At 42.0% G+C, this 71,791-nt stretch overlaps 4 protein-coding genes and 1 long non-coding RNA gene across 7 annotated transcripts; 2 read left to right on the top strand and 3 right to left on the bottom strand.

Moving 5' to 3' along the window:
- Positions 1-223: 223 nt before the first annotated feature.
- Positions 224-3,424, bottom strand: LOC311012166. The gene is made up of 6 exons (XR_014596998.1): positions 3,368-3,424; positions 3,167-3,253; positions 1,284-1,407; positions 1,030-1,147; positions 874-950; positions 224-354 (listed from the first exon to the last, which is right to left on the bottom strand). It is a non-coding gene; the product is annotated as an uncharacterized lncRNA (long non-coding RNA).
- A 304-nt stretch (positions 3,425-3,728) lies between these two features.
- Positions 3,729-5,571, bottom strand: LOC311010510 (uncharacterized protein; the record flags this gene model as incomplete). Its single annotated transcript, XM_084005028.1, has 6 exons — positions 5,495-5,571; positions 5,176-5,352; positions 4,783-4,890; positions 4,623-4,679; positions 4,337-4,415; positions 3,729-3,763 (listed from the first exon to the last, which is right to left on the bottom strand). The coding sequence occupies exons 2-6, from the start codon at positions 5,317-5,319 to the stop codon at positions 3,729-3,731; spliced, it is 423 nt and encodes a 140-aa protein (XP_083861154.1). The 5' UTR covers positions 5,320-5,352; positions 5,495-5,571.
- Positions 5,572-15,605: 10,034 nt separating this feature from the next.
- lins1 (lines homolog 1) lies at positions 15,606-24,570 on the top strand. 3 transcript variants are annotated; one of them, XM_084007050.1, is made up of 6 exons: positions 15,606-15,962; positions 16,041-16,121; positions 16,948-17,083; positions 18,703-19,284; positions 19,455-19,641; positions 23,747-24,570. In XM_084007050.1, exons 1-6 carry the CDS (start codon positions 15,621-15,623, stop codon positions 24,423-24,425), a joined length of 2,007 nt encoding a protein of 668 aa, XP_083863176.1. In that variant the 5' UTR covers positions 15,606-15,620; the 3' UTR covers positions 24,426-24,570. The 3 variants fall into 3 exon arrangements, with proteins under 3 accessions (XP_083863176.1, XP_083863175.1, XP_083863174.1); XM_084007049.1 differs by having other exon boundaries at positions 16,032-16,121; positions 19,458-19,641; XM_084007048.1 differs by having other exon boundaries at positions 16,032-16,121.
- An 855-nt stretch (positions 24,571-25,425) lies between these two features.
- Positions 25,426-29,469, bottom strand: mthfs (5,10-methenyltetrahydrofolate synthetase (5-formyltetrahydrofolate cyclo-ligase)). Its single transcript, XM_084007395.1, has 3 exons — positions 29,111-29,469; positions 26,546-26,810; positions 25,426-25,912 (listed from the first exon to the last, which is right to left on the bottom strand). The coding sequence occupies exons 1-3, from the start codon at positions 29,219-29,221 to the stop codon at positions 25,686-25,688; spliced, it is 603 nt and encodes a 200-aa protein (XP_083863521.1). The 5' UTR covers positions 29,222-29,469; the 3' UTR covers positions 25,426-25,685.
- Positions 29,470-31,052: 1,583 nt separating this feature from the next.
- fah (fumarylacetoacetate hydrolase (fumarylacetoacetase)) lies at positions 31,053-62,682 on the top strand. The gene is made up of 14 exons (XM_084007273.1): positions 31,053-31,209; positions 32,468-32,578; positions 33,494-33,615; positions 33,832-33,881; positions 34,253-34,343; positions 35,180-35,277; positions 37,810-37,862; positions 38,007-38,106; positions 44,571-44,701; positions 51,179-51,254; positions 52,834-52,880; positions 56,941-57,042; positions 57,753-57,870; positions 62,016-62,682. Exons 1-14 carry the CDS (start codon positions 31,129-31,131, stop codon positions 62,090-62,092), a joined length of 1,257 nt encoding a protein of 418 aa, XP_083863399.1. The 5' UTR covers positions 31,053-31,128; the 3' UTR covers positions 62,093-62,682.
- The last annotated feature ends 9,109 nt before the right edge of the window (positions 62,683-71,791 follow it).

The following is a 71,791-nucleotide window of genomic DNA, read 5'->3' as shown; positions in this document are numbered from 1 at the left end:
AATCTTGTTGAAATTCCTTAAAACACGTTTAATTCACAGAATTTCTCAACAAGAATTTGACACAAAAGGTGCAGGGGGCTGTCAGAAGCATTATTATATAGTGAACAAATGAACAAACAAATAAATAAATACAATAGTTCCCTGCAGTGTTATAAAGTAAAAATAAGGCCACCACTCCATGTGCATACACAGAAAAAAATCATAGGGGGAAAAAATAGGTTGTACACACTGTTTATTGATTCATTACAGACACAGACAGCAATTCCACTCTGTAGTACTCATATTTGTAACTTGCGCTGGGTCCATCTGCAGGCACTGGACGTGAAACCAACGGGAACAGCTGTCACACTGAATCTGAAAAAGACCAAATTAGAAGTTTCACCACAAAAGCCAGTTTTATACAGTTTTTAGAGTGTTAATACACTTTTAAAACGTTCGATTGCTGTTTTCATAAAGTATCAACTCCTAATATAAACTGCATGTTCTGTAATAATTTAATTGTAAGAAAAGCTCATAATGTAATAATCAGCATACAATTTAAGAAAACAAAGAGAGCATAACATACAAACTGTTGTGCATTATTGAATAAGAATTTTGTCACAAGATGATTCATCAACTTGGGACTGATTGATGAAAATGTACTCAAGACCAAACTGTAACGGTTGTAATTTATATTAACCTGCCAAGGCACTAAGGGCATATGCCAAATGAGGAAGGTACTGAGTGGCATGCTGCTGATAATATCAAGGAGCTACTTTCTGTTGCACGTTATTTCCCATCTCTCTGCCCTCGTTTCATGTTTTCCTTATTGTCTCTCAAAAACAATTTACAAATGCACAAACAAACAATGACAAGAATAAAATTATAACTTACCCAGTTAGTGAAGGCAGGCCCTGGACCCGGTGGTTTTTTTGTTGAACACATGGCACAGTTGTTATCCATGTCAAACACTAACATAAAAATATATATTTTAGATCTTGATTACTACAGTACAATATCACAATATAACTATGAAAAGTTCTTACTCACCTGAGGCTACAAGTATTTGCAGCGCCAAGCGTTTACGCTGATGTGCCATCTCTTTTTTCGTTGTACCAAATGTCATGTTTGGTATTTTGGGAAAGGCCTCCATCATTGCATTTGCCATCTAAATAATGACATGTGATGTAGTATGGAAAACTATCAAAGTTCAAATTGAAAAAGCTGCAAAATATACTTAAACCCAAAATGCTGAATTGATGCAGATAATTTGAAAAGGTTATTTCAAGAAATAATAATCTTACCATGATTACGAGTACCCCACAGCTATTCCCATCTTGCTGCACTGGGTGTTGCATTACACCTCCTTTCCATTTTTGATCCCAATCAGTCTTGCTGTGGCAGATCCTCCTCATTTTGAAGTACTCACTATTTGAAAGAAATGTATGAAAATATCAATGCTCTACAAGCACATACATACACATATAGGGCCCTAGTTTCGTAGACCAGGCGCAGTCAGCTTTCAGCGCACCTGCGCCGCGCCGACGGGGTGTGTCCGCCTGGACTTTGCAAGTTTCGTGCACCGCGCAGGCTCGCGCAGGCTCGCGCACTCGCGCACGCGCACAGGCTCCTCGCGCAGCGCGCAGGCTCCTCGCGCAGCGCGCAGGCTCCTCGCGCAGCGCGCAGGCTCGCGCAGGCTCGCTCGCGCAGGCACACCTCCCGTCTCGCCCACCGGCGCAAGTGGGAAAGAGGGAGGAGAAGAAGGCGTGAGTGGGAGACGAGGAGGAGACGAGGAGGAGACGAGGCGTGGACTGCGATTAATACAGCCGATTCAGATCTTCACCAATCAAATGAGCTCCTCTCCTCTCCTTTAATGCGTTAGGGGAGGTTCAGTGCAAGATCCGTCACTTGACAACCCGATGACAGAAGCAGCGCCGCCGCTCCCACCACGCTCATCACGCGCTGTGCGCGCGTATCATAATAATAACAATGCCGATATTATAAAAAACAGGAGAGAGAGAGGGAGATGTTTTGGTCCGAGAGGCTGAGTTTCCGTTACGCGTGCCATCCGCCTTTGATCTGACGTCAGATGTGACGGGACAATCTATATAGATATAAATTCACGTGTTGATTCAATGAGTTGCATTAAATAGTGTTTGTTGTGATTATTTATTGCATTTAAATGTGCCTGGAACTGTGGAAACCTGCCTGTGAGGTCTCGGTGACGTGTGCGCACTGCGCGCTGTCAACCAAACTTCCACTCCGCCAGCTGTGATTCGCATTGAATCAATGGACTTTATTTACGCCTTGCGCCGAAAGTAGACCAGGTTGGAGCTGGCGAGCTTTCAGCGCAGTCTCGGCGAGGCTTTTTGCCACGAAACTTCCGCTACACCAAGCTGAATCGGTGACGCCTCCCCCTGCTGCGCCGCCACACCCATCTTGGCGCAGGCGATCTACCAAACTGCCAAACTGACGGTGCGCAAGGCTGCGCGGGTCGAAACTTGCACTGCGCCGGCTGCGCCGCCCTGCGCTGGTCTACGAAACTAGGGCCCATAATGGGTATATGAGAAAAAATAACATTAAGTGTCTTAATAAGTTGTTGACAGAAGACCCTATGATTCTGCAAGCCTCTAACTACTGGACAGTACAACACCATTCTGTCAAAGCATGTCCTGAAATATTGGTCCCAACCAGAAGTGCATGACAGATTTATCTAAAATAATATCCATGGTTTTGAGGGTAGAGTTCGGAATGTGAAGGCCACAGCCATGTCCTTATGTTTTCTCTTGACTTCAATAATTTTTTCCTATTCAGGTGTTGTAGTCTCTTTTTCAGATGAGTCTTCGTTTGGGTATTTCTGGATTGGAGATCACCGAGTTACTTAGTTAGAAATCCTTGCTAGGTCGACTGTATGTTTTTTGAGAATTAAACTCCTTAAATGCTTCTTTGGCGTCCTGAATCTCACTGCATTTTTAAAACTCAGGGACATGCTAAATTGGAACTTAAGGTCCTGTCCAGGGTGTACCCCAGGTGTACCCCGGTGACCTGCTGCCAATTACAGCAATCCTGTTTCTGACCTTTGCCTCCATAAGAGTTACTTTTACTACCTATAGTACATTTATATCAGAATGACATATATCGCTTGATATGAGGGGATGTATGTATCTAGGCTTAATAGCTGAAGTACCTTAATCTCTTTGCAGCATGGTCTGAGTCGGACAGCTCGGTGGAGCTGTGTGCTGGGTCAACCAAATACACAGTGCTTTGTGCTGCACTGATGTACTGGAAATACAGGAAATATCACTCAAAGAATATGCATTAAATCCAGAAAAAAATACAAGCCATTATAATAAATATAAAGAAGTGTATTAATGTAGTCACTACTAACCATGAACTTCCAGTGTGTATTTTGTATGTTTACAAAAGACACAATCGCTTCATAGTTGTCAAAGTTTATCTGCAACACATAAAAGAATGAACAACTTGATGAAAGCATTTTCATATTGATGTTTCTTAATACCTTATTGTTAACAAAATCTATTAAATTCTATCTGTTTTATCAAACTGTACACACAGTCAAACAAACATCAGCTTACATGTTATCAAACAATTATCAAACCTCTGTCTCCCCGACAAAAACACAAGTTACCTTAGACAAACTGTTCCTCCTGACCTCTTCTCTCTTCCCAAACAGGATCACACCAGCCACAAAATGATTGAGGATGTAAATGGTACTCCCAAGATTGAGCTTATTGGCAGTGTGGTGCAAGAGACACTCGATGACCTACAGAGAGTGACAGTCTTTTAAACATCATACATTAATTTACATTTTTGGCAATAACCACTGAATGGGTTACTGTGGCTGTTGACTGGGTCAACATGCTTGACATTTGGAATCACAAAATCAAAATGATTGAAGGCCGTAAAGAAAATTATGTTATTTTTGGGAGTATATAAATAAGTACTATTCGACAGCCGCCAAGAAAAACATCTGCGATTCCATCTTTCTTATGGAATTCTTCCTTACTACCTCAATGTCTGAATTTCTTCCTATTTTACTCTTGGTGTCCTTGTACTTATTTCTCTCCATTTCCTTTCAGTTAAAGTTCTATCAATATTTCATTAATCTTTTTCTTTACCATAATTCTTACTGTACTTTAGGTTCCATTTATAGCATCCTATCTTTTACAGTAATCTTCTTTTGTACTGACATTCTTTGCATTTTAATTATTTGTCATTCTGAGAAACAAATACTTGAACCCAATGAAGAATTAACCAGACAGATACATTTCTTGCATTGAATGTATTGATAACACTTGATGGAGTGATGGACCATCCAGTGTACTTTGAATAATACTTTCCTGTGTATCCTCCTCATGATGGTCTGTCATGTCAGATGTTGATTGGTTTTGTGCTGTGACCTTGTCTGTTGGGTTCTGGATATAGAAATTGTAATATTAATGTTATGCTTTTAAATTATGCTGTTATACCAAGGACATTTAAAATTGGTTTGATAATTTACTTTCATGGCAATTCACAAAATCACACAAGAAAATGCAACAATAAGCTGTTGATTTACAGGAGTTTTACGTTAATGTTTGTTTAGGTTCCTGTCATTGTGTAATCATGCCACAATGGATTACCTGTGATGGAGCATTGTCCTGAGATGGAGCACTTGGTGGATTTTTCTTCTGTGGACTCTGAGAAAAACACAAATGTTCTATATGACCCAACATTTTGATCCATTACATTTTAAGCGATATACACATATGGTATGATAATGATATTCCTAAAAATGTTTACCTTTTTCTTGTGCCGTTTGAAAACAAAAGGTTTGGATATCGCTGACACATAAACTCCTCGCCTCTTCTGCTTTCTCTGTTTCCAGCACTCTACATCCACCCGATGCATCTACAGTTAAGCCAAGAGGGTGGGGGTGGGGGTTATACAACCATACATACATTTTAATTGGATGGATGTTGACACACTGAAAAAAATACTGGATATTTATGGCAGTTACATAATCATATTTAAGTTATAAGTAAAATATTTCTGATCAGATGGATTGACAGACTGTACTAACTGTGCTAGTTTAAGTGACTGAGTAACCTTTTAATGACATTGTAGCATTTTAGAAAAATACTCAACAATCCAAGGAGTTCCACGTGTACCATCAAAGCATTTAAACTTTTTTACCTTCTTCTTCCTTTTGGTAGAGTCATCGTATTCTCTTAAAAGCGCATTCAGGGTGACTCTGTAAGTGTGGACAAAATCGTCCAATCTGGTCAGTCTTCGCCGTTGAAAACGGATCTTCTTCAGGTCCCACTGGCTTTTCTCCATGATTCCCTGTGTTTTATTATCTTGAGTGTAATTCTGGAGTTGAACATATGCAGAACGTTATATAACATACACATTTCTTCATTCATTCACCTGATTAAGATTGAAATATGTAATATCAAGGATGGACTGATGCAATTTAATTAAATTTCAGCAGCAGGTGTTTGGGTTATTATACCTGTGTGGGTTTACAGGCAGCTTTTTTGAACCTCTGCGCAAGTGTGTCATACACAGGACCTGTTCCGTGGCGTCCAAGGTCACCTGACAAAACATAACACATGTCCTTTCATTTAATTTATTGACATTATTAAAAGAAAAACATAGCAAAGCCCATGTCATAAAAGAGGACTAACCCAAGAGTAAGCCAGTCCACAGAGCAGCTGAAGTACACGTTGGCATCCCCATGTTTTTCAAGCTCTTGCCACTGAATCACTTCCTCAAAATGGTGTTGGAATGGTGTTGGTCCAACATCATTCTGGCAAAAAAAAGTTATGTTTTATTCCTTGAATCTTGGAAAAAATGTGTAACTTGTGTCACTACTTAAGGATGGCTGTCCATTGACTTGACTTTTGCAATTAATATGCACGTGAATATAGTCCAACAATTCCTTTATGCTATATGTAAATCCAAGATTTGATTAGATTAGATATTAAATCATAGATAGATACAGACAGACAGACAGACAGGATAGAATAGTTGCAATTTATAGAATGATTAGGCTACATACCTCAAAGTCTTCCTCCAGAATGCTTGTGTCGTCAGTGTCACCAAGTCCAGCGTTTGTCAACAAACTTTGGAGATTGTCGAAATGTTTCTCAACATTATTACCACTGTGGGAACTGGAGAAAACTACAGTGGCACTGATGACAACTTCATTCAACTCGTTGAGTGTTGTGGCCTGTGTCATTAGTCCAAAAACATGCATGGCCAGGTGGTAATGTCTGGAGGCACTGCAACAAAAAGCACGTCAAATTAATATTGCAGAGATTTCACAAGTTATATCAGAAATATGTAGCATAGACAGCGATCACTTACTGTTTTCGGCACAGATCTTTAGCATTTTTCATGACATGACTCAAGCAGCGATGCAAAATTGGTAGCCCCATGGAGTCCTCCTGTCCTTGCCCAGTAACTATGTTGTAATATCTGCAGAGCAGCTCCTGAAGGCTCAATCCACAGAAATGATAGGACAGGGATTGTAGAAGGACAACAGAGCCATCACAAATTAACATCGCTGGCCTTTTCTTGGCTCGTCTTCCGTGGAGTCTTGTCAAAGTAGTGACAAAAGCCCCCAGGAAATACGACACTGATGATGTGGTGTGGTCACTGGTGAGGTATGTGGCTACAGGTACAGGTGAGGATCCTTTTGATGGATGTCTCACCACCATTTCATGAACATAAAATGGTGCAGTTTGTCCCTTCGCTTTATGAACAATGCTTCCAGTTGCATCTAAATAAACGATGTCATCTTTGCATCGCTCATAAAAGAGCTTGACAGTTTTGTCAGACCAAAGCATAACACCTTGAGGGTGCAATATTATTTTTTGGATCATAGCATGCTCAGACCCTTGCTCTTCCTCCAACATCATTTGTAGACTCATCATTTCATTTTTGTGTCGTCTGAGGTTTTTACGCTTATTACACGACAATGTTTTCATGACACCAGTTGTTGGAACCTCATCTCTGCACCCGGATTCTACAACACTGTCTTCCAGCTTATCCAGCTTTTCTAAGTACAGACTTCGGGGCAGTTTGCCGGTGAGGGCATCTGCAATTTCATCCCTCTCAGCAGCACGAACAGGCCGTCTTTTTAATTGTTCACAGTGGTGCCACACTCTGTCTCCACTGAAGGTTACAAATGCCTTGAGTGATGACTCGTCGTCAACTTTTACCTGAACCTGAACAGGGCAGTTATCAAAAAGACAATAGCCTGAACAGGTAAATATTGGAGCATCCCGTACGGAACCAATTGTTTGGACATTGTGGTGTTTAAAAGCAAAGCTGCAATATGGATGCACACTGCGTATTCCTTTTGCAATTATAACTGTCCAGTTCAGTGTTTTAAAGCGGCGTTTATGCTGTGTCTTCCTGAGCTTTTTCCATTCTTTTTCAGGAATGAAAAAAAAACAGGGTTGTTTTGGTAGTTCATGTCTGAGGATGTTGAGGAACCATTTTCCGTACATATAGAAAGAACCTGCAAGACACAAATAAACAATATCAGAATTAATTAACAAAGTTTAATTGTTGTTGTCACAGGGCATCTTTTTGTGAAATGTACTATGAATGCAAGAATTTTCGTGTTTCATGTTTTACGGTTTCTGATTTATAATTTATTCCAGTGTACATTATATCAATATGTACTCAATGGCATGGCTTACAGGGGATTAATGTTATAATTGGCACCTGTGCCTTTCTTGCTTTAACAAGTGTAATCATCGGCTTGGAGAAAAGGTCTAGTAGTTTAAGCAGAGGTACTCGGTTGTTCAACTTTTGACTGTCTGAAAACACCTGATAAAGCTCTGGGTAGAGAAGGGGCATATGAAAAATGAGCAGGACTATGGTTATCCAGGATTACGACTGGGCAAGTGACCAGAATAACTGACTGTTACTGTTTACTGCTTGGAAACTATAGACGTAGATGTTTTGTACTAATTTAAATTAGTTACATTGTGTGAACAAACAAATACAGTACTCTGCTTCATAACAGTAATGCTATTATTGACCACTGCAATATTTACCTCTGGAATTTCCTCCGGAGATGTTATCATATGGACATCCGTACCAGTGGACGGTGATCCTGTTGTCTGGACATCCGTACCAGTGGACGGTGGTCCTGTTGTCTGGGCATCCGTACCAGTGGACGGTGATCCTGTTGTATGGGCATCCGTACCAGTGGACGGTGGTCCTGTTGTCTGGGCATCCGTACCAGTGGACGGTGGTCCTGTTGTATGGGCATCCGTACCAGTGGACGGTGGTCCTGTTGTCTGGGCATCCGCACCAGTGGACGGTGGTCCTGTTGTCTGGACATCCGTACCAGTGGACGGTGGTCCTGTTGTCTGGGCATCCGTACCAGTGGACGGTGGTCCTGTTGTCTGGACATCCGTACCAGTGGACGGTGATCCTGTTGTCTGGGCATCCGTACCAGTGGACGGTGGTCCTGTTGTATGGGCATCCGTACCAGTGGACGGTGGTCCTGTTGTCTGGGCATCCGTACCAGTGGACGGTGGTCCTGTTGTATGGGCATCCGTACCAGTGGACGGTGATCCTCTTGTCTGGGCATCCGTACCAGTGGACGGTGATCCTGTTGTCTGGGCATCCGTACCAGTGGACGGTGATCCTGTTGTCTGGGCATCCGTACCAGTGGACGGTGATCCTGTTGTCTGGGCATCCGTACCAGTGGACGGTGGTCCTGTTGTCTGGACATCCGTACCAGTGGACGGTGATCCTGTTGTATGGGCATCCGTACCAGTGGACGGTGATCCTGTTGTCTGGGCATCCGTACCAGTGGACGGTGGTCCTGTTGTATGGGCATCCGTACCAGTGGACGGTGGTCCTGTTGTCTGGGCATCCGTACCAGTGGACGGTGGTCCTGTTGTATGGGCATCCGTACCAGTGGACGGTGATCCTCTTGTCTGGGCATCCGTACCAGTGGACGGTGATCCTGTTGTATGGGCATCCGTACCAGTGGACGGTGATCCTGTTGTATGGGCATCCGTACCAGTGGACGGTGGTCCTGTTGTCTGGGCATCCGTACCAGTGGACAGTGGTCCTGTTGTCTGGACATCCGTACCAGTGGACGGTGGTCCTGTTGTCTGGGCATCCGTACCAGTGGACGGTGGTCCTGTTGTCTGGACATTCGTACCAGTGGACGGTGATCCTGTTGTATGGGCATCCGTACCAGTGGACGGTGATCCTGTTGTCTGGGCATCCGTACCAGTGGACGGTGATCCTGTTGTTTCGACATCTAACTGTGGGGGTGTAGGCATTCTCCCTGTCATCTGTGGCGGGCTCACTTTTTTATTGACCATCTGAATTTTCATACACATGACAGGAAACATTGAAAAGAAAAAATATATCGTTATAGAGGAATTTATGGAGATTATCAGATATTAATACATATTTAAATGATAAAATTACCTTTTTGTGTCGATCATAGGCATGTTTGAGTCTCTTCCTATTGATTGGGACATTTGGGATCCCAAGATCCTGGCACACCTCACCCCAGAAAGTATCGTCATCCTTACTTCTTTCAGCAAGCTTTTCAATGACTAGAACAATTTCCGCTGCTGTTTTGGAAATAGCCCTGGACTAAAATTGAAATAACAAGTACATTTTATTTGCATCGTATATATTTTTCGCATGTGTAAATTACACGCAGAAATACTTTGAGAATCATAACTACAGTCAAGAAAAAAGCACTCACCTTACCAAAGGTAGAAAAAACAAAGACTCTAAATTGAAGAAAACATACAATTAGTCATAAATAACATCATGATTGTAGATATATTGATGATTTACATTACTTATTTTAAAGTGTATTCACCAAACATTTTAAGATCACCAAGTAAACATTTTGGCAATGTAACTAAGATAGTTTTGGCTGGACATGCTGTCAAAAAAAAGAGAAAATGTGATGTACTAGACATCATTTTAAACAAATGATTAATGATATGAAAATAATTATAATATGCATAGACAAAACTTGTGTGAACAATATATACATTATCTGTCTATCTGAACTCTGCCAGGGGCAGAGTACCCCTTATGAAAATTAATTAAAAATGCCCCCTTCAGCTTTTTTTAACATGAATGTCAAATCAAATCCCGTAACCCGGAGAGGACCCACGCTTACACGGGGAGAACATGGACAAGGAACCCTAAACAGAAATTAAACACAGGACCTTCCACCCACCCTGCAGCCCTCAAATCACATAAATAAATATCTTGATAAAAGCGCTGCTTAAATGTTATACAACTCTTAATGTAATATCATGAGCAGATAGCATGATACCAGTGTTGAGTTTATGCAATAGGCCTAAGTTATTACATTGTAGCAACACTATTATGCTCTGTTATAAACCATGCCACAAACATCTTACAATAATACAATAAATTCAGCTAATAATGATGAATGATTAAAACAGCACCAATTAAGGTCTACGGTATGGTTGTAAGTAACAATGTTTGGTTAGTATCTACACAAGATAATTATCTATTTATATTATTTATATTTATTAACCATTTATATGGGAAAATAACAAGCTGTAAAACAGCCAAAATGATAACCAACCAAACACACACACACACGCACGCACGCACACACACATATATATAAAATGAGATGATGATGAAGCTGCTTAAGTTAATTAGGATTTTTTACTCACCCTCGTGAAGCTGGCATTATGAAGAAAATCCACCTTGAGAGAGTCCAATAAAGTCCAATATTTCACAAATTCAAAATGTTGCCTCACTGTGACATGAAGTCGGACCGATAATGATACGCAAGAAATACATTGCAGCCAGAGTTGTTGCAGCACAGACACAAGTAACCTGCACCTGGAAGGGTTGATCTCGTACTGAGATCTCGTACGTTTCTTCCCAGCCTTTTATAGCCATCTCTAGGTACAGGGGTGTGAGTTTTATTTGAAATATCTTTTAATAATTATAATAACATCCCAAACATTCATAAATCCACCAGTATGTATGTATGTAGTCAGAGATGTCCTGAACACAAATAAATTAGTATCATTCTGGAATTATTGAGAAAAGTATTTTTATAGCACCTGAAATATTCAGAAATCTACGTATTCGTTAAATGTAGGACTTTTACTTTGTAATTTCTCTTAATTGGTAGAGTAAAAATGCTTGCTTTTCGGAATGTATGTAGTCAGAGATGTCCTCAACACAAATAAATTAGTATCATTCTGGAATTATTGAGAAAAGTATTTATATAGCACCTGAAATATTCAGAAATCTATGTATTCGTTAAATGTAGGACTTTTACTTTGTAATTTCTCTTAATTGGTAGAGTAAAAATGCTTGCTTTTCGGAATGTATGTAGTCAGAGATGTCCTCAACACAAATAAATTAGTATCATTCTGGAATTATTGAGAAAGGTATTTTTATAGCACCTGAAATATTCAGAAATCTACGTATTCGTTAAATGTAGGACTTTTACTTTGTAATTTCTCTTAATTGGTAGAGTAAAAATGCTTGCTTTTCTGAATGTATGTAGTCAGAGATGTCCTCAACACAAATAAATTAGTATCATTCTGGAATTATTGAGAAAAGTATTTTTATAGCACCTGAAATATTCAGAAATCTACGTATTCGTTAAATGTAGGACTTTTACTTTGTAATTTCTCTTAATTGGTAGAGTAAAAATGCTTGCTTTTCGGAATGTATGTAGTCAGAGATGTCCTCAACTCAAATCAATCAGTGTCATTCTGGAATTATTGAGCAAAGTGTTTTTACAGTAGCTCAAATATGGTCAAAGATGCTATCTCAGGTATAAATATGGGACATTTATATTTGAATTTCTCCACATTGCTACAGTAAAAATGCTTGATTCAAAGTATAGTTGTAGTCCTCTATGTGTAGAAGTCAAATATACCACCCATAGCCAGGAATTATTGAGCAAAATGTTTTTACAGTAGCTCAAATATGGGCAAAGATGCTATCTCAGGTATAAATATGGGAGATTTATACTTGAATTTCTCCACATTGGTACAGTAGAAATGCTTAATATTAAACATACTTGTAGTCAATTATGTGTAGAAGTCAAATATACCACCCATAGCCAGGAATTATTGAGCAAAATGTTTTTACAGTAGCTCAAATATGGGCAAAAATGCAATCTCCAGGTATAAATATGGGACTTTGTTGTTGAATTTCTCCACATTGGTACAGTAAAAATGCTTAATATTAAACATACTTGTAGTCAATTATGTGTAGAAGTCAAATTTACCACCCATAGCCAGGAATTATTGAGCAAAGTGTTTTTACAGTAGCTCAAATGTGATCAAAGATGCTATCTGCATGTATAAATATGGGAATTTTATACTTGAATTTCTCCACATTTGTTCAGTAAAAATGCTTCATATTAAACATACTTGTAGTCAATTATGTGTAGAAGTCAAATATACCACCCATAGCCAGGAATTATTGAGCAAAGTGTTTTTACAGTAGCTCAAATATGGGCAAAAATGCAATCTCCAGGTATAAATATGGGACTTTGTTGTTGAATTTCTCCACATTGGTACAGTAAAAATGCTTCATAATAAACATACTTGTAGTCAATTATGTGTAGAAGTCAAATTTACCACCCATAGCCAGGAATTATTGAGCAAAATGTTTCTACAGTAGCTCAAATGTGGTCAAATATGCAATCTGCATGTTATAAATATGGGAATTTTATACTTGAATTTCTCCACATTGGTACAGTAAAAATGCTTGATTTAAAGTATAGTTGTAGTCCTCTATGTGTAGAAGTCAAATTTACCATCCATAGCCAGGAATTATTGAGCAAAGTCTTTTTACAGTAGCTCAAATATGGTCAAAAAATGCTATCTCAGGTATAAATATGGGACATTTACACTTGAATTTCTCCACATTGATACAGTAAAAATGCTTCATATTAAACATACTTGTAGTCAATTATGTGTAGAAGTCAAATTTACCACCCATAGCCAGGAATTATTGAGCAAAATCTTTTTACAGTAGCTCAAATATGGTCAAAGATGCTATCTCATGTATAAATATGGGACATTTACACTTGAATTTCTCCACATTGGTACAGTAAAAATGCTTAATATTAAACATACTTGTAGTCAATTATGTGTAGAAGTCAAATTTACCACCCATAGCCAGGAATTATTGAGCAAAATGTTTTTACAGTAGCTCAAATATGGTCAAAGATGCTATCTGCATGTATAAATATGGGGATTTTATACTTGAATTTCTCCACATTGGTACAGTAAAAATGCTTCATATTAAACATACTTGTAGTCAATTATGTGTAGAAGTCAAATTTACCACCCATAGCCAGGAATTATTGAGCAAAATCTTTTTACAGTAGCTCAAATATGGTCAAAGATGCTATCTCACGTATAAATATGGGACATTTACACTTGAATTTCTCCACATTGGTACAGTAAAAATGCTTAATATTAAACATACTTGTAGTCAATTATGTGTAGAAGTCAAATTTACCACCCATAGCCAGGAATTATTGAGCAAAATGTTTTTACAGTAGCTCAAATATGGTCAAAGATGCTATCTGCATGTATAAATATGGGGATTTTATACTTGAATTTCTCCACATTGGTACAGTAAAAATGCTTAATATTAAACATACTTGTAGTCAATTATGTGTAGAAGTCAAATTTACCACCCATAGCCAGGAATTATTGAGCAAAATGTTTTTACAGTAGCTCAAATGTGGTCAAATATGCAATCTGCATGTATAAATATGGGAATTTTATACTTGAATTTCTCCACATTGCTACAGTAAAAATGCTTGATTTAAAGTATTGTTACGGCCTAAGAGCCGTCAGTGGTTGTGTGTGGTTGTGTGTGGGTGTGGCTGCTCTCCTCTCTGTGCTCCTGTGTCCTCCAGGTACTACCCTCCCCCGCCGGAGCAGGTGTGCATGGCTGTCTCCAGTTGTTAATCAGGGGAATGATTTAAGCTGGGGCCAGAGCTGTGGCTGCAGCCAGTGGGTCATCCAGCAGCGTCCATGCTGCATGTGTGTTTCGAGAGCGGGAGCAGACTGAACCTTCCAGTGTTTTTGTTGCTAGTGGAAGCTTACTTGTGCGGTGCCACCGGCTTCCCTGTTCTTTTAAAGGGAAGCTTGTTTTCTGTTTGTGTTTTCACTTTGCGTGTTCAAAGCGTGAGTCAGTGTGTTTTCTTGGCAACCTAATAAAGCCTTAAACTGATTTGGGAGTTAAGTTTCCTTTTTGTAATGTGTTACTCCCCACAGCCCCTAGACCTCCCAGGGGACGTAACAGTATAGTTGTAGTCCTCTATGTGTAGAAGTCAAATATACCACCCATAGCCAGGAATTATTGAGCAAAATGTTTTTACAGTAGCTCAAATGTGGTCAAATATGCAATCTCCAGGTATAAATATGGGACTTTGTTGTTGAATTTCTCCACATTGGTACAGTAAAAATGCTTCATATTAAACATACTTGTAGTCAATTATGTGTAGAAGTCAAATTTACCACCCATAGCCAGGAATTATTGAGCAAAATGTTTTTACAGTAGCTCAAATGTGGTCAAATATGCTATCTGCATGTATAAATATGGGAATTTTATACTTGAATTTCTCCACATTGGTACAGTAAAAAGGCTTGATTTAAAGTATAGTTGTAGTCCTCTATGTGTAGAAGTCAAATTTACCACCCATAGCCAGGAATTATTGAGCAAAATCTTTTTACAGTAGCTCAAATGTGGTCAAATATGCTATCTCAGGTATAAATATGGGACTTTGTTGTTGAATTTCTCCACATTGGTACAGTAAAAAGGCTTGATTTAAAGTATAGTTGTAGTCCTCTATGTGTAGAAGTCAAATATACCACCCATAGCCAGGAATTATTGAGCAAGGTGTTTTTACAGAAGCTCAAATATGGGCAAATATGCAATTCTCCAGGTATAAATATGGGACTTTTATACTTGAATTTCTCCACATTGGTACAGTAAGAATGCTTGATTTCCAGTATGTATGTAGTCAGAGATGTCCTGAACACAAATCTACCAGGCATTTTCTGAAAAAAATGTTAAATTATCTTTTCAGCAACACACATAATGAAGAATTTCCTCACAATGAAGTGCCAATTTCCTGTGAAGAGACATAGACAATATGTTTGTAGTTAATGTGAATAAAAACTCAAATTCACATATAAAAATATATTTGCTTCTTATACAGTTTGTTTGGCTTCATTTTGAAACCGGAAGTTGTTATTTGCTTCTTTTAATATACGATTTGTTTAGCCTTTATTTTGAAACCGGAAGTTGTCGCGGTTGGTTCCTTCCGCTAACTTTGTAAAGTTCGCCGCTCGCTCCCGATCTGGGCAATCTGCATGCGTCTACCGTCAATGAGAGTATATGGGGGCACTTCCATTTTAGTGTCGGCTGGCTTGACAACGGAGATTTAAGTGTCGGCTGGCTTGACCGCAGTGGCCTACAGTCTTCACCAGAGTAAAGCGAGTTGAATGACTTTTATTTTGAAGGCTCGTGTGGTACATCCGGTTACTTAACACTGTGATTTGACTCCGCTCGTTGTTTCTTCCGCTTGTATATATCACATGGAGGCTCCTCCACGATTCTTGGCCATGGAGTTCTGCAGACACCTGCCGTCCCCCAAAGAGCGCTTTGAGCTGCTCACAGACGCCTACAGACGTCTACTGACGGGGTCACGTCCCAGCCAAAGTGCTGCGGAGGTGGCTCGCGTGATATTTTCCGGGGTGTGTGGAGCAGTCGATGACCGGGAGGACGGAGAGTCGTCAGAGCTGACCTGCATCAGTTTGACTCTGGTTGACAAGCTCGCCTCCAGCCTGCTGTCTGGCGGTCTGTCTCCAGCGGTGTCTTCATACTGTGCGTCGGTCCTGGCGGGGCTGTTTCAGGACCTGGACCTCATGTCACAGCTCGTAAGTCGCTCGCTCACAGAAACACTGTTTTATATCTTGCGTTTTTGTTAAAATACCACTACTCCACAGATCCAGCAGTTCCGGGCTGAGGACCAGATCGCCTCTCATCTGGCTGCGAAGACTGTATCGGCGTGTGTTTTCTATCAGCTCAACCAATCTGTGAGTTCTCCAGCTACCAAAGCCTGTTCATTTACTTGAACTTGCGCTGGACGATATGAAGGTTTAATGTCACTAAAACATACTAGAATAACTTTCATTTTCTTAAGAAATAAATACTCTCTCTTTTAATTAAAAGTCAAATACTAAATAAGATTCTTCCTGCATCAATAAAGGATAATTACATAAAAAAAAATATTTTTGTATCACCTTAAATCAGGCTCTATTTCACTTTAGTGAGTTAGAAAGCTTTTTCAAGTCAATTATGACGATAATGACGATTATCCCGATAATTAGGCTTGGGCGGTATCTGTTTTGTCAGAACTTTATACCTTCCTGACATTATAAGGCTCTTAAAAGCCAGACCACCAGCCCATGGGGCTGCAACCGTAACCTGTTCAAAATGCAGCATTACATTTCAGGAAAGCCAACAGAAAATGATAAAAAATGAAAGTAAGTTACAACACAAAACATTAAACAGGATGGCAATAACCCTTCAAAGGCAGCAGCAAAGGTCAGAGTCAGCGGAGGCCGGAGTAAAAGGAAAGTTTCTCTGGAGGTCACGTCAAAATTTAACCAAGCTTTCCATCTCTCACCTGCCAGTTACACTTTAGGGACGACTTTTGCTGGCGACGTAGTCCCCTCTTCTATGTAGGGCATAGTGGACTATGTAGGGAACTACGTCGAGCACTACGTCAAACCCTACGTAGAGGACTATGTAGATTCTACATAGTCATTTACATAGAACTCCCAGGATGGTGAGTAGTGTCTGGTGAATGAGTGATTTCAGACAACCTATATGTGTCTAATATCTACATTGATTTCTCAGGGTACCGTCAGTCCGGTCTGGCAGCAGAGGTGTGTGCAGGCCTTTAACAGCTTCTCCCCAGCTGGTCCTGAACTGGACTCCTGTCTGTGGTCACTGACTGAAGTCATAAAACGACTTCTTAAAGGAGCTCACCGAGGTAAAACCACATAGTTAGTCCAGCAGCTGCCTGTTCATTAGAGAAACAACCAGACGTTTCCCTTATTCTGCACATTAGGGATTGATCATACCACACAATACCAATGGTGATATCTATTTATATTACTCTATTAACCTGTAATGTCTGGCCTTAAAATGAGATGGTGATGATATTTTAGGAATTTAGGGCAGACATCAAAAACATGAGCTGCTCCACCTCTTTGAGATGAGAAGCACCACAGCAAGCTACGTTCCCTTTCTGCCATTCTGCTCAGTTCTTATTTATCATTGGTTTACACAGTCATGTGACACAGGCTGACTAAACATGATACTCTGTTTTGGTACGACTATAAAACTGAAAACGACTGAAAACGTCTGGAGGTTATACAGCCACATGTTTTGTACTCCTCAATAGTTTTTAAAGGACTTGATACCAAATGAGTAGCTTGTGAGTATCAAAGTATCGATCCTGCAGGATGGATCTGCCCGCCCCTATTGTGCATCAGTCATCTCCAAAACTAGAACACTGAATGACTGATGAATGAAATTGCATTGCTAGGCAACAGCTTGGGTCCATGTTTACTTCCTGTCAGCTGATGTCATTCACATACACTGCAACAGGAAATAAACTGGGATACATTTGGACTATAGCCAGGTTGATACTGCACTTTTATGGCCAATTCTGATGGTCTTATTTAAGAATGAAATGAAAGAGGGAGCTGTAGCTGTCTGTGGCTGCTAGTGAAGTTACGCGCCAAAGAGTGGAGACGCCAAAAGTATTGATACTTTTGCAAGTTAGTATCCAAGTCGATCATTTTTAGTATCGATTATTTTCGAGTATTGATTTTTTTTTTTTGGACAACCGAAATATCTATTGCCTCTCAACAGCACTTGGCAAAAGTGCTGACAGAGCAAACTGTTTACCTGGGGGGGTAAACGGCTTGCCATTGGTTGGAAGGTGTTATTAGTTAACTGCCGTATTAAAGTAGTGCAGAGGGGTGGTCGGTGTTACCACAGACCTTTATTTATGTATCTTATCAAAAAAACATTCAAAACACACACATTAACTTTAAGATGAGGGAACAAGAAGGTCAAACATGACTCATTTCTAGGTTTAGGACTCCTGCAGCACACTATCCAGAGCATATCCGTTACATCTACAAGGCAATATGCCAACGGCTGAGCCGGCGGCTAGCTGCTAACAGTGCAAACAACAGCAACAGTTCTGCGAGAACAGTGGCCTCATTTATAAAGCTTGCGTACGCACAAAACGGGGCTGAAAACGTGCGTACGCCACTTTCCACGCAAATGTTGTGATCTATAAAATCCAAACTTGACAGTTTTATAAATGAGGCCCCAGAACCTTTGTACCTCAGTGGAACCGGACGGGGGTGCTATCAGCTGCAACCACCGTATGAGTGCAGTGCAGATAGGCAGCCGTGAGCAAACCAGTGGGGCACGCTCACATGTACTAACATGCACACAGTTCTTAAAAAGAGGAATCAATTATTAAAATGATAGCGTGCAAAAAAGTTTCCACACCAACCAGTCAACCCAGCCTGCATGTTGTGTTGTGGAGTCTCAGCTCTCATTTTGAATCCATGTATTTTCTTCCATTAGAGATCCTCAGGAAGCTTCTGGCAGATCTCGACTCCAGCCTCGGTGCTTTATGTTCAAGGTTTCTCCCTGAACAGAGACCTGAGCTAACGCAGTGTTTGGATCATAGCAGTCGACGCTGGGGAACAACGCTGTGTCTCCTGCTGGACCTGCTAGAGGTCCTGACTGCATCCAGTTACATATATGGATCTGGTGTCTGTCTGCGGTGTCAGAGAATGACTCACATTCACTCCTCAGCCCTGTTGACAACAGTCAGCTGCTCCTCTCAGGGTTTCGTGAAGAAGCGAGCGCTGCTGCTACTGAAGAGAGCGCTGCTTCACAAGGCTGGAGAAGACTGGGCTGCAGGAGAGGCTCAGCTCGCTGGGCTCAAACACAAACACTTCAACGCTGATATGAGTCTGCTGGCTCACAGCGTGTTGACAGCAGTGGCTGCTGATTGGCTACAGAGTGTTCAAGTTGAGTCTGCCTCTTTCTTTGGAGGGAGCAGACTCATCCGAGAGGAGGCAGGCCAGAGAACAGACAGTGTGATGCTTAGGGCCATCAGCCTGCTGCTTCTCAAGTCTGTGGAGCTTCACATCAAGACAGGTGAGAATTCACAATGGAAATCACAACACGCTACATGGTGTATGAGTTTATGCATTTATTCGCAATATTCAGAGGAATTGGTTGAATATACGTACCGTTCTGGGCCAGTAATGTAGTGAGACACCCTGAGTTGAGTGGTTCTCCTGATTCCTCATCATGTCCTCTCACAGCAGGAGTGGACGGCGCCACAGAGGTTTATGGGTATCTACAGAGTCTGTGGTTGTTCCTGAGGCAGTGCAGTGTCCAGCTGACAGAGGTCACTCACCACTGCGGCTGGGTCAGCCTGCTGTTTGGAGAACAGGATGACGACATGATAGAGGCAGCCAAAGCTTTCTTTTCCATCTTCCTCCATCACAGGTAGAGGTCGACTCATTCATCTAATACATAGTTACATATATACAATGCATATTCTATATTTACAGTATGTATCTCGTGTGAGTGACACGAAAAACCCAAATTATCCTACAGTCAGGGCTGCACGGTGGTGTAGTGGGTCAGTCCCGGCGGCATGGGCGGGCATTGACGGGCCGTGCCCGCCCACAGAGTCAGCTGTGCCCGCCCTGGCCTGGAAGCTGTTTATTTTATTTGGGTTTTGTTTTTTAACTCGGAGTGGCCAACTCTCTATTATTCCTATCTCGGTTTGACGATCATACAATTCAACCAATCCAATCAACGAACAAAGGGGTCATTCCGTGTCATTTCATAAAATTTCTGAAAATCTTCCCACCTGACCATCTCAGAATGTCCTGAAAAAATTAAAGTACAAAGACACACTTGTTAGTAGGACAAATCCAAAATATTAGGTCTCTACTCTCAATAGTTTTCTCATGAAACATCATTGAATGAAGAGTAGTTTAGACGGTTTTTGGCATCATACTCTGAAAAGCCATTTTTAAACAGCAATATCTGGAAAACTATCTCACCTGTGGCCTTCAAAATTTCTACAGTGTATATCTGTTACTAATAGCCTCCAGACATGGAATATCGGGGGTGTAGCTTTATGATAACCTAGTATGGTAGGTACTTAAAATGTGGCTTGTTGAAATAAAGTAGTACATTTGAAGAGTGGCTGAGCTCCCATTTTTGCAGATAAAAGACTTCTATCACTTCTACCTCCATCTCTGGTGTTAGCTTAAACATTCTACAAAATATGGTTTCTCTTAGATTATTAGTTTCACAGATATTAAGGCTCAAAAATGGAAGTAAACACATCTTTGCCCAACTTCAGAGTCATATTCCAAAAAACTGACAGCACATATCAGGTCCAAACTTACTTTTTTTGAAAGATCATAGTCTTGTTAAAATCATATTAAAAAATTGGGAGGGTGTTTTGCCTCATTTTGTCGCAGTGATTTTTTAAAATCCTGATATTGGTGGGGTTTTTCTGGCCATTTTTGGTACTGCATGTCCTAACAGCCTACTTGTAAACATCACAGCAGGGCAATTCAATTGTGTTTTTTACCATTTACCAAAGAATTACATGTGACTAAATGCTACTGATAAATTTAGCCTTACGAAAACATTAAAATGTAGCACAGTTGTAGTTAAAAAGGCAATTAGTCCTTGAATGTGAGTTAAACATGGTGAAAGCAGCTTTTAATGTCTTGAACCATGAACAAACATAGCATAATATTGAAGACTGTACATTTTGTCATACTTTAAGTACATACATTACACAACCAAATCAAATCTTAATTTGAGCATAAAGATTTTACATTACAGTACAAAAGTCTCCAAAGTTTGATATTGAATAACAGTTTGTCTCTGTGCTCACTATGAGACAATATGTGAGTTGTGTGTATGATCAGAAATGGTGGATAGGAAGTATCAGAGATGTTTCAGATGAAGATGTACTGGTTCAGTTCATGCACCCACATGGCCCTGCCAAGAGTTTCTACTGGCCAAGAAGAGAAGACGTGCAATGTCCCACTGCAGGATAGAATTGCAAGATTTGACGTTCCCTCTACAGAAACTGGGTGCATGTATGCCATCAAAAAAGATGAGCACAACAGAGCAGAGATGTACATTAGACAATTTGTAAAGTGACCAAATTAATGAATGTGACGAAGGAATTGGATCTAAAAGATGAAAGATGTGTGATCCCTCATAGTGAGCATAGAGACAAACTGTTATTCAATATCAAACTTTGGAGACTTTTCTATTGTAATGTAAAATCTTTATGCTCAAATTAAGATTATTTGATTTGGTTGTGTAATTTATATACTTAAAGTATGACAAAATGTACACTCTTCAATATTATGCTATGTTTGTTCATGGTTCAAGACATTAAAAGCTGCTTTTAGCATGTTTAACTCACATTCAAGGACTTATTGCCTCTGTAACTACAACTGTGCTACAATTTAATGTTTTCGTAAGGCTAAATTTATCAGTAGCATTTAGTCACATGTAAGTCTTTGGTAAATGGTAAAAAACACAATTGAATTGCCCTCCTGTGATGTTTACTGGTAGGCTGTTAGGACATGCAGTACCAAAACCAGCCACAAAAACCCCACCAATATCAGGATTTTAAAAAATCACTGCGACAAAATGAGGCAAAACACCCTCCCAATTTTTTAATATGATTTTAACAAGAATATGATCTTTCAAAAAAAGTAAGTTTGGACCTGATACTTGTCAGTTTTTTGGAATATGACTCTGAAGTTGGGCAAAGATGTGTTTACTTCCATTTTTGAGCCTTAATATCTGTGAAACTAATCATCTAAGAGAAACCATATTTTGTAGAATGTTTAAGCTAACACCAGAGATAGAGGCAGAAGTGATAGAAGTCTTTTATCTGTAAAAATGGGAGCTCAGCCACTCTTCAAATGTACTACTTTATTTCAAGAAGCCACATTTTAAGTACCTACCATACTAGGTTATCATTGAGCTACACCCCTGATATTTCATGTCTGGAGGCTATTAGTAACAGATATACACTGTAGAGATTTTGAAGGCCACAGGTGAGATAGTTTTCCAGATATTGCTGTTTAAAAATGGCTTTTCAGAGCATGATGCCAAAAACTGTCTAAACTACCCTTCATTCAATGATGTTTCATGAGAAAACTATTGACAGTAGAGACCTAATATTTTGGATTTGTCCTATTAACAAGTGTGTCTTTGTACTTGAATTTTTTCAGGACATTCTGAGATGGTCAGGTGGGAGGCATTTGATGAAATGACACGGAATGACCCAAAGGCGACGTGCTGGCCAATTACAGGTGTTGGGGGGGCGGGTCACTGAGTCATACTCATGAGAGGGTAACGCTGTTAGTACTTGACGTTCATGGTCGCAGTTGCTCATAGAGTCGCTAGTTAGCTGTGGTGTTCGGTATGGATATCCGTATTTTTTCCCCAAAAAATACGCGGACAAGAAGTGACGACGAGAGCGGGAGTGAGCAGGAAGCAGCGATATTCACTTCTACTGGAAACGTCAGCACTGAAGTCAACAGTAACACTGGAGTAAACATTCCCGCTAGAAGAGGTAGCTGCCTAGCTGCTGTAGCTACCTCTCCTAGTATGAATGTTAACTTCAGTGTTCAGGTTGACATCAGTGCTTCTTTTTCCAGTAGAAGTGAAGCTGTATGGTGCTATCTGCATGCCACAACCCTTGTTGCTGGTCTTCTTGAATAAATGCTTCAGTTGAATAAATGGACACAGCACTACACTATTTTGTTTGTTTGTTTTTTAGATTTTGGGATGAACTGCCCCTTTTTAGTAAAAGGAAAATTATTTCTCCGCACTGTAGGAGTGGTCACAGAGCCATTGTTCAGCCTGAAGCAAATAAAATGTATGTTGAAAAAGTTTGCCCGCCTAAAAAAATGTAATGCCCCCCCTTAATTTTTTTTCTGCAGCCGGGTCTGTAGTGGGTAGCACTGTCGCCTCACAGCAAGAGGGTCCCGGGTTCAATTCCCGGGTCGGCCGGGGTTCCTTCTGTGTGGAGTTTGCATGTTCCCCCCCGTGTAAGCGTGGGTTCTCTCCGGGTTCTCCGGCTTCCTCCCACAGTCCAAAGACATGCAGGATGGGGTTAGGTTAATTGATGACTCTAAATTGCCCGTAGGTGTGAATGTGAGCATGAATGGTTGTTTGTCTCTATATGTTGGCCCTGGGATAGTCTGGCGTCCTGTCCAGGGTGTACCCTGCCTTCGCCCAATGATTACTGGGATCGGCTCCAGCCCCCCCGTGACCCTGAATACAGGATAAGCGGTAGACAATGGATGGATCCTACAGTCAAACCTGCATTGGTAGAGTTGAACATTTGCTTAGTGGTTGGTGGGAACATGTTATTATACATGATATAAAAACGTGGGGAAATTGAGTCCAGGAAAAAAGATATAAAGAAAGAAGTAAGAAAGAGAGTAAGAAAGTAAGAAATAAAGAAGTTGCCCTTTACACCCCAGAAGAGAAACAGTAAAGTCGTGTGATGCAGTCCAGCAGCTACCTGAACGTCTTGTTGTCCCTGCAGACAGCGTGATGGCTTGGATGACGTTTCCTTGTTGGAGGCAGCCTGTGACTCTGGCTGTAACCCTCACTGCCACTTCCTGCTGCTGATCCGCAGCGTCTCTTTCGACCACAGCATCCTCCTGGACTTCCTCATCTCCACCGAAACCTGCTTCCTGGAGTACTTTGTGCGCTACCTCAAGTACCTCACGGGGGACTGGCAGGGCTTCGCTGCATCATGTGGACGAATCGGCTCGCCAGACCGTCGTCCTTCACCGCAGCGGTCAATATGCGAGCCAGATGAAGTCCGCTGCCGTATCCAGAGCACAGGTGTTACGTCACCTGTGGCTGCTGGGTTTCACCTGGTAGAGTATGATAGTTCCGACGACTCCGATCCAGATAACATGGATGTTTCTGTGGATGAACCAGCACCGTCTGCTTGTGAGAAAAGTCGATTTGTTGCGTCCAACTCCACACTGGAAAGAGGGCCGTCACTGCTGCAGAGTCGGCACACGTCACGTCCAAACTCGTCAGAAACGTTAACCAGAGCAGTCTGTACTCAGTCTGTACTCTGTTTGTCGGAGCTCAGAGAGGTGGTGACGAAGCTGCACACAAAGAGACTCTTCCCTTACAACCCGTCTTCACTCTTAAAGCTCTTAGCACAAGTAGTGGACTCTTACCAGCAATCACGTGGAAATCAGTGAAAATCATCAAAATATGCTTAAAACTCTTAAAATGGCACTTGACCATACTGGAATCATTTAGAGTTTGATAAGAATCTAATATTTTCATTGAGTCACAGAAAAAAATCAAATAATTGTAAATCATAAGGTCTCCCTGCAGAAATAAAGGATAAAAAAATGTATAAAACAAATTCTTGTCTCCTGTATTTTTTATATCAGGCTCTATTCTTCACTTCCCGACTGCGACGGTGATCTGGACAGCTTTTCAAAGTCACTCATGATGATACTTTATCATCACGATAATGGAAATACACCACGATCAAGTAAATGTGTTTTTATCAAGATCTGTGATAAAATCCTATATCCTAGTCCAGTTGGTCTGTTTCTTGGCTTATATTCTATAAACATGAAGATCATCTTTTTTTACATTCCCATCCTACAGCACAAGACATTTTGATTTCAGAAGTTATCGTCCGTTTCAACTTGTTTCCACTGTTTTTCTGGCACCACAATGCACACACACCTGCAGAGACGTAAACATGACGTTTAGTCTAAAGCTATCTATTCAAAACACTTGAGCACTTCCCAGTACAACTTTGTCAATTTATGTTTCAATTTATTCTTAATTGTAAGTAGATCGTTGTTAGCAGGACATTTACAGAATACTGGCACAACATATTCAGCAACTTCAACACAAATAGCAATACAGGCACTAAATTAGAAGCTTAGCCTGTATCCTGTCATCATATAGCACAGCAGGAATGCCGACAGGTGAAATTATTCATTCAATTATTAATAATAACTGTATACCAATGGGCCATCAATAGTCTTATTAGTTCAACCTGGGATAATCATGGCATAACGATTCAAAATGTCTTCAGAAAAAAAGACTATTCGGCCGTGGTTACACTTGGCTTTTCAGTACAAATTTTGTCATCCAATCAGCCAGACCACATGCTGAGGAGGCCTGGCTCACATTGAGATGGACCTTAGTGAGGACAGTGTTTCTGACATTTTATCAAACCCCCCCCCCCCCCCCACGGGAGTTCCTCTGTCACCTGAACACCTGCTGTCTGACTCCTGTTAACTTACTGCTGATGAAAACAACTTTAATTCAAGTGAGGCTTTGTGATCTTCCATAGAACAAGCCTACTAATACTACCATTTTACAGCCACGCCTTTGACCATGAAATATATCTGCAGGTTTAACTGTTAAATAAAGCCAGTGTTGATTCCTGGACCACCGCTGGTGATTGTTTGATTGATTGATTGATTGATTAGCTACTCATCAGCCTCATACAGAACTTCATCTATAAGCACGTCGTTGTCGTCAACAGGGATTTCCTGACACAGCTGCTCTTTGAAGGCCAAGGCGATGGTGTAAGGCTTTCCTCTGGGGTGTCTGATGCAGCGCTCCAAGTAGGTGTCATAGAAACCCTTCCCTCGGCCCAGACGCCTCCCCAACTGGTCAAAGCCCAGGCCTGGCATCAGGATCAGGTCAAGACCTCCTACATAATGAGAGCAGATGGTGTAATCACTGACGGTCTGAAGAACGTCACCCCTGCCAGAGTAAGCTGTGAGCTAATTTACATCTGCAGTTCCTGGGCAGGAAACAGAATAAACCTCTCTGTATAGAAAATACTATAATAATAACGAAAAAACTGTTGTAGAAAAACTCACATTACAAAACAGTATTTAAGCTCATCAGCAACAGCACAATAAGGCAGCACAACAAAAACCACAAGATCTCACAACATTAAGCCATGCCAAGTGTTTGCAATCACGCGTGATGGCTACATGATGAGGTGGATTTTAGCCATGATTTCACCTTGAATCTAAATTCAGTGAGGCTGCAGCTCTCTCTTATATAACTTGGCACTGAGCTCCAAAGGTTTGTTGCTCAAAGAGAGAAGGCTGATGTACGATCTGTGCTGTATTACGGCACGTTCGCCTCCTTTAGTCGTCCTAGTCCTCTTCACATCATCGGAGTGCAGTGATATGAACTCTTTTAAAGGGGGAGGAGCCACATCACGACGAGGGAACCAGCTAACCTAAAGATACACTGGGTGTGATGAACTGGCTTCGCAGTCCAGGACTCTGGCGTGTCACCTCCAGTTCTAGACAAGATGATGATTATGTACCTGCAGCCAGTGCTTCCTCTCTGCTGTGGTCATCCTCAGGGGGCTGTGGGATGTTCCAGGACGTCAGAGGCAGCGTCTTCATGTCCTGCAGACTGCTGAGCTTCAGCATGTCCATGTGGCTGCTGCTGCTCTCATATCTGGGAATGAAGCAGCTTTTGCCGCATTTGAACACATCTTTGATGATTTCCTCGGTATGTACTTCATCGTCCATGCTGAGAAACACAGCAATCCTCTTACAGGACACGTACTCGGGATGTCTAAACAGCTAAAAGAAAACACAGAGGAACCGAAAGTCAAGATCTGTGACATGATCAGAGCCCAGGAAAAAAACAAATAATGTGAGGATTCTTATCTTCATATATATATATATATATAGAGAGAGAGAGAGAGAGAGAGAGAGAGAGAGAGAGAGAGAGAGAGAGAGAGAGAGAGAGAGAGAGAGAGAAAAATATATATAAAATGAATAATATAAAAAAAATGTACAGACAAGAAGCAGAACTATTGACCATACTTGTCTAAAAAGGTTTTGAGTGTGGAAAAGAAAGGTGTAATTCTGGCTTTACTGGCGGAAGGATACAGTGAGCGTCAGGTTGCTTCCATCCTTAACATTTCCAAGACGGTGGTTCATAAGAACAAAGGCCAGCAGCAGACATGAGGGACAACAACACTACAGACTGGCAGAGAGACGACTCTTTACTGCCCGGGGATGACCAACTCATTCGAATGTCACTCAACAACCATAGGATGACATCAAGTGACCTACAAATAGGATGGAAGATGGCAGCTGGGGTGACGATGAGGACGGTTGGAAACAGGCTCCTAGAGGCAGGACTAAAGTGCTGCGAAGCCAGAAAAAAAGACTTTCATAAATGAGAAGCAAAGAGGAGCCAAAAGGCTGAGGTTTACAAAAGACCATAAGGACTTGACCGTAGAGGACTGGAGTAAGGTCATATTCTGTGATGCGTCCCAGATTCAGCTTTGCCCAACACCTGGGCAATATATATATATATATATATATATACATATATACATACAGTGGCGCCGCCAGCCGGAATCCTGTACGCACTGTCCGTACTTTTTTTGAAGGTGAAAATAATCAAATCAAATCAGCAGGCTAGATATTTAAATTATGCAAATCAGCGTCAGATCTACTAGTGCCCTTATGATGGGGCAGTCATATTATAGTACTAGTAATACTATTAATACGACTTCCGCATTCACACAGTCGGCGAGTTTTTGCCAGCTGTCCTTCCTGCATTTGGCAGATGAAACTGTTGCCTTTTGCCTGCATTATATGTTTAACGTCTTCGTGTTTCTGTAAGATTATGGTTCGCTCCTCGTACGTGAAATACGCCGCTCCGCTGCCGTAGACTGATCCATGTTTGTGATTGGTCAAATGCTGCAAACACCGCCTCTTTCATGTGCACGCGCTCATAGCTGGACAGGTAAACCCTGGGTTGAGTTAACGAGTTGATAACCAGCTTCGTGTGACCGCTTATCACCGATTGCCTTTGTTAGGGTTACTTAAGCTGGATCTCTGAAAGATACCCTGGGTATGTTGAACTCGCTTCGTAGTACAGGCCCCTGGCCTGAATTTTTGTGTCTGTTATGTCTGTTGGGAATGACTATGAATTACAAAAAATGGATAACCAAATAATTACTCAAAGATCATTCAAGCTGTTATATTATTCTATACAGACAGTGTGGTAACAGGGAGAAGACATTGGGGGAAACTGATCCCGGGCTAGGAGTCGAACCCGTGATCGCCGCGTCGAGGACGTTGAGCCTCTGTACATGAGGCGGCTGCCCTAACCACTGCGCCACTGGCCGCTCCATGATGAAATAATTTCTGTACATAAATCATTACATATGTGTATAATAAATTGTTTGAATGTATTCTGTGTGTGTAAATTTTCCCCAAATGGTAAAATCATCACTCTCCTAAATCTCTCTCTCTCTCTCTCTCTCTCTCTCTCTCTCTCTCCCTAAACTCTCCAAACTATCTTCAAATTATATAAACGCTATTCAACCTCTAGTATCCAAACTCTCAACTGACCGCAACTCTGCTTCAAAACCCACATTTTGAATGGAGCCTGAGGGTTCTATATAGCTGTAAAACCTCGCGGCAAACTCTGAACCACTTTCCGAAGCAGTCACGTGGTACAGCCGGGCAGCGAGGCTTCGGACGTCATCATTTTTGGCCCCTCCCCTAAATGAAGCAAGCCTAGATACGCGCTTCGCGGAAACGCCCCCTCCATTACTCGACACACGCTTCGAAGCCTCGGCGGCGCCGAGTCGGCGCATCTCGTAACATCACTAATATATATATATATATATATATATATATATATATATATATATATATATATATATATATATATATATATATATATATATATATATATATATATATATACGCACACACACATATACACACACATAAATTCCGCAATTTACTTCCAAGACTTCAAGAAGTTTTATTGAAAGAAGACCAAAGCAAACCGTTTGATCTATACGAGAGCTGGGCTATACCCGTCACGCTAGATCTACTTCCCCTGAACGTACCTGCTGTGAAAGTACTCGAGACTGTCGTCGTTTCTCCTCGTAACTCAACGCTGCAACACGTCGCTTTATTTCCTTCCGCAGCGCTTGCTTTGCTGCACGGACGGCTGCCATCCTGCCCGATCTCTTGAAATCAACTGTCTTGAGTCAAAGTGAGGACTTAACCAATAACGTGACGTTAACCCTAACCCAATGTGTGTTCTGGGTGCGTGTGTGCTTCGGTTAGTATTACTGTGAGCTTGTCTGCTTTCCGGAAGTTAAACATTAACACGTATATCAACACATGACAGGCGTTGAGCGCTATATCAAAACTAATGCGACAGTGACTCCCCTCCCAGAGTGACATGACAGTCAACACTCCACACCGGGCTGTCACTACGACGCATGTCTGTGACGTCAGCGGCATACCGGAAGTTTAAAAAGTAAGTCAAAACATATGGGCGCGTTTCGGATCGCATGCATTTGCGCCGATGCATGAACGAGACTTGAGAGGATCCGCCGGAACTCGTCATAAACACGCCAAGTTCCCACTACGTCAAGTCGGACACAGGTGCACTTCACGGACTTTTTTTTATTTTATTTTTTTATTTAAACTTTATTAATAATTGTATACATAACAAAAACTATCGCGCCAGGGGAAACTTCACGGACTTTGCACAAAGAATATGGCCTACTCAGTGGCGCTGGCTTTCTTCATCGCTGACGAACTCGAGCCGAGGCATTTGAAGTCCCGTTGTTGACGGAGGCTGAGGAATTTTCTCACGTGGGAAATACCACGTGATAATTCTAACCAACTAGTGCAACGTTGAGGGGAGTGTCTTATGTCCGCACTTATTTCAGACCATCTGCAGAGAAAAGCATGCGAAGGGATCGAGGTACCCTGGAGATACCGCGAGTTTTTAAAGTCATGTGACATGTCGCAAAGGGAAGTTATCACCAGCATTTGTGACGTTTTTTTCCCAGAATGCCTTGTTTTGCGAGGCAAATGCATGCGCATGCTTGATTCGAAACAAGCCTAAAATTTGTAAAAACGTCAAGAAACACTCATTTTACAGAATAACTGTTTAAGTATTAAATACGCAATTAGATCAGAAAACCACATCAGGTAAGATATTGTTACATTTGTGATGACAGTTAGCTAGCTAGCTAGCAAGCCAAACAAACGGCAGTGTTGGTGACGCGCATGTCCAATTTAGCAGCCGACTACAAAGACGTCACAGGGTCGCGACCATATCACGTGACCCAAAACATCGCGGGAACAAGTTTTTAAGAGCTGCTTCTTGCAGCGCTTGGCAGCACGGTCTACGACGGCTGCAACCGGCTTGCCAATAGAGAATGGTTCTCTATTGGTTAAAAGTTCAATGACGTGTGTGTAACTTAGGCATGGGGTGCCTAAACTTATGCATAGCACTGTATATATAATGAAACTCTTCATTCTAATATTGAAAAGATGTAGAGGTTACGTTGAGTCACTGCCAGCGATCATGCTGACATTGCCTCTCCTAAACTAAGCATATTTTCTTAAATTATTTCTTAAAAATGTGTCAAGTTGTTCCTTATAACCGAGTCCTCTTGATATGTGGTTAGGAATTTGTTTGGGTTGATTAAATGCATTCCCTTTATTTATTTTCAACTGAGATTTATTTATTTATTTATCTTTAAAAAATGATTTCACGAAAAAGTGATTACAGAACAGGTGAGGACAAGTTCAGGCACATAACCAAGCAAAAGAGATTATACATAGTAAGAAAAGAAAAGAAAAAAGCATAAAATAAACAAAACACACAAAAAGGCAAACTTATGGTGTATATATACATATTTTAAAACATCATAAAATGAATAGTAGTATTGCTGAGTCATTTACCAGGCTGGCTTGCATTACCAAACGCCTGGTTTAGGGTGGATCCGATATAGGAGGCATGTGATTGGCTCTGAAGTGGAAGGCGGGCCTGTCCAAAGTTAAACATCTGGAAGTGCTTGTGCTGCTGCTCAGTCACTCAGTACCTAGAGCCACAGAGAAGATGTCCTTCATAAAAGTAGATGCATCGTCTGATTTCTCCTTCCACAACCTCCCATATGGAATATTCTCCACACCCGATCATGTGAGTGCACTTTTCTTATTTCTACTGGGTTTGCAAACGGGTAAAGGAAGTATTTTCAAGTCAGACATGGGGGGGACTGTTGAGGACTTCTGCTTGTTACATACATGTGGGTCCATGAGGGGTGAGATGATCTGAGATTGCAGAAGTGTACTGAGGGATTGGACGTATGTTGAAGTGGAGTCTGACGGCTGCAAAATACCCAAATACCAAAGGCAACCCAATCAAACAGCATTAATAATGTGAAAGAATATGGAAATATTAAAGGGAGAATATAAAGCTGCAAAATGCAAAATAAAACTGCTCTGTTTTAACCCTCATCCTCCCAACATTGGTCCCTGTCGACCCAAGAGCTGTAGTTTGTAGTTTTATATAAACATCTGGTGTCTTTTAAAAGGTAATAAGCTAAGCGATATGAAGTCACTGTAACTAAATTAAGCTATATTAAAGCAAAATTTAAGAGCAGTGAAGGACAAAACTTAACATTTAATCCTCACCTGGTATAAAATCTAAATTTCAGAGGCAATTTCACAGACTGTCCTCCTCGAGAAAACGACCACATAGGTCGTGTGTCAAGCACCGAATTACGACCATATGTTACGTTTCAAAATAGCGCGCCCTCTACCTACCCCCCCCCCCCCCCTACCCCTAAAATTGTGTTGTATGATTAAATAATGTATATCTACAGATGGGGACCATTTGTGCCACTAAAACCCACCCACATTAACTTTGGGCCAATAGAAACAGATTGTGACACATCACATCAATCTGTCAATCACACTTCACTCATACTTCCAGTGGCGGTTCAAATGTGCTTAATCTGTGTTACAATTATGAGGGGGTACTTGGAAAATGTTCTCCCCTGGCCCTAAAAAGTTGTGTGCTATCGACAGTGATACAACTGAATGTCTTTTCCTATTCTTTGTCTTCACTTGATAATATGCATTTGGTGAAAATACACTAATATACCACATTTTTGACACAATTTATAACGATATTTTCAGGCGTTGGGTTTACAGGTTAAAATAATAATAATCCTTTCTTCAAATAACATTTATTACATGTTTTTTCTTCCAGTAGTTTCCTTCCACTAGTTTTCCTTGTATGTTAAATATGTCGGCAGGATGAGGGTTCAATCATTCAGGTTACCTTGTGAGACTGAAAAGATATGATATAATTGAACGTATTTAGAGCCTTTTGCTAGACGCAGTGTGGAAGTGTACTGTGGATCATTATGTCACAATGTGTTTGATTTATCCAGCCCAAACGTCGCATTGGTGTTGCCATCGGAGACCAGATACTGGACCTCGGTGTGATAAAGTCTTTGTTTCGTGGGCCTGGGATTTCCCAGCATCAGGATGTCTTTGACCAGGTAAGTTTAAGCATTTATAGTAATAAGAGTGAAGTGCCTTTGGCTTCTTACCTGACATGAGTCAGATGTACTTCAAAGTATATCTTCGAAGCAAACTAGTAGTATTACACTGTAAGTCCAGCGAGCAATACCGAAATATGGTAAAAAAAAAAAAAAAAAGTCTAACTCTAAAAAGTTCTGTTTGGCTTAAGTAGAAGCACACACCTATTGATAAAATGTACCAAAAATAAAAGTGCTCATTATACATAATTACATTTTCCATATTATCATATTGGATTGTTATGTAATTTGGGTTTCTACTAGATCATGTTTACATGCTTTAATTTTCCTCTTTACTTTTGTGTATTTTTCATAAAACAAATGACCATCTTATGAACAATGTTAAACAAAAAACAGTAGAATACAAATATTTTTTAAAGCATTAAATCATGTAAACATGTTCTAGTAGAAAACCACAATACAACCCCAAAACATGAGATGTCTCCTTAAAACCATGCTTCCACATTCATGCATTGGTGATAATAATCCAAAATAATAATGTAGAAAAATACACCTAAGATCTCTATGATTACTTTCATTCTTGGTTTTGGGCTTGTGATTTTTGGCCATCACCATCTTGGTTTGTGGCCCTTTCCTTCTTACCTTCTAGGTGTGTTTATTATGTGTCGGCTACATTTTGTTGATACGTCTGAAACCAAACTTTTTCTGCTGACTTTTACTTCAGTACAGCGTCTACTAAATGTAGTTAAAGTGGAAAGAACATTACTGGATTTACGTTTGAAAGGACCTATCATACATACTTTAGTATGATCATACTTACAGTCATTTTGGAATCTAGAAATATGTCAAGTAATTAAAGGAATACATGCTTTGTATCATATTTGATTTGACTTTTTATCTGTGTCACTCTGCAAGCCCACACTCAATGCTTTCATGGCTCTTGGTTATGAGGCCTGGAAGGAGGCCAGGAGGACCTTGCAGGGGTTGCTGTCAGCCAATGAGAGCACACTGAGAGATGATGTCAGTCTTCGGAGCAGGTCAGTCGGTGTGGTCTGTAAATGTCGAGTTGGTGGGTTGGTTTGAATTGTATAATGTCCTCTGAACCACACAAAATCCATATTTCAGACATAAATTCATTGCAAATGCCCCTGACGTGTATATTTGAATTATTTCCTATTTGCACCGACTTCTTTCTTGAGACAGCTTGTTGATGTTGGAGCTGTTGTCGTACCTTTCTGCCCTTGTCTCTGCAGAGCATTTATCCATCAGAGTACAGCCACCATGCACCTTCCTGCAGACATTGGTGAGGCTCTCCTGATATCAGACACTTTACCATCAAGAGGTTGTTTTTTCATGTCACTCTGTGTTGATGTCAGTAGTTGGCCGTGGTGTCTCTGCTTTATGGTCTGTTTACATGACGTGTTTTGAATTGTTGTCATGCGCTCATCGAAAAAGTCCCCAAAAGCAGCAAATAGTTTTGGGGACTTTAAGGAAAAACAGTCAAGAGACCAAAACTACACTACACAGGGTGTGCACATCAGCACCAGAGGGCACTGTTTAACAACATATTACATTTCTAGTACCCTTGACTTGGCTCACCCACTCATGTTTTTGCTGATAGACTTCACTAATACAAGAGTGTGTGAATATTTCTGCCTTTTCTGTTTTTCACAGGTGATTACACCGACTTCTACTCCTCCAGAGACCACGCCACCAACGTTGGCACCATGTTCCGGGGGAAGGAGAATGCTCTGATGCCAAACTGGTAAATCATCAATCAAATCAAACCAGCAGGACACACCAACAGCTGGTGGTACAATGAACAAAAAGCCTTGATACATGCCCAGTGTTGGGGCAGATATCGAGAGACAGCTTAAAAAAATCTTTGGAGTGAGATGAATAGATTTTTTGTGAAGCATCCTGCCACAGCACAGGCAGCCTTCATTTGTTCTCTTCTTCATGCTCCCAAATCTGCACAATGAAATGTAGCACTGCATCAGTGTTATTGACTTATTATCTGGCTATAGTAATGTGCTTTCCTACACTGTGACGAGTGTTCTATTTTTCTCATTTAGAGGCTAGCTAGTTGGCTAGCGAGCATGCTAATTCCATTCTGATTTCATGAGGTCCCACACAAAAAGCACAGTAGGCTTGGTCACCATATTTAACATGTAGCCAGAAATGACTGTTTAATTTACTGTTCATGGTGGCCCTTTCATGCTTATCGCTAACATGCTAGCTGTTGCTGATTATGGTTAGCAAAGTTCTGTAATTGTCTATTATAATGAACAATGTAGTTTCAACTCTTTGTGAAGTTAACATGCAAGGCTGGGATCTGTGTATGCTAGTGATGAGCATTAGCAGTCAGCATTAATGATTCTGGCTACTTGAAAAGGGCAACGGCTAGTGTTGTGGCTATAGTCGTGTTGGCTTCGTTGGTGACGGTTGGTGACTGAAGCTGCCTCCATAAATGTCACCTGACTCCAGATCAGCTCAATTACAAAATGAAAATCTATATACACTGTGATCTATGTACAATCTGAACTGTATTTCTTCTGTGGCCCCTTCTGCTGTGCTAACATTCAGTCTTGTGTGAGGCAGGTTGAGGCTTCCAGTGGGCTACCATGGTAGAGCATCATCAGTGGTTGTTTCTGGGACCCCCCTCCGCCGCCCCACAGGCCAGATGAGACCTGACCAGAGTAAGACCCTTACACCAGTCACCAGTCTTGGACTATATCCACTCCACTGCATTCCTCAGACTAAGGAAACAAAAAGTGTAAAAAACAAAGCAACAGAAACGAGGCTTGAGTTTGCTGTAGTTCCACGTATTCTCATGCCTACATTACCCACAGTGCAAGTCGACTGCCACTGTTTTGTTGGAGATGGTTGTGTTATGCTAGTATTAGCTAATGTAGCCTGAAGCCTCTGTAGCCTCAAGCAGAGATTAGCAGTGGGTGACGAGGCGAGGGCGAGGTCTAGTAAGCTCACTTCTGTCAACTACAGATTTGTTGTTTGTTTTGTATGTTTATATTTATATCCACATTTTCATTGTATATATATATATATACAGTGGTGTGAAAAAGTATTTGCCCCCTTCCTGCTTTCTTCTTTTTTTGCATGTTTGTCACACTTAAATGTTTCAGATCATCAAACAAATTTTAATATGCCAGGACAACACAACTAAACACAAAATGCAGTTTTTAAATGAAGTTTTCTTTTATTAAGGGGGGAAAAAATCCAAATGTACATTGCCCTATGTGAAAAAGTATTTGCCCCCTAAACCTAATAACTGGTTTGGCGTTTGCGATAACTTGTAATGAGTTTTTGACACCGCTGTGAAGGAATTTTGGCCATCTCCTCTTTGCACAGTCGTTGTAATTCAACCTTATTGGAGGGTTTTCGAGCATGAACCGCCTTTTTGAGGTCATGCCACAGCATCTCAATAGGATTCAGGTCAGGACTTTGACTAGGCCACTCCAAAGTCTTAATTTTGTTCTTCGTTAGCCATTCAGAGGTGGACTTGCTGGTGTGTTTTGGATCATTATCCTTCTGTAGAACCCAAGTTCGCTTCAGCTTGAGGTCGCGAACAAATGGACGGACATTCTCCTTCAGGATTTGTTGGTAGACAGCAGAATTCATGGCTCCATTTATCACAGCAAGTCTTCCAGGCCCTGAAGCAGCAAAACAGCCCCAGACCATCACACTACCACCACCATATTCTACTGTTGGTAGGATGTTCTTTTTCTGAAAAGTGGTGTTACTTTTACGCCAGATGTATTGGGACACACACCTTCCATAAAGTTCAGCTTTTGTCTCGTCAGTCCACAAAGTATTCTCCCAAAAGTGTTGGGGATCATCAAGATGTTTCCTGGCAAACATCAGACGAGCTTTAATATTTTTTTGGCTCAGCAGTGGTTTTCGTCTTGGAACTCTGCCATTAGGCCATTTTTGCCCAGTGTCTTTCTTATGGTAGAGTCATGAACATTGACCTTAATTGATGCAAGTGAGTCCTGCAGTTCTTTTGATGTTGTTCTGGGGTCTTTTGTGACCTCTTGGATGAGTCGTCGCTGCACTCTTGGCGTCATTTTGGTTGGCCGGCCACTCCTGGGAAGGCTCATCACGGTGTAATGTATTCGCCATTTGTGGATTATGGCTCTCACTGTGGTTCTCTTGAGTCTCAAAGCTTTAGAAATGGCTTTATAACCTTTTCCAGACTGATAGATCTCAATTGCTTTCTTTCTCATTTGTTCCTGAATTTCTTTGGTTTTCACCATGATGTCTTGCTATTGAGGAACTTCACTTTGTCAGGCAGGTCCTATTTAAGTGAATTCTTGATTGGGAACTGGTGTGGCAGTAATCAGGCCTGGGGCTGGCTAGAGAAATTGAACCTTGAAGTGATAAACCTTAGTTAAGTTGTGTTTTAACTGGAGGGGCAAATACTTTTTCACACAGGGCCATGTAGTTTTGGATTTTTTTCTCCCTTTATAATACAAACCTTCATTTAAAAACTGCATTTTGTGTTTACTTGAGTTATCCTTGACTTATATTAAAATTTGTTTGATGATCTGAAACATTTAAGTGTGACAAACATGCAAAAAAAGAAGAAAGCAGGAAGGGGGCAAATACTTTTTCACACCACTGTATATACACACTCACCGGCCACTTTATTAGGTACCATCCAACTGCTCGTTAATGCAAATTTCTAATCAGCCAATGACTTGGCAGCAACTCTATGCATTTAGGCATGTAGACATGGTCAAGACGATCTGCTGCAGTTCAAACCGAGCATCAGAATGGGGAAGAAAGGTGATTTAAGTGACTTTGAACGTGGCATGGTTGTTGGTGCCAGACGGGCTGGTCTGAGTATTTCAGAAACTGCTGATCTACTGGGATTTTCACGCACAACCATCTCTAGGGTTTACAGAGAATGGTCCGAAAAAGAGAAAATATCCAGTGAGCGGCAGTTCTGTGGGCGCATTATGCCTTGTTGATGCCAGAGGTCAGAGGAAAATGGCCAGACTGGTTCGAGCTGATGTGATTGGCTGATTAGAAATTTGCGTTAACGAGCAGTTGGACAGGTGTACCTAATAAAGTGGCCGGTGAGTGTATATATATATATATATATATATTTGCATTTCTCTTAACAATTATATTTATATTGATACAATAACTTTAGAAAGCTGAACCTCTTTCAGCTGATGACAACCATGTTCTCTTTTTCTTTCTTTTAGCACAACCTCCAGTGTTTGGTCCATCTAAGCAGTTGGACATTGAGCTGGAGATGGTGATTACAGTGTTTATTTAAAGTTTGTAATGTTTGAATTGATGTTGACGGTTGCCTGGGATGAAGGCCAGAGTTGCCTCCTCTGCTGCCTTCTACCAGTCTGTGATAGTCAACATTTCAACGTTTCTCCTTTACTCTGACTAGGCCTTCTTTGTTGGAGGAGGGAATCAGCTCGGGGAGCACATTCCCATCGAGAAAGCCCACCAACACATCTTTGGCATGGTGCTCATGAATGACTGGAGTGGTAAGAGCCATCTTCCTTGAATGTGCCTGTAGATGGTTTTATGGATATGAAGCTGATGGTTTGCTGCCAAATCAGCAGCTCTGATTAGCAGTGACGTTTCACTTAGAAGCACACTTGTTCCTTAATTTAGCTCTGCATTATACATGTTGATGTCACTTCAGATTTAGTGGGATGGAGATGATTTTAGGTTAAATGGCAGTCGGTCCTGTTCAGAGCATGTGTGGGTATATGTATTATTGATTCAGCTGAAAGTATCTAGCGAGCATGTGAATGGAGCTGTTGCTCTGTGACGGTCTCTAATATCTCCTCTTTAGTCAGTCGTACTGTAGCTTGACAAATGCTTCCTTCATCTCTGCCAGCACAAGTCAACTACAACAAATATTCATTATAGCATCAGAAAAATCTTAATTTCAGTTTTTCCCCCTGAGTGTATTGAATTTATTAGGCACTTTTACAGCCAACATCAGCAAAAATATTCATGCTTATGTTTTTCATCGTTAGTGTTATGGACCTGCATTTCTATAGCGCGTTTCTGGCCCTTTTCACTTCTCAAGGCACATAACACTTCATTCAGTCTACATTTACACATTCACACATTGAGGAGCTGCCTGCACATCAGGATCTAATCTAATCTAACTCATTCACACACGTTTTCTTCCAGCCATCTAGACCAGTGAGAAGCTTTAAACATTGAATTAAAACTGTTAGCAGCATCTACACATCTGCTTGTTTCATGTTCGTACGTCAGAATCCATATTCCGAAGACTCAAGTTCTACAGAATTCAGACAGGAACACGATGGTGTTTCAGTTGAACTGGTGACTGTGATAACTGGTGACTCTCAGCTCATAGTCACTTCAGTAAATGGTTGGTGTAGATAACAAACACAGATGTATTTAAAATATATTGAAGGCTTTTATGAGGACACCTACGTTTTCTGTTGGTGTTTTCAACAGTTGAGAGTCACCAGTTAACACAGTCACTGGTTAAACCTGAACACCAGTGGTGGCGTCTATAAACGTGTTGACTACCACTGGGGGCTATTGCACGAATCCTAGATTAGGAATTAAGCCAGGATTTCCCAGTCATCTTGAGTGCCTGATTAAAGCGCTACAGTAACAGTATAAAATCGTCTGGTTCATTAAGACACAGTACTTTTTACGGAGGAGCTTGAACTCCTGACGCCTCCATCAAAAGCTTGTATTCAGTTTGTGATAACTACGCTGCACATGCCGTTGTCATCATGGTGAATTTGGGATCTGCATCAGTGAATCAGTGATGGATCTAGGGGTCTAGTTGAGGAAGGATTAGTTGAACCTGGCTTCACTTAGTCAGCTGTTCATCCTGGTTTGGTTTTGGCCTTGGGTGGTTAATGTTATGTATCTGCCAAGCTGTTACACTCCAACATACTTTTGAGGGAAGTATATTCATCAGATCAAAAATGAATAACAATTTTACTTGTGAATGCATCTAAAATGTGAATGGGGAGTGTATGTGGCACATCCTCCGCACTGAATATTTCAAGGCCAGCCCATCATACTGGTGCCGTAAACAGAGACTCCTGTTCAGACATTTTTCTTTTTCTTTTCACTGCTCAGTGCGAGACATTCTTCCGTCTGTGACATTTCTGCTGAATGTGCAGCTCAAAGTGAACCAATCTAGCTTTCATTTTTGTACTATATGATCATTTTTTCTGCCATACAACTGCATGCTGAGTTGAAATGGCCCCGTCCCTCCTCTTTCCCTCTGTTCCCAGGGAAGCGCAGTGGTTTAATTGAAGAGTAATCTGTAAAAGCTCACAGTGGGTGAGGGACGGCTCGGCCAATAAGCCGCATCAGTTTGAAGGCAGACATTGAGAGGCCGTCCAGACGAAGCAAAACAAACTTCTTTTCTCCGTTTTGCCTTGGCGTCGTTTCAAGAAAATCCGCGTCCAGACGAATCCACTGAAAACGACTCAGCGCGCTGTAGTACATATTCCAGGCCCTTATGCAGCGCTGTTTCTGCTACAAAAACGCAGAAGAAGAGACGGAGCTTGACCAGATGTTTGCTATTGCTATGGCAACATGTGAGAGTTACGGCTAATCTCCGCCCAACCACCCAATCAATAAACACCCATAAGATGACAACTTGGCCCATATAAATAAAACCAACAATAATCATCAACAGCCGTCACCCTAAGGACCTTGACGAGCCGTTGTCACACGTTGGGGATGGATTAATTAGACAAATAAATGCCTACATTCATGTGAAGTTAGCTAGCGGTTGTTTGTGAGCATCGTAATAAAGTAGCTTTTTCCCCGGAATATCGCCCCCCTTTCTCGGCTCCGTTTTTTTTCATACAGTGGCCCTGATATGCCGTCGTACAGACGAGCAGAATATCTGCTACGATATGCTGCGATGACGTCGTCAGCGTATTCGTTTTCGCCGTCCACACGAAAATTAACACGAAACGGAGGGGTGCCGTTTTTTTCTTTTCCACCCTGAGAGCTGGTTTAAAAAAAGTGTGTTTTCAAACCGCGAAAACGCAAGATTCGTATGGATGGGAGGGCGCAACGCACAAGACTTCTGCGTTTACGCACTGAAAACGTTTTCGTGTGGACAGGCCCTGAGAGATGCTGAGGACGTGCAAGGACAACTACAGGAGAAAGCTGGAGGCCAAACTCCAACAGAACAGTGTGAGGGATGTGTGGGCGGGCATGAAGCACATCACAGGGATGAAGGGGAAAGACAGGTAGACATCTGGGAGCCTGGATAGAGCTAACCAGTATAACCAGTTTCTCAACATGTTTAGCTCACCTCCTGTTACCCCTCCGACACCCCCAGCCCCCCACACACTCACACTGTTCCAAATGGTAGGACCCTCCCCCCAGCATTCTCCTGTACAACACCTCTCCATCTGCTTCCCCCCCCCCCCCATCCTCCTCCTCCAATGATGACATCTGCTCCAACCCCTGTCCAATGGTGACTACAGCCCAGGTAAAGAGGCAGCTGGAAAGACTGCATCAGCAAAAGGCTGCAGGCCCTGATGGTATCTCACCAAGGATCCTGAAGACCTGTGCCAGCCAGCTGTCCCCTGTACTGGGACATCTGTACAACCTGAGCCTGAGTCTGGAGAAAGTCCTGTTGCTGTGGAAGACCTACTGCTTGGTCCCAGTCCCCAAGAAACTGAAGCCATCTGACCCAGCAAACTACAGACCAGTCGCACTAACATCGCATGTGATGAACGTCCTGGAGAGGCTGGTCTTAGCCCAGCTGAGGCCACAGGTGAGGACGTTTCTGGACCCATTGCAATTTGCCTATCAGCCCCATTTAGGAGTTGATGATGCTGTCATCTACCTGCTGCAACGAGCCCATATGCATCTGGATGGTGGGGGAGGCACTGTGAGGATCACATTCTTTGATTTCTCCAGGGCTTTCAACACCATTCAGCCTCTGCTAATGGGTGAGAAGCTGCGGGTGGTGGGAGTTGACGACTCTGTGATCTCCTGGATTACTGACTACTTGACAGGCAGGCCACAGTTTGTCCGTCTGGGCAGTGTCCTGTCTGATGTGGTGGTCAGTGATACAGGAGCTCCACAGGGAACTGTGCTCTCGCCCTTCCTCTTCACCTTGTACACCACTGACTTTCAGTACAACTCTGAGTCATGTCACCTGCAGAAGTTCTCTGACGACTCAGCTGTTGTCGGGTGTATAAGGGGTGGAGATGAGGGTTCACAGCCACTACGGATCAGGGGGAGGTGGTGGAGGACTACAAATACTTGGGAGTGGTGATTGACAACAGATTGGACTGGAAATCTAACACAGAGGCTGTGTACAAGAAGGGGATGAGCAGACTTTATTTCCTGAGAAAGCTGAGATATTGGGGTGTGTTGGGGCAGCAGCATCAGAGCCAGCGACACCAGCAGACTTGATAAAATCATCAAGAAGGCTGGCTCTGTACTTGGTCTCAGGCTGGAGTCTCTTGAGTCCGTGGTGGAGAGGAGAACGCTGAATAAACTGTTATCTTTTTTTCCTTATTTTCCACCAGTGTTTTCTTTTCCTTGGTTGTTTTGGACCTCCTCGTTTCGGTTTTTAACCGAGGAATTGGAAGCTTGTTGCTACTTCCCTCCACCTCCCCCCTGTGATAGTGGAACGACCTGAGGGGGGAGGGGCTCTGTGTGTGCACGAACACAGCCCTGCATGCTGATTGGACAGGATGATCCGGGCGCTGTCAATCTTGCAAAACAAACAACAGGCTCTACGTGCACGTAGAGGCACGCTTTTTTTTTCTAAAACCAGACGATTTATGTTGTTCTATCGGAGCATAGTGTCGGCTTCAGTGAATATGATCAAAAAAATGTTGCAGACTGGGACTTTAATAGTCGCATAATATGACTGCCCCATCATGAGGGAAATACTAGATCTGACTGATTGAATGAATGCGTTAACTGCACTGATAGCTCAGTGGTAGAGTTACAGCCCCATGTACCGAGGCTCGCCCTGCGGTCCTCTTTTAAATCATGTCGTCACTCTCTCTCTCACCCCTTTAACTCTCACACTGTCCTCCCACAATAAAAGGCCAAAAATATAACTTTAAAATAATGAATGTGTTGCTTAGCTGTATTCTTATAACGTGGTGTATGACAATATCAGCCTAATTCTTCCACCTGCAATCCCGACGATGTAAAAACGGACTTGGGAGCAAATCAAATAAATATAAAAACATAATTCAAAGTGGTAAGTAGGCTGTATGCTGACACAGATAAGTCATGCCCTCCGATGATAATCTGTATCTCTCATATAAAACACCGTCAGGGGCAGAAAAAGGGTTTTGCCGGTCTCTGAACACTATAGTTCTCCTACGAGACCCTCTCACGATCCACCGAGTTTCTTTTTTTTTTTTATCCGCGCACCAAGAGAGCTTATTGGTCAGTAGGCAGTGTTTTTCTCCACGTTGATCACTTATCAGGAACATAACCTGCTCCGGAGCAGGTTAGCTCTGCAGCGTAAGTATCCATGGCAATCTACCCCGGTAAGAAGTGAACCAGCATCGTAAATTACCTCGCTAAGCCCAAATCCTGCTTCGTAGTACAGGCCCCTGATACAGGTAATCCTGCATTTCCTATATAAATATTAGGATTGAGAAATTGCACCACCTCACACTTTCCCACAGGAATTCAATTCAATTCTATGAAAAAAAGGTTATTTGTCCAATGTACAAGAATGAAATGTAATTCAATTAATTTCCCTTTTTCTTGAAGCATTGTGTAATCCATTGTATCTGCAAGATGATGGAAAACATGAGTCAAAGAGCCTACACATTATGTAATTTTTTGGGTTTACCTTGCTAACCAGAAAGTCACCACAACTCCAGAGGACTATTGCACAAAAGCAGAATTGAGATATCCAGGATAAATGACTAAGCTGGGTTCAACATATCCCAATGAGAGCAGTCTGGCTTAATGGATTGCACAAAGGCCAAACCAGGATGAACAGCTGACTAAGGGCCTGTCCACACGAAAACGTTTTCAGTGCGTAAACGCAGAAGTCTTGTGCGTTTCGCCCTGCCGTCCATACGAATCCGGCTTTTTTGCGGCGTGAAAACGCACTTTTTTGAAACCAGCTCTCAGGGTGGAAAAGAAAAAAACGACACGCCTCCGTTTCGTGATCGTTTTCGTGAAGACGGCGAAAACGAATACGCTGACGTCATCGCCCCGCTCCTCGACCCTCGAGCCTGACTTCTTCCCCCGCGACGTCTCGTAACAACAACAATAACGGCGGCCTCCGTGCTCGTAGCAGATATTCTGCTCGTCTGTACGACGGCGTATCAGGGCCGCTGTATGAAAAAAAAATGGAGCCGAGAGAGGGGGGCGATATTCCTGGAAAAAAGTCGCAGATATGCTTCTTTATTACGATGCTAACAAACAACCGCTAGCTAACTTCCCATGAATGTAGGCATGTATTTGTCTAATTAATCCATCCCAACGTGTGACAACGCCTCGTCAAGGTCCTTAGGGTGACGGCTGTTGATGCTTATTGTTGGTTTTATTTATATGGGCCAAATTGTCATCTTATGGGTGTTTATTGATCGGGTGGTCGGGCGGAGATTAGCCGTAACTCTCACGTGTTGCCATAGCAATGGCAAACATCCGGTCAAGCTCCGTCTCTTCTTCTGCGTTTTTGTAGCAGAAACAGCGCCGCATAAGGGCCTGGAATATGTACTACAGCGCGCTGAGTCGTTTTCAGTGGATTCGTCTGGACGCAGATTTTCTTGAAAAGACGCCAAGGCAAAACGGAGAAAAAAAGTTTGTTTCGCTTCGTCTGGACGCCCCCTTAGTGAAGCAAGGTTCAACTAATCCTTACTCAACTAGACCCCGAGATCCATCACTGATTCACTGATGCAGATCCCAAATTCACAGCGACAACTAAATGAGTACCGTATTACAGAAACCATAATCTGCCTACTCACGCAGTGTTTCTTTTCAGCCAGGGACATCCAGGCGTGGGAGTACGTTCCTCTTGGTCCTTTCCTGGGGAAGAACTTTGGGACAACCATTTCACCCTGGGTCGTCCCAATGGAGGCACTGTTACCCTTTGCAGAGCCCAACCCCACCCAGGTTAGTACACCAGTAAAGACAGGCATCCACTAGCCCATTTGTGGGTGGACGTCACGTTTCCGTCGCTGCAGTTGCATGCATATTGTGGTTATAGTTTTTGCGTTAGCCTGTTTTTTTCCTTGATCTTTTGTTTTGTACTTTTTACATCTTATGATTTTGAATAAGGACTGCACGGTGGTGTAGTGGGTAGCACTCTCGCATCACAGCAAGAGGGTCCCGGGTTCGATTCCTGGGTCGGCCCGGGTTCCTTCTGTGTGGAGTTTGCATGTTCTCCCCGTGTTAGCGTGGGTTCTCTCCGGGATCCCCGGCTTCCTCCCACAGTCCAAAGACATGCAGGATGGGGATAGGCTGATTGATGACTCTAAATTGCCCGTAGGTGTGAATGTGAGTGTGAATGGTTGTCTGTTTCTATATGTTGGCCCTGTGATAGACTGACGTACTGTCCAGGGTGTACCCTGCCTTCGCCCAATGATAGCTGGGATCGGCTCCAGCCCTGGAGCAGCAGCAGTGTGCGTGTGCGTTCGAGTCATCAGCATCTGACGATCGGAGCTGCGGATAGCAGGCCGCCTCTAACTGATACCGCTTCAGCCTCAAGAGAATGTTCCCACTTACCCCGGAGGATCATGAGCTGTCCAGCTTGAAGTCAGAGCTCCGCTCCATTGCAACCCTCCTGGATGATGTCATCCAGCGCCAATCCGTGCTCCTCGCCCGGGTGGAAGCGTTGCAGCAGGATGGTTCCAGCTCGGACAATGCTGTACATCGCAAATCGGATGCTCCCTCTTCCTCGTGACGACTTCTTAGCAAAACTGAGTGCAAGTGGGTTGTGTGGCCCATCACTGGGCCACACAACCCACTTGCACTCAGCCCACATACAGCAATGAATTATGGTCCTTTAGTGGCCCACATCCGGCATCCAAAACGTGGGCCACATAAGGCCCGTAACTCAGCCAAACTGTACAACCAGAACTGGCCCTATTCTGGGCCAAGCCATTTTCAGATGTGGTTCCTGATATCAGCCTTAATTAAACCTCAGCCACTTAATTTATATGCCATATTTAATTTAATATTCGATCCAGATTAAAAAAAAAAAAGCGAGTACAAATGTTTATTTATTTTCAAACCCATCACACGCAGTACACATGCATTTTTAAGATTGAACCCATCGACTAGGACTCTTCAGATTTAGATACTAGTCTATGAACCAGGACTCCGCACATTTAGATACTAGTCCATGAACCAGGACTCTGCACATTTAAATACTAGTCCATGAACCAGGACTCTGCACATTTAAATACTGTCAGTACATGAACCAGGACTCTGTACATTTAAATACTAGTCCATGAACCAGGACTCTGCACCTTTATGAGCACCCTCAGTGCATGAACAAGGACCAGGAGCGGGGTCACAGTGGCGGAAGTAAAAAAACAGCATCAACACACACAAATACCATTTCAAAATAAAAGCATACAATAAAACCAAGGTGAAAAGAAAAAAATGAATAAACATGCAAAACACAACTGGAATAAATAAAACACAGCAAACCAAAATCAACACAAAAAATGATAAAACAAAACTCTACCCTGTGACACATGAACCAGTTCTCTGCACATTTAAAAACGGTCAGCGGCTGCTTGGATGGAGGTCACGACTGTCAGCAAGGTGGATATGCCCAGGGATCATTGGAGCACTCAGCAATGAATCCAATCTGTTAAAAAAATCATATCAAATCTTAGTACTACTATCTGTTGTAACAAAATAGATCATCATTTAAATAGGGATTGATGCTTCTTACCCCTTTCTTGACTGTCAAGTTCCTGATGCCTTTCATCTCATCATTCTCATCGTCGTCATCTTCCTCTCCAGGGAATAAAATGTTCTTGCGTCTAAAAACAATTGAATAATTTCATTACAAATTAGACTATTTTCAAATGTTGTGCATCACAGATTAAAAAGCAACAATTGAAATGGCATACAACCTTTTTCTTTTGAATGAAATTGGAGAGTCCCCTCCATCACAGTGAGGTTTTTTCCCACTGTTGGGCCATCTGTTGTTACAGTCATTAATAGCAGTTTGACCTCAGGTGTGGTCCCTGAAAATTTTAAACATGCAGTAGTACAGCCCCTGATCAAAAAACCTGGTCTAGATTCAGCAGTTCTTGCTAATTTCAGGCCTATCTCCAAACTACCATTTCTTTCAAAAACCCTGGAGAAGATCGTGCACAATCAATTAATGGCCTTTCTGGAAGAGCATAATATTCTATAGGTTTTCCAATCTGGTTTTAAAACCCTGCACAGCACTGAATCAGCTCTTTTAAGAGTTTTTAATTATATATGTTTAGCTACTGACTCAAGTGACTGTGTTATCCTTGTGCTTTTAGATTTAACTGCTGCTTTTGACACTGTGGACCATGAAATATTGATCTCACGTTTGGAGCAGTGGGTGGGCATCAGGGGCACAGCACTGGAGTGGTTCAGGTCATACTTGGCTGATTGAACCTTCTGTGTCAGCCTTGGTGACTCTGTATCCTCCTCTGCTCCTCTCTCGTCTGGAGTCCCACAGGGCTCAGTTCTTGGCCCTCTCCTCTTCTCTCTCTATCTGCTCCCGCTTGGTTCCATACTTAGGAAGCACGGCATTTTATTCCACTGTTATGCGGACGACAGTCAGATTTATGTGCCTCTTAAAAAGAAAGATGGCTACGATGTCTGGCTGCTACTTAAGTGTCTCGAGGATATAAAGGCCTGGATGGCAATGAACTTTTTAAATTTGAATGACAAAAAGACAGAAGTGATTGGTGGCACGACTGGGACCCCCCCCCCCCCCCCCCTGTAGATCTGGATTCCTTGGCCCAGTATGTCAAACAGAGCATCACAGACCTAGGGGTGAAAGTGGACCCTGAGCTTAAGCTCAACAGTCAGATCAAGGCTGTTGTCAAATCTAGCTTTTTCCATTTGAGGCAGTTGGCCAAAACAAAGACAATTCTATCAAGGCAGCACTTCGAGACAGTAATCCACGCCTTTGTTACCACTCGGCTGGACTACTGCAATGCACTGTATGTGGGGGTTAGTGGGTCCTCCATTGCCCGTCTCCAGATGGTACAAAATGCAGCTGCACGTCTTTTAACTAGCACACGTAAACACGAACACATTTCCCCCATTTTAGCCTCACTCCACTGGCTGCCTATTCCTTTTAGGATCCATTTTAAAATTATTTTATTTGCTTTTAAATCCCTGAATGGTCTTGCCCCGCCCTACCCCTCTGAGCTTCTACACCCTCATACACCCGCCCGGTCTCTCAGGTAAGCTGATCAGCTGCTCCTGAGTGTGCCTAAAACTAAGCGGAAGCTCAGAGGGGACCGTGCCTTTGCTGTGTCGGCTCCTAAATTGTGGAATATTCTGCCTCAGCACATTAAACGGGCCTCTTCTCTGTCTTTTTTTAAATCTCTTCTTAAAACCCATCTCTTCTCCTTGGCCTTTGGCACCCAGTAAGATGTCGACTTGTCTCCTTGTTTTAAATGTCTTATTTTCATTGCTTTTTATTGTGTGGCTTTTATTATTTTTATTACTTTTACTCATGTTTTATGTCTTTTAATTTATTTTTTTGTATTTTTATGTAATTTTGGGCTTTTCTTCTGTACAGCACTTTGGTCAACTTTTGTTGTGTAAAAGTGCTTAACAAATAAAGTTGGATTGGATTGGACTTCCAAGGTCAGTGTGATCGACAGCTTGAGGGAGTTAAAGCCCAGCTGCATTGTAGTCATCTGGAAAAAAAGAAAGAAACATTTTTCAGTAATACTGTTCATGGCTGCGCAGACCTCAAACAGTTAAAAACAACATAGTACTGTGTAAACACAATTTGCTTGAAAATTATTTATATAAATACTTCATTGAAACAGAGGCACTGCAACACACTACAGCAACTTGTGAAAGTTTTCACATTTAAATAAATCAGTGTAAATCTAGGATCATGCAGCTAAAATCACACAGTTCCACAGTTACATCCATTCAATACGTTTATATGACCTGAGCTTTCAAAGACTGCATAACCAACTGCATATCACTAAACTTATATGCACAGTAAAACAGGCATGTAAAGATGGCATCTGTACAGCAGGTTAAAACCACGTCCAACCTGCCTGTCCCATATTTCGACGTTGCTGCACAGAAAGATTTGATGCTCCACTCCCATGTTTGTTTAATAATGCGCGGGACGACTGGACATAAGACCGTTCAGTCTCACAATATGTGAAACCAGACACAGCAACTGGCACAAGTGACAAATTTAAGATATTATAGCATGCATTTGAATATTCGTATAACTGCGAGTCTTCGACTAAATCCAATTATGTTGGAGTTAAGGCAATTTGAGTTAAGGCAATTTGTCTAACGCTAATCGTTAGCCACATCCGCTCTCTCTCTCTCTCTCTTTTTGGTTCAATAGTTAAGTGGCATGTTTCACTCTCTCTCTCTCCCTCTCGTGCGTCCAGATTTGATTTTTTTTTTCAAGTCTAGTGGAAGGGGCGGGGCTTCGCCACTCTATAGTTAGTGTGTTATGTAGTGTTTGGTGTAATTGATTTTTTTGTTTTGTGAGTCAATGAAGAGACTGCTGAATGTGGAGCAGCTCTTAATTAATAAAAATATTTTTCTGGTTTTCACAGTAAAAAAATCTAACTTTTTCCTTCTCTGATTTTATGTTTTTTTGTGGTCCATTGTGTTAAAATGAAAAAATAACTGTACAGTCACACATATGAGGTTGTGCTGAAAATAATGACACCAAAGGTAACCAATCACTGTCGTTCCCCGAGGCGCGCACGTGTGCCCGCTGTGGCCAGGGGGGCTCCGTCCCCCGCCGGTCATGCCGCGGGCGTTCTGCGTTTCGCACCTTCTAGTCCGGGCCTCCCAATCGGACGCATCCATCCTCGTGTCGGTTCATAGTACCCCAGCTGAATCTCGCCGATGTTTCCGCTAGCCATCTTGTTGTCGTTCGTCCACCGGTAATATAGAAGCGGGAGCATGAGCGCAAGCAGCTGTGGTGGTCGGGGTGCGTGGCCTGTGGTATTTGCATATTGTGAATATTCAGTATCTCAGAATTCCTCCATGAGGAGAGAGCAGTGGATGTCCAACAACACAGGAGACCGGTGTGGGACACACAGTGTCCCAAAGTGTTGTTGTGAAGTGGCCTTTGTTACAGTTTCCCTAAACATAACTAAGAGTTTTGTTGTCTAAACGTAATGTTGCTTTTGTTGTGTAATGTCATTCCGACTGACAGAAAGAAAAAACAACGTTGTGCAGGAACAAATGATACACTGTCGAGAGACACTGTTGGGACATCAGAGCCTTTTCACCATTTTGTTTGTGTTTCAGAGTTAATTTAATTGTCATTGTACTACAAGGTTGTAGTCCCATTGTTGCTAAATAACATAAAAAAAAGAATCTTACACGGTGGAGGATGAATTTAGGATTCTCTGAGCCTCTCTGAAGTCTGCTGGTTTGTCAGGTGATACTTGTGTATCACTCGATTACTGTAACTCACTGTTTACCTGCCTCAATAAATCATCTCTGGACCGTCTACAACTAATATAGAACGCTGCCGCTAGGCTGCCAAATCGCTCACAGAAGTCCTGCCATATCACTCCTATCCTCCGCTCCCCAGAGCTTTTAGATTCCAATTTAAAATTCTGGTAACCACCTTCAATGCCCTGCATGGGTCTGCCCCGGCCTACATCTCCGACCTCCTCCAGCCCTACTCCACTAGCCGGTCCCTAAGGTCCTCCGACCAGGGGCTCCTCGCTCTTCCCCGAACCAACCTCAAAACGAAAGGGGACCGAGCCTTTCGTTCGGTGGCCCCCAGACTCTGGAACGCTCTTCCCTCAGACTTAAGAGCCCCTGCGTCGATTGTAGCTTTCAAGGCGCAGTTAAAACCTACCTGTTTCGACAGGCCTTTGAACTGCATTAACTGCATGGCAGTTAATTACTTTCGTTGTTTTATTCTTTGCTGCTCTTCATCTTTGTATATACTGTGTTGTTTTATTATGTTTTGTGAAAGCACTTTGTTGTGTTGTTTTATTATGTTTTGTGAAGCACTTTGTGACTTTGTGCTGCGAAAAGTGCTATATAAATAAAGAATTATTATTATTATTATCTCTTCCCAGAATGCAGCAAGGTGAACAGACTGTGTCTGGGTGGGTTTAGTCTTTTAATATGGGCTCTGTGCAGCACCTCTTGTCACCAACATCACTGATGCTGGTCGATGTGATGTTCTGGTGGTTTGGAGAGTCTGCCTGTCCTGGACCATGAACATCCCATGATAGTCTGTAAGGTTTCCAGTCAGGATGCTTTCTCTTGCGCCTCTGGAAACATTAATGAGTACTCCTCGAGAAAAACAGCTGTTTATGAGCTGTTTTCTCCAGGTTGGAAACGTGTGGTGAGCATCGGTGATGCTGATTCCCTGGAACTTACAACTGTCTCGTCTTTGTGCAGGACCCAGAGCCCCTCCCCTACCTGCAACACCCTGATGCCTACACTCTCAACATTAACCTGTTTGTGTCACTTAAAGGTACAATGTCTCTCATTCAACCAACTGTGATGGTTTCACGAACACACACAGCCACACACACACTGCCTGCAGTAAAAGCCCTCAGGTAATCCACGCTATTGAGGAGCCGTTACATTACATTCACTTATATCTCCATCCCTCTCATCCATGCTGCTAAATATTTCAACACCTGTACTGTTATCAGGAACATAATGCTCAGCAGGGATATGGACGAGTTTATCTTCCTCTCTACAAATATTAACAGCTTAATGATAGAAATGTGCAACATTACCTTGCAGTTTGAATACTATCTTAAATAACAAAAATGTAATATAATGTTAATAGTTTGTCTTTTAATGAACTGACTGAATTAGAATTATTCAGATATGTTTCTTAAGTATGGCAGTAGCACAAAAATATAAAGACTACAGTATAATACAAGTAAAAAAAGTAAGTACAAGTGCTCCTGTCATTGTTGTATTACTATTTATTATTAGATTATTTCTAATGGATTCAAATGTAAGCAGTAATTCCATATTTGTTATATTTTGCTTTTATTGTAGCTGCTCAATTCTGTCTCCTACTAAATTAGATTCCCATACAACTTAACTTCACTCTCAATTACATTTACAGTTGGTTAATAGAACCAACAGAACAACATAGTTAGGTTAAGACAAAATTACTTGGTTTGGTTTAGTAAAAAAAAAAAAAAAAAAAAATCAGGGTTTGGATTAAAATGACTATGAAATTGAAACAAAAGCTATTTGGTTCTAAATGGACACTAAGACTCCTGGTGGAGGTCCTGTGTTTTTAGACCCGTCCTCCATCCAGAAGTCCAACCTATACGTGGCCTTGTAAACTAATTTGTTTGGTCAAGAGCAAATGTAATCAATTACAAAATACGTTTCCCTCATAACCTTAATTTACAATGCAGTGTCATTATGTGGGAACATCATTTTTAGGAGACCAGGCTGATTATATAAAGTCGGGTGTCAAATAAAAGGAGTCTTGACCCAACAGATTCCCCTCTGAATTCCAGAAGGACGTCTGGTTCTACGTTCCCCTTCTACAGCGTGACATCAGAAAAATCACAGACTCAACACAGCTGCTATATCCAGCCAGCCTTGCAAAACTCACTGAACATCACTGTGAATTGTGTTTAGAGGGAAACATATTTTGTGGTGGATTATGTTTGCTCTAGACATACTGTATCTCTAATTAGTTTCAAATAAGTCCCTAGAAGTCCAGGTAGTGAGGAGGTCTGGGTGTAGGACGGGTCAAAAAACAGGACTTTCACCAGGAAGCTGATGTTTGTGTCCTCCTGTTAGAACCAAGTAGTTCTGTTGACTGAATCTAACTGTGTACTTTTGTTAAACAAATGATTTCAAACCGTTAACTATGTGACTGTTTGGTTTCCCTGGAAATGTTATTCACAATGTAGTTAAGTTGTGTGGAAATGTAATTTTTAGGAGACAGGCTGAGCTGGTTGTAAATGTACCTAGTTATTTACTACCATCCACTCTTGCTGTCACCTACTGTACTGCATATAACATGCTATGAAGTGTTTCAGTGTGTAACTTGTTTCTGCTTGTTCTTAAAGGACAGGGCATGGCTGAGGCTGCAACCATCTGCAAGTCAAACTTCAAGGTAACAACCATATCCACTATGACACCCACTAGTCAAGCATACAAGGAAGAGGGTGGCTTTGATATTTAACAGGTCTCCCACATCGGCCTAAGGACCTTGACGAGGCGTTTTCACACGTTGGGATGGATTAATTAGACAAATAAATGTCTACATTCATGGGAAGTTAGCTAGCAGTTGTTTGTTAGCATCGTAAAAAATCGCCGTCCTCTCTCGGCTCCGTTGTTTTTCATACAGTGGCCCTGATACGCCATCGTACAGACGAGCAGAATATCTGCTACGAGCACATAGGCCGCCGTTGTTGTTGTTGTTACGAGACGCAAGAAGTCAGACTCGAGGGTCGAGGGGCGGGCCGATGACGTCATCGTATTCGTTTTCGCCGTCTACATGAAAACGAACACGAAACGGAGGGGTGTCGTTTTTTTCTTTTTCACCCTGAGAGCCGGTTTCAAAAAAGTGAGTTTTCAGGAAGCAAAAACGCCGGATCCGTATGGACGGCCGGCCGAAACGCACAAGACTTCTGCGGTTTCCCACAAAAAACGTTTCCATGTGGATGGGGCCCAAGTCTTAAAGAGGATTTAAACAAACGCAGGGTGTGTGAGAGGGTGTCCACACGAAAACGTTTTGTGTGTCGGAGCGAGCACAGAGCGTTCTGGAAACAATGGTGAAGAAAGTAATGAACAGAGTTGTTGTGAAATTGAGGGAACATTTATGTTACTATGGCAACAACAGACCCGGGGCCCGTTGCACAAAACTACGATAAGGGATTAAGCCGGGATATCTTGGTTATCCTGGTTCAACTTATCCGTGATCCGGTTGCACAAAAGCGGGATAGGGGGCAGTAGGATATGTTATGGTATAAGTTACCATGGAGATTTATTCTGTGGAGTGAGCCTGCTCCAGACCAGGCTAAATTCCAGGATCTATTTAATCTCATCCCTTATCTCAGTCAGCAGTCACCACAAACGGAAACCAATAGTTATTCCAATGCCCACTACACATTGTTATCACATATAACTAGACCCACTGTCATTATTTAAACGTTTGTGATCATTAATTTCAATCATTTTGGATAAATTATGATTTTAGATGATGTTGCTGTCATTAGGTAATTTACAGTTTCCCATAGACTATAAGGCTATATATAAAATGACGGAATATTAGAGCCACAGAGAAAAAATAAAAATTCACAGACTTCGAGAATAAAGTCATAAATTTACGAGAATAAATTCATAATATTGTAACCCGTTGTTTTAGAGGAGGAGAGTATTAAAGTACGTTTTGATGACATTCCTAGCGAAAAATCTGCATTTTGTTCTCATATTATTCCTTCAGTGAATGTATATGATCTTTTGTTGGTTAGGGTTAGAGTTAAGGTTAGGTAAATGCTAACTAGGAGGAGCTGGGGATCGAACCAGCAATCTTGCAGTTGCCAGCCAACCCGCTCTACCTCCTGAGCTAAACCCCCTGAGGGTTATGGTTAGGTTTAGGTCTGATGCTCTCTAATAACCAGCATAACGCGCATCGGTCACGTGACCACGGCTCTGTGTAATACGCAGGAAAGCATACGAAAATATCGTGCTTTACTTTTCGTACTTTTTAGTACGAAAGCTGAGTTAGAGCAGCCTGACCTCCTCGTATGCCTCCATGAGGATTTCTGCCTCCGGCGGGGAAAAGTATGCCGCTCTATTGGCCATGGTGAATCAGTGAATCTGTGATCGGCGGCGGGGTCTATTTAAGGGGAGCCGTGAGCGTGCACCTATCCAGGATTGGTTTCACCTGGCTTGATGAATCCTGCTCATCCTGGCTTGGTCTTTATGCAACCAATTAAGCCTGGACGCTCTTGTTTTGGATCGATTGAGCTCTGCTCAGACCTTAATCCTAGTTTTGTGCAACGGGCCCCCGCCTCGAGACAATACAAATATTTCCTGTCCCAGTTATCCTGAGGGGTATTCCACCAAACTCGCTAATTAAGGCGGCGCTTACCTAGTTAAGCCTGGTTAGAACTAACGCCAACTTCCACTTGTGGCTAAACCCATTCCATTAACGCATTTCAGCCGCGCCTTGTTGAGGCTAATTCAAGCCAGGTTAACGTTGTAGTGTGTTACGCACGTTCATGGGATATGAAGCCAGCCCAGAATCGTGAATGTCGAATCATCGAGAAAATGGCAGAAAAGACCATAGCAAAAAATATTGATGGAACTGTACGAGGAGTACAAACCCATCATAACCAAAAAATGGAATACTGTAGTGATAAATAAAAATCGCGAGGCTGCTTGGGCAATAATTGCCGAACGATTAAATACGGAAGTACCGTTAAGAGTAACATGTTCTAATATAACACTGACAAGGATTTCTCGGATGTGAGGATAGTGTAGCGGTAACGCGCCGGCTTTGCACGCGGCCGGCCACGGTTCAATTCCCGACTATGGAATTTTGTGAAACTTCTTTCTTTGGCCGGAACTCACTCACTCACTCACTCTCTCTCTCTCTCTCTCTCTCTCTCTCTCTCTCTCTCTCTCTCTCTCTCTCTCGATAGGCCTAGTAAATGCATCTACATTGACCAACTCATTTATCTCAACAATTCAATGAACACATTCAATGAACCTATTAATGAACTCACCTGAAAGGAATTTATGTGGCTGAAAATTGCATGCAGCAATGCCTTTGTCATTGGGATCTATAACATGCTATTAATAATAACATCTTTATGCCTATCATGTTTTTGCAAGTTATATTTGGGTTCTGGGGAAATTGTATGACATATTTATCATAGTTAAGGTAAAATGTTGGTCTAATTCTCTGATCTAAAGACAATTATACAGGCACAAAAAAAAAAAAAAAAAAAACACACATTAGATGTCCTTGCCAGGATGTGAACCTGGGATGCCCACATTCGGTGGCAGGAGCATCACCACTCACCCAACTGGGGGCTCTAGATAATGATATGGCCAGTCGGTCTTAAACAAAATAAACGATTTATTCATATTTTTTTAATTGCAAGCATGTATTCTTAGACGCTTGATGAAAATATAGTCTGTTTGTACTTCATATATGTAATTTTGGTAATTTTTGGTCTTTCACGTGACGAAATCACGAGGACTGCTTGGCGGAACCTTCTGCTGGTACAGTTGTTTCCGACAGACGGACTTCTCTGAAACCCCCGCTAAAGTAAGCCTGATGGTTAGCCTGCCCCTGGTCGGATAAATTCCCATGGTTACTTAGCGGAGAGTGCCTCAAGTCACGTTGATGGAACGCAACTCTCGCTAAAGGTAGCGAGGCTTATCGAAATTAGCGCTTAACGAGTTTGATGGAATACCCCTCAGGTCAAAGTAATTGCAATTCACAATATTATCTCCATAATCATCCAAATATGCTTAGAACGCTTAAAATGGCAGCAAAACATATTGGAATCACTTAACATCACATTTTCAAGACGCACATTTTTAGAGCATCACAAAAGGAATGCATCTTTTTTTCTGTGACGATTGTAAAAAAAAACAATTTGTAAATTCAACTTTTTTTCAAAGCAACATTGTCTGTTCATTCTGATAATTCAGGCCATCATTCACTTCTCTTCCATGATAGCAAGATAGACCCCTATTTCAATTCACTCATTTGATGATAATCACGATTATACTGATAATTATGATCTAACTAATATTGTCTGTTATTGGCTGTTCAAATATCAGACCTATGTGATTAAGGATCACATACGAAATTGACCCAAATCAAAAGTGAAAAGAATCAGATTCCATGTGGTTTGTGCTGTTCAGGTTGTTATGTTTACAAACATAAAAAAGGTTTATTTTCACCGTCTTCAACTGCACTCTGGGTGTTCTCTAAATCGGATAGGTCATCGCCCGTGATTAAAGTCGTAAATATATATATATATATATATATATACTTTTATCTTCAGTATTAGAAACACACCTATTACAGTTTTAACACTGATCAGCATCAGCAGCAGACGGCATCAGCAGTCTCTATGCAAATGGAAGCCATATGAAGGCAAACAGTCTGCCTCTCTTCACTCAATTTGTTTTATAACTTCTGTTTCCAGTACATGTACTGGACCATTAAGCAGCAGCTCACCCATCACACTGTCAACGGCTGTAACGTCAGACCAGGAGACCTGCTGGCTTCTGGTACCATCAGTGGACCTGTGAGTGTCTGCATGTCCTCAGTATTTACCAACCAACATTGATATTTTTCACATTGTGTGTCTCTGTAAGTGAAGATAATTTATTTTATATTGAACACGGCCCTAATGTATATTGTAGCAACCCAGGGGAAGCGATGGCAAGATTGACTTATAAAATAGGAGGCAGAGACAGAGAACATGAAATAACCAAGGTGTTTCTTTAACAAAGGTTGTAAGGAACAGGGAAAGGGGTTTGTGCTAATCAGAATTCCAATGCTCATTGAACACATCACACGGTCAGCGGCGCTCTCATCAGCCGTGTGACGTCACTCTGGTTCCACAAAGCTGCATTGTTTGATGGATGTTTTGTACAGAGACACTGTTGCGGCTTTACGTCACAAAGCAAAGTCCGATCGCATCATATTTTTTACTCTCCTTCTGTATAAAAAGGCCCTCTGATTGTTTGTCGTTTTGTCATTTATATTATTTGTTTCTCGCTGTTGACTATCGTACATATTGTCTCACGCTGTAAACATATGGGCCTCTTCTGGGGTTTTCACATATTATCTCCTTGCTTTAATATTTTATTTTCCCTGTAAAGCAAATTTGATCAGTTTCATATTGGACCATGGATTATTGATTATCTATAAAAGAGGGAATGTTGTGTGTCTTCTAAATGTGTGGTACATTTGCAGTATCAAACACTTCCTATGTGAACTGTATCCTGACAGGATCCAGAGAGTTTTGGCTCCATGCTGGAGCTATCATGGAGGGGATCTAAGAGCATCGATCTAGGAGGAGGCGAGACCAGAACCTTCCTGAAGGATGGAGATGAAGTCTGCATCACAGGTGAGACTGAGCCTTCAGCACAGCAGCCGCTTACCAGGAAACATAAAGAGAGTGCTTCTTGGCTTTCAAACTATATCACCTATGAGGAAAAGGACACACAGGTTGTGTGGAAATATTTAATTTCATATATGAGTAACACATCTTTTTGATTGTCTTACTGTATCAAAGTATGTATACAGAAATATCCCCACTTAAAGCTACTGGATCATACATGATGCAACTCAAATGTATCATTCATTGCAGCCTGGTCTCATTTCGGGGAAAGCTTGAACAGAGACTCTTGCTGTTCAAACACATGGTATGCACTGAGATTTCAACTAGCTCCAAAATACACACTACTAGAAACTCAGAGGAATGGATGTAGAATGAAGAGTGAGAAAGTCCAGAGCAGTTTTAGCAGATCCTTTTCAGCTGCACTGTGCTGTTTACGATACAGCACCATCACTTCTGCGTAATGCTGCTATGGTAGAAATCTCCCTCCATAAATAAATACAAATGTTTATTTTTGTATCCTGTATTTTTTAAGTCAGACTCTATTTATCCAACTTGTAGCTCGACAGCCAATTTGGATTATCCTGATGAAAATAATGAAAATTCATTGATATTGTGAGTGTTTTTTACTGCGATCTGTGAAGAGATCCTATATTGTACCGTCCCGACTTAGAGGAAGTCATTCGTATCCCGTATGCAACCAAACGTTCAGTGTGTTTACTAACCTTAACCAAGTAGTTTTGTTTTTAAGCACGCGTTACTCCATTAACCCCAACTGTTTCACAACGTCATCCGTGCTCAAACCTTCTGCGTCAAGACACTACTGTGACGAGTTTGATGAAGATTAGATGACACATTCATTTTCAGTTCCAATGTGTAGCTGAGGTTCTGTGAAATAGATTCACAAACACATTTGCACCGACTTGAGGCGCAATCCGTTCACAACTAGCGTGTAAAAACATGGAACGGTATTTACAAACAAGGCGCACTTGGGTAAAAGCGCAGATTGTGTGCCACATGAGCGGAAAGATGCAAGTTGCGCTTTCAATCTGCACTCGTGGGAGGGTCATGGGGAAGGTTGGAGTTCCCCGCAAAAAGGTTTGCAGGATAAGCGTTAACTGCTCCTACTTATATATTCCCCCCGGGTGCATACTCTAGACCTCTGTGGTGTTCCATCAATAGTCATGTCTGTATTGCAGTTGTGAGAGCTTGTGCGCTCAATCTCAGGCTCTTTTGGAGCCTCATACTCAGAACCTCGGCATTAACGCTCAGTAGGAGGAGGATGGAGAGCCACCTCCCCCGTCGCCACCGGCTGCAGCCTCTCTGTGAGCTGCTGTTGGTGGTGCAGTCTGCACCTGGAATTATGGATCCATTCTGCTCTGCCTTCAACCTTTAGAGCAGTCCTCGTCGTCAGCAACACCTAGAGCGGTCCTTTCCACCGAGGAGACAGAGACACATTCTCCAGAGAGTTGATTAGTACATTCACCCACTTCAAAAGGATGAATTGACTCCTCTGATGGCTTCGGAAGTCTGTCTGATACCTGCAAATGAAACTTTCTTAGACTGTCAGTTAGTCTTTTTACATACTTATGTCATATACTCATCAGTCCAAAGCAGAGTTGTTTTGTGGGGTGTCAAAGGTAGGCTTGCTCCTGTGGTCATAGCCCTCCCCATTCATGTGGACTTAGTCGTGTGGTTGCATTTGGTACACTTCGGATGGAATAAAGCACAATCGGCAATGCATCATTGTTTTGGTCAACTTCCCTTTTATCGAGTTAATTCACTCAACCTGACCTGAGCTCTGTGGATGATAGGGAACATGCAACTGCCAATGGATTCGGAGCACCATTACAACAGTTTTGCGCCTTCCTTTCTTGTGGGGAATGCCTCAACCCACTTTGAAAACTGATCAACAAGAACGAGTCATACTGAATACCTGGACAATTCGGCATATGTACAAAATTGATTTGCATATTTACAAAAGACCATTTTTTCTGGTTTGTTGACATATCATGGATCTATTCACTGGTGTGTGTGATATTGCAGTGTGATGCCGGTGATAAAAAAAAGGCACTGACTGTCACGGATGTACTCGGGTTAAAGAAGGTATGGACCCAAATGCAGTTAAAAAGGTTTATTTAAATTATAAACTAACAAAAAAGAACAGAAACACACAGACTAAATACACAGGGCTGATAAGGTTAAACGACAGACAGGTGTGGAGACACAAGGGCAGGCTATGGTGATTGGGGAGAACAAGAGGCAAGGCTGATGAGACAATGAGACACAGCTGGGAGAGAGAAAAAGGAGGGAAACCAGGCAGGAAGTAAAGCACGTGACAAAACCAGACAGAAGGACTACAAAATAAAACAGGAAACCAACACTACAAAAACCCACAGACATGACAGTAGACAAGACAGGGAAAAACGCATGAACAACACAAGACAGAATGACTATTAAATAAACCTGGAAACCAAAACAACAAAATCACAGTCATGACACTGACCATGTAGGTCACCTCTGGCTGACAAAACTGCAGCTTAGCCAGAGAGGCCCAGTGACCACACTCAGCCAGTCTCTTCAACAACAAGATAGAGTTTGCGTGGCAAGCCTCTTTGGATGAAGATGCTACCAACAAATCATCAGCGTACTGGAGGAGAGTGCTTCCCCCTGGGAGATGCAAATCATCCAGGTCACGTTTTACCACCGCCGCGTACACACTCTTGGTGACTCGCAGTAGCCTTGGACTAGCCTTGTGAAAGTAAATTTGGTTACCTTTAAATTTAAACGTAAACAGAAACTAGCTATCCGTATGCAGATTGACAGCTGTGTAGTATTTCTAATTAGGAGGCAATGAAGCAAGAATAGAATTTGTATCAGGCACAATCAGAGTCGTTGGAACAACAATGTCAGGACGGTTTGCTTTGGGGATAGGTAAAATGGGGTTTTACATTATTTAAAAAAAAATCCAATGTAACATTAACTTGATATTGGCATTAAAAATATTTTAATACATAATTCATGTTTTGTTATGAATTAGGATGTTATGCTGTCATGTGACCTTGGTGCTCCTGAAAGAAATGAAAGTGAAGGCCAAATGGCCTTGCCCCTGAATTGACGAAATTCCAACCCTCAATTTTATCTTTATTAATTCAAAGATTAAATGTCACAGTCTCAGACCTTTAGAATCCCATCAAACACAACCCTGGTAAGGCAAAGCTAAGACAACTTTAATTTGCACTTACCATGTTGTTGTTGTTGTTGTTGTATTGGAATCCTGTTTGTGACGCCAATTTGTTATGGAAATATGTATGAGCCAAAGCAAGGAGACCTCTGGAGATAGATGTCTTATGCAGAAATAGTGATTGATGCTCGATGTACATCATGAGAAGGTTTGAGCAGTACGACAGCTACGAACTCAACAGTGCAGGGCCAACCCCAATTCTTCCTGTCCCTCCTGGGAAAGCATAAAAAACCCAAGTTATCTGGAGGAAGCTGCCACGGCGTCTGTATTATCTTGAGGTGAAAGGGAAGAGTGACACGCTAGTGTCTTGCTTGTGACCTTGCCTCACCTCAAGAAGCAGACACAAGTAATAACTCAGATTAAATGTGACACTATTCATAAGATGACATGTATTAATCTTACACTGGGGGAATCAGGCATCGACAAAATTCCCTCACGCAAACTAATAATTATTCTAATTTTGAGCCAAACCATGTTTTTTAACTAAACCAAACCAAATATTTTAGTTGCCTGAACCATGATGTCATTGAGAATGCGGTTTTGAAACAGCGAAAGCATACCAAATGGTAAAAACTCTATAACGCTGATATACACATACTGTAGGAATGTTGATATGATATGTTTTTGGTTCAGTGTCTGTGGTTTGCAGAATCATAAAATACCAACATTTTATTCTGCCAGTGACTATTCTTTAATACTACAGCTGACTAAACGCATTGGGTTCCAGGTCCTGCTGGTGAAGGTTATTGAAGTCACGTTTCTACCAGACCTTCTTTCAATAACACAAATATTAACTTACATTTAAAATTAGCAAAATGTTTGACTACAATAAGAATTCTGACTATTGATTATCGTATTCATAATCACATGTTAATAATTATAGTAACGCCCCATCTTTCCCTCTGTCTAGGTTTCTGTCAAGGAGACGGATACAGAGTGGGCTTTGGACCTTGCATGGGAACCATTCTCCCGGCCCGGCAACACTAAAACTGGAGTAAGCCCTTCATGTCTACATAGAGAGCCAGTCTTCTTCGAGGAATTCACCATGTTTCTACAGTAGCCCAGAATGTACAAACTAAACACTGGCTCCAGAGACGCCTTTGCATTTTTACATCACCTGACGGCTACTGTAGTTCTCTGTAGAGTGGTGAGCAGACGAGTGTTCAGTTGGATGCAGTCTACAACTTCACCACTAGTTGCCACTATATCCCATACACTGCTCCTTTGAGGGGGCATCCTTTAAATAAATACTGGAAGAGACAAAGCAACAATACCTCACCCTGCTTTGACGTTCACTCTCAGCAAATAGCAAACGTCTGCTCACATATTAATCCACATCTGTCTCCTATAGTGACCATCTTGAGTTAAACATTGATGTTGAGTTATAGTCACCTTGCTATAGAAGTGTTCTGCAATATTCATCCAGAAGAGTGACGCTCACACATCACGCCACAGTGTTACTGCTGTTCCAGGATCAGTGTTACTGATGTTTTATGTGTTGGCTCCTGATTTAAAATGAATTCATTCATTTTTAATCCCACTACATCTGTGTCTTGTTTTCCTGTCAACTCATGTTTATATTTCTTCCTGGAATAACTTACTGAGACATGCAGTATGTTTTTTCTTCTTCACCACCTTCAACAATTCCTGTGCATATAGCATCGACTGCTTATAAGAAGTGGAAGCATGGACTTCACTTTGTTTTGAAAAGGTGTGGGTACACTTTTTTCAGATCAAAATAACACAAATTGGCCATCGCCATTTGGAATTGACCATATTTGGACTGTGGAGGAGCGTCAGGTGGATCTAAAGAACTCAAACAGCAGAGCAGCACCCGAACAGCAACCTTACTGGATATGGATCCATCTGGATTCTGGTGTGAAGCTGTTAACACAATTAGCTTCATGATTCAAGGTCAAATTTATAGCGTATGAGTGTTAAAGTCATCTTAGTAGCTAACTGCATTGGTTGCGTGGGAGCGACCTGTCAATCACAAGGTAGCCCCGCCCCCTCCAGCATCCCCTGCGTTCATCATGAACTAATTTTTGTAATGTTTACTGGGATAATAAATCTAGAGAGAAGTAGGGACATTTTCTCATACTCCTATACAATCAGAGAGGAGTGACCCCCTGCCACCCTCTTCCCTGTATGATTGACTAGTGGGTGTCATAGTGGATATTGTTACCTTGAAGTTTGACTTGCAGATGGTTGCAGCCTCAGGCATGCCCTGTCCTTTAAGAACAACCAGAAACAAATTCCACACTGAAACACTTAATAGCATGTTATGTGCAGTACAGTAGGTGATAGCAAGAGGTGATGGTAGTAAATAACTAACTAGGTACTGTTGTGGAAAAATGAATCTGCCCAATAAAGATCAACAACCAGGATCAGCTTTTTCTCTGAGGTTTATTCGACAAAGTATTTTCGTCTGCAGAGGAAAATAATGTTCACCCCTGCCTTCTGATGCAAAGGTTCAGAGTCAGCAGGAACGACCCTGAGTCTAACAGCAATCTCCCTTTTAAGGAGGAGAAATCATACTGTAGACAAAAGATGGTTCATCTCCTATCTTACAAAGACAAGATGTACAGACAAAGACAAGATGTACACAGGCATTCATTTTAGTCATAGCATAACAGTTGAAAAGAGGAGATGCGGATCGTCTGACCTGACAAAGATTCTGATTATAAATTACAAACATCCAAAATTCCCATAACAGCCCCCCCCCACCACACTAGAAAAGGTAATTTTGGATTGTCTACGCTTCTAATTCACAGTAAGGATTAACAGGGCATGCATTGAAACTGGAGAAAAATATAAAAATTTATATTATGAAAGAATAAATCATAAGCTGTTCTTCATTGCATTCTTCATTGCACATGCATGCGGAAATAGTGAACAAGCAATATTGATCAAACAAAACAATCATACCATTAAAAGCATAAGCTAAACAATTTAATATCAGGAGTTGCCATCATGGTACCAGGAACAGAACCTCTTTCCCAGGAGTATACAACCTTCAATACTCTACTGACAACATGTCTGCTATGAGCACAATAATCATAAAAAATACCAATAATAAGGAAAAAAAGAAATGGATCATTAAAAAAGAAATCCTTCAATCCTGTTTTCTCTTTCTGATACAGACCACTTCAAACATACAGGTCATGTGTAGTTACCTGGTGCTTTGAAACCTTCACCTTACAGGGAAAATGATGCACAAAATATGATTAGCAGGTGAGGTGAGGATATAACATACATGTATCTGAACAAATTTCTACCTCAGGGCCCCATAACCTACCGTCGTAGCTCAGCTACTTTCTAAAATCTACAGCCCCTTGACAAAGTCGTTTGTCATTCTTCACCGGGTTGAGATGAAGGGCTTCTAAACCACCCTCCCCCTTTGTAGCGGACTGGTTGAGCTGTAGAAGGTGAAGGAACTAAGTTCGGACAGGTAGACAGGCGGTCCCTGAGTGAGACAATTCGCACACAATTACATTTCAAGGTTCACACAAAAAGGGTGAGGATTGTATTGTTAAGCATGAAGTTGTAGTGTAGTGTAATCACCTTCTAACATCTATGTGTGAGTTAGCATATCAGATTGACTCAATATCTGAATCCAAAAAGGGCGGTACCCACAGATCTGGAACCATGGTGATTCTCAGGTACTGTCCAGAGGCAGAGCTCACCGCCGAAACCATGAGAGCTCGGCAGCAGGGCAGTACACAACAAAAGACCAGCAACATTACAACCACAACAATCAACACAGGTGATAGGAATCTGACAGCGGTGGCTTTCCACCCCCCCTCTGTGAGCCAGGACCAAAGGTCCCAGCCCTCAAAAGCCTCAGAGTCTTTGCTTTTCTCCCTGTGTAACAGTTCGTTCAGGTGGGCAACAACGTGGGTCATATTGTCACCTATTGCAGGCACGAAGGTACAGCATTTTGTCCCTATGACATGGCACACGCCTCCCTGTGAGGCTAGGGTCAAGTCGAGGGCGACTCTATTTTGCAGAGCCACATTTCTGATGCCCTGGACAACAGGGGACAATGCTGCAAAGCCGGCAGCTGTGAGTTCAGTCAGATTTTCGAGCTCCAGGGATATTTCATCAATCTTATGTGCATTGTTGACTGCCCCCAACAGGGGAAGGCTCCTGAGAGCCCCTTTTCGGTTTGTGAGACGCGTGTTGTCGTGCGTCTGGCCCTGTGCAGTCTGTAGTAGTGAATGTAATAAGTGTTAGAATATTCCAGGCTCAGCAGAATGGTCTCAACGACTGACTGCGGATCCCTTGTAGTTGACAGCGCTGATGTTCAAAAGCTTCAACCAAGGAGCGAAGTTTGCGATGATTTGATCTGTCGATTCCACAGGCTTAGTGGAGGCCACCATGACCCCAGAGATTTGGTTTCAGAGATGTTCAGGGGCCAGGGTGCTGCAGGCAGCGCCGTGCCCATTCCATGGGGAAGTTGGGCGCAGACATACCAACTCTCATTCGTCACCAATCTGGCGGCCAGAGCGACCAGGCGTTCTGTTCCAGCCGGGTGACCGGAGTGACGTCCACTGTGTGTAGTTCTTGTCGGTTTAGGTCTGCGAGGCCTAAGTAGGGCTCAATCTGCAGCAGGAAAAGCAGGAGGAGATGTGTAGTCAGCATGTGCAGCTGACGTCCCCCCTCCCGTTCTGGAGTGGCAGGCTGCTGAAGGTCGATGCCATCTGGTTCTCTCTGATCTGCCTGCGCAGGGGGCAGATCGGTTGATGGCTCCGGGATCCTTTTGCAGTGGCTGCCGTGGATCCAGGTGGATCTCTCTGCGATCTTTACTGCGGTTTCTGTGACGAGCAGCACCTGGTATGGCCCATTCCACCTTCGTGATCGCCAAGATTTCCTTCTCAGATCCCGGACCACGACCCAGTCACCTGGCTCCAGGTTGTGCCGCTTTGTGTGGTGGGTGCCGGCAGTGCGTCTTTCACCTGTTTGTGAATATCAGAGAGAACAGAGGTCAGGTGTGCACAATGCCACAACATTTCGTGAGGGCTCTCCCCATCTGGGAAGTATCTGTGTTAGTAAGCCACTGCCGACGCATCTTGTTTAGAAGTGGGAATAGCATTGACATATTTTGAAAATATATCGACCATCACGAGGCAGAATTTCTTTCCCTCACTTGGTGATCAAAATGGTCTTACTGCTGGGGGATGGGCGCTCTGTTTGACCCTGATGCCTCTGCCCACGTTGTTTAATAAATAAATAAAAAGTAGTCCTGCATAATATTTTATGCTGAATACAAAAATTTAATTAAACATTGCTCAGTTATTTTTTAACATTTTTCAATAGTTTACATGCTGGCAGGGGAGAGAGTGTCTTAAACGTCTTAAAACATTAATCCTTATTAAGAATCACAATTCATAAGATTTAAAGCATTTATATCGATGATTGGTGAAGCCAAAAAGATTCATTCTATTTATTTATTTATTTTAGCAGATCGATTTGGTTGAATCAGTAGGACTAGGAATCGATTCATCAATGGGTCGCATGAATCGTTACCCCCCTACAGATCACGCATCTTTTGCAAAAATTTTGGAGTAAAGTGAAAAGAAGTTTTAGTGAACCAATCTCTAATGTCAAGAAGTTTTAGTGAACCAATGTCTAATGTCTCTTGATGTCACGTGTCATCCCCAAGTCTCGATTGGCCCAAATTTGTCCAAAAGAGTGGCAAACCCCCCACACATCTGCTATCTGTGAAAATAGTGACAGTCTTACCTCTAGCCAGTTTGCATGCCTCAGTCAGAGCCACGAGCTCTGCAGCCTGTGCTGAATAGTGAGATGGGAGAGGCTCGGCCAAAAGTGTCTCATGTAATGTGGTGACTGCAAACCCTGATTGGTTGAGGCCTGTTCCCAGGTTCCTTGATGCTGAGCCGTCCACAAAGAGCTCCATGTCGGGGTTGTCAGGTGGTGTTTCCCGGAGGTCAGGTCTGGGGGAACAAATTTCATTATTCCATTGTCTACAGTATACCAAGAAAGCTCATAACCTGGTTCTTTGTGACTGGTTTTGGGATTTCTTGGATGGCAGAGATGCGTGATTGGGAGAGCGTTTCCCTCTATTTTGATATACGTCCCAGAAAGGTGACCTGATTACAGGCGAACTGTAATTTAGACGAGCTGACCTTGTGGTTGTTGACGGCCAGGTGTTTTAGCAGGGTCTGCGTGTCAGCCACGCAGGCTTCTCATGTGGGAGAACAAATCATTAAATCATCCACATATGCCAGCAAAGCGCTGTTTTGTGGCAGACTTAAGGATTGTAAATTGTCGCGCAGAGCAGCGTTGAAAATGGTGGGAGATTCGGACAGGCCCTGGCACAAACAGGTGAATGTGTAAGTTTTACCTTCAAATGTGAACGCAAACCAGTACTGGCTGTCGGGGTGTATGGGGACGCTGAAGAATCATTAGCCAAATCACAACAGAAAACCACTTACTTTCAGGTGGAACCTGTGAGAGGATTGTGTGAGGATTTGGTACTGTAGCGGATTGCTGCATTTACCGCCTGCAGATCCTGGACAAACCTCCATTCATCTGGCGCGCCTGGAGGCCAAATCTTTCTCACCGGGCGTATCGGCATGTGGACGGTGAATTTTCGCAGGGGACGATGATGCCTGCTTTGAGGAGAGCCTCAAACACCGGTTTGATGCCCTCCACAGCCTCTTTCCTTAGTGGATGCTGCCGCTGCCAGGGCCTGTAGGAGGATTTTGGAGTGAAAACAATGGGTTCAGCATTCTTTATCAACCCTACATCATGTTTGCTTTGTGCCAACACCTGCAGTGGTACCTATTTTAGCTCTGGGATGTCACTGACATTATTGATCATCACCTATTCGTGTGGACGAGTGAGGTGTGGTGCGTGAGATACCTGGGTTTTAAGTTTGATTTCGACGGTTCTCAGAGCAGCGATCACTTTCTGAATTTTAAACCGGTGCACCTTTAAACCCTGATGATACTCGGATGTGGGGTCGTCCGTTTGTCTCCACTCGGTTGCATTGATGCATTTTTTTTAAGCCAAGGTTCCAGGTTTTGTGGCTCCCCCCTTTGATCAAGGAAACAAACGGGAACTGCGGCACTTGGAATGAAATATCAGGCACACAGAGATTACACATCCTGCGTCATCCCACAGATAAAGCAGTTTAAGGTTACCGCAGCTGTTCTGTCCAAACCATGTTTGTTCAAATAGTTCATCTTTCCCTGTGGAGGCGTGTGCAGCACAATACAAGTCTGTGTGGTGCATGACATCAGCGTGTGTGTGTGTGCGGCTGTGTGTGTGAGTATGTTTGTTATTGCAGCGAGGAAGAACACTCTTAGAAATAAAAGTGCTAAGTAGAACCATATAAGGTTCTTCGGCTTGTCCTCATAGGAGAACCCTTTTTGGCTCCAGGTAGAACCTTTTATAATGGTTCCACCTGGAACCCTTTTGGAAGGTTCTACCGAGAACCCCACATAAAGGGTTATACCTAGAACTGTGTGTGTAAGGTTCCAACCAGAACCCCCCATGAGAGGTTCTACAAAGAACCCATACTGGGGGTTCCACCAAGAACCCTTTCATATTTCAAGGGTTTCATCTAGAACCTGCACTGGGAGTTCCACTAAGAACCCTTTCATTTTTCAAGGGTTACGTCTAAAACCCACACAGGGAGTTCCACTAAGAACCCTTTCATTTTTAAGGGTTATGTCTAGAACCTACACAGGGAGTTCCACTAAGAATCCTTTAGTTTTTCAAGGGTTTTATCTAGAACTCACACAAGGAGTTCCACTAAGAACCCTTTCATATTTCAAGGGTTTCATCTGGAACCCACACAGGGAATTCCACTAAGAACCCTTTTGTTTTTCAAGGGTTTAATCTAGAACCTACAAAAGGAGTTCCGCCAAGAACCCTTTCATGTTTCAAGGATTTCATCTAGACCTCACACAGGGGGATCTAAAAACAATCCTTTTCAAAGGTTTTCACAAATAACTGTCTTGTCCTCTGGGGGTTCTATAAAGAACCATATTGTATTCTACAGATCAGTTTAGTTCATATTATATTGTGGTCATTTATCATGTTGACATTGAACAAACATTCAAAACATTTTAATGAGAAAAACATTTATTTAAACATAGTCCAACAGAACAGGCTGTGTAGGTCCCAGGGGAGAACAGGTCAAAAGTCAGCATAGGTCCAGTGGAATCAGCAACATGACAGGCCAGACACATCATGCTGTCCTCAGTCGTGGATTTGTGTAATCTTCAGCAACGGTGACATGGCAGAAAGGGGAGACAAAAAAGAGTTTTTGTTCCATCAATCCAAGGTGCATTTACTGTGCCTTATTGTAAGCTATCTACAAACAATAAAATAATGCATGGTCCAATGAAAGGAATCAGAGTACATACTGTATGTAGTTATCGTGACAGTGGAACAGAATCATGAGAAAGTGAGGGAACCCAACAACGTTTTCACATTGATTTAAATCATGTTAAAATACTTTTCAGTTTTATGTAACAAGTACTCAAAATGTTACGTATTATAACAATAATGGAAATCGCAGCAAAACCCTCTTTTTCAAGCCAATGGCACACTTCGGCTTTCGTCCAAGCTGTGTAAGTCATTTCTACAAGAAAGCAAACGAACAAAGCATAACAAGAAACAAATGCTTAGTCCACCTTTCACCATAAAAGTCCTCAGCTAGGGTCAAGCATGCTGAAATAAGATATTACATTTAGCTCACCTTGATTCTCTGAAGTTTCTTCTGTTCTCTCTCTCTTCTGTTCTTCTTTGTTCTGTTCTGTTCACAGTAATCACTATTGGTATGTCACACCTGGTTTGTAGAGGGGGAGGACCAGACTATATGGTGCAATCGATGTGGCAACCAGCTCTTAACTCACACATGACAGCAGCCATTGTGCCAGCTCACAGGCCCAACACACCAAACCTTGCCCTTTCCCCTGGGAGATCAAGGTTCAATTCCCGGCATCAACAAACCCTGATGTAGTAGCCCCAAAGTCAGTGTTACAATATGATTTTTTCATCAGTTAAGGCTTGGCCTCTGACATCAAAGACCTTTCTTTATCACTGAACTTTTGTGCAGCTTCACAACTTGACTAAGCCAGTAAGCAGGGTACAGCAGCCATGGGATGAGGCCGATCATGGAAAAGTATGAGGAGGAGACAAATACAAGAGTAAAATTGTCTGTAAAATAAGTGTTTAATTGTCTGTCACTAATCCACACATCACCCCAGTAGGCATTAACATGGTCACTCTTCATCAACCAGGCCTTGAACTCACAACTTCAAACTGTATCTCTAGATCACATGACTTGTAACAAACTTTCAAAAGCCTTTGTCCAGTGAATAGTATAGCTCACTTAGATGCCCCAGAAAGAGGAGTTATATCTTTGCTGTAGGGACCCAGGGTTCAATTCCCCTGGCTGCTTCTTTGCTGTGTGTCAATTTCCTCCTGAAGAAGGGAGTAGTGTAACTAAACTTTAAAAAATAAACACAATTATAGCTGCTGCGCAGCAATGGGTCGGGTCCGGACTATTTTTGGCAATTTTAAGCAATTCTGAGCAACAAACAGGAGAATAGGAAGGCAAGACAGTTGACATTGTAATGTTGCACATTTTGCACCAGTTGAGGCTGAAATCCACAATTTCTGGAACCAAAGACCATTGTCTATCACACTGAGCTAATTAGCAAATGGCAACTCAACTGTGGCGTCACAAATTGAGTAAGCCATTCACTGTCGCGCAGGAAGATTTGAAAACACTGTAAAAAAAAAAAAAATCTGTTTTTGGGATACAAATTCTGATATGTTTTTGTCAAACATCATCTACCATGACTCTAAAATTGTGTACATTTGTTACACAAAGACTACCAGGTATTTTGATGTATTACCACCAAGAACCAGCTCCTAGCCAACTGAGCTAATTGTCTGGAAGTGCAATCAGCAAGGTATGATATCTGTCAACATGGGAATTGAACCTGTGACCTAAAAGCAGAAGTCACAGTTTGTACAGACAGAGCTAAACAGACACATGATCAGCTCCCTCTGTCTGACCACTGACATGAAGGAACTGTCAACCTGGCTGTGTGAGTGAGTGTGGCGAGTCAGAGGAGTCCCTGATCTACACCTTCTGCTGGATAGCTCAGTGGGTAATGGTACAGACTTTAGATTTGGAGGGTAGGGGTTAAAATCCCAGTCACAGCTAATCTTTGCCTGGGTCAACAAGATTGGCTGATGAAGGTCTTGCTTTCTTATAATTAATGGTTGTGAAAATAAATTGGTAACAGAACATTTCAGTTTCAGGACTGACATTATTTGTATGTCTGATCAGAATGTGTAAGGTAATAGACTAGTATGGTGGACCTGATGACTCCACCCAGCTAGCAGGTTAGCTCAGTCACTACTGTCAGTGACTTTAGACTGGGTGGCAGGTGTTCAAATCCCAAGATGGGCAATTATGTTGCAGTTTGATCAACAGGATCTGGAGAAGAACAAATAAACAAAAAAATGGATATGAAAAGTATTTGTATCAGTAGTCACAAGGAATTGTATTTTGCACCATGTATGGAAGTATGTCCCTGGTGACACAGGATCTTATACCCATGCTTTCAACAATCCCTGAAGAACTCTTTCTTCCAAAAACGGTTCTCTGGATCAAAATAGTTCTTACTGGAACCC

Source organism: Eutrigla gurnardus (genome assembly GCF_963514095.1).
Source record: "Eutrigla gurnardus genome assembly, chromosome: 1".
Classification (NCBI taxonomy): Eukaryota; Metazoa; Chordata; class Actinopteri; order Perciformes; family Triglidae; genus Eutrigla; species Eutrigla gurnardus.
The sequence above is the reverse complement of the archived record's forward strand: the minus strand, read 5'-3'. Positions and strand labels throughout refer to the sequence as shown.

Coding starts and splice junctions, on each gene's coding strand:
- mthfs (XM_084007395.1), bottom strand. CDS start 29,221: ATGGCAGCCGTCCGTGCAGCAAAGCAAGCGCTGCGGAAGGAAATAAAG. Junction 26,811..29,110: donor CTCGAGTACTTTCACAGCAG/GTACGTTCAGGG, acceptor GTTTTCTTTTAG/CTGTTTAGACATCCCGAGTA. Junction 25,913..26,545: donor AGAGGAAGCACTGGCTGCAG/GTACATAATCAT, acceptor CTCATTATGTAG/GAGGTCTTGACCTGATCCTG.
- lins1 (XM_084007048.1), top strand. CDS start 15,621: ATGGAGGCTCCTCCACGATTCTTGGCCATGGAGTTCTGCAGACACCTG. Junction 17,084..18,702: donor TCTTAAAGGAGCTCACCGAG/GTAAAACCACAT, acceptor TTCTTCCATTAG/AGATCCTCAGGAAGCTTCTG. Junction 19,285..19,454: donor GGAGCTTCACATCAAGACAG/GTGAGAATTCAC, acceptor GTCCTCTCACAG/CAGGAGTGGACGGCGCCACA.
- fah (XM_084007273.1), top strand. CDS start 31,129: ATGTCCTTCATAAAAGTAGATGCATCGTCTGATTTCTCCTTCCACAAC. Junction 51,255..52,833: donor CCTGTTTGTGTCACTTAAAG/GTACAATGTCTC, acceptor TTGTTCTTAAAG/GACAGGGCATGGCTGAGGCT. Junction 52,881..56,940: donor TCTGCAAGTCAAACTTCAAG/GTAACAACCATA, acceptor TTCTGTTTCCAG/TACATGTACTGGACCATTAA.